Source organism: Dipodomys merriami, unplaced genomic scaffold (assembly GCF_024711535.1).
Source record: "Dipodomys merriami isolate MVZ:Mamm:240054 unplaced genomic scaffold, mDipMer1.0.p SCAF_40, whole genome shotgun sequence".
Lineage (NCBI taxonomy): Eukaryota > Metazoa > Chordata > Mammalia > Rodentia > Heteromyidae > Dipodomys > Dipodomys merriami.
This window is the reverse complement of record NW_027205604.1, coordinates 243,542-309,864: the sequence shown is the minus strand read 5'-3', so window position 1 is coordinate 309,864 and position 66,323 is coordinate 243,542.

Genomic DNA, 66,323 nt, shown 5'->3' with positions numbered 1-66,323 from the left:
AGGATGAGGGTTAGGGTTAGGATTAGGGTTAGGGTGAGGGCTATGGTGAGGGTGAGGTTTAGGGTTAGTGTTAGGGTAAGGTGTAGGGTTAGGGGTAGGGTTTGGGTTAGGGTTAGGATGAGGGTTAGTGTTAAGATTATGGTTAGGGTGAGTGTTAGGATTAGGGTTAGGGTTAGGGTTAGGTTTAGGGATAAGATTAGTGTTATTTTTAGGGTTAGGGTTAGAGTTATGGTAAGGGTGAGGGTGAGGGTTAGGGATAGGGTTAGGGTGAGGTTTAGAGTTAGGTTTAGGATTAGAGTTAAGGTGAGGGTAAGGTTTAGTGATAGACTTAATGTTAGTTGGAGGGTTAGTTCGAGCGTTAATGTTAGGGTTAGTGTTAGGGTTAAGGTTAGGGTTAGGGTTAGGCTGAGGTTTATGGATAGGTTTAGGTTTAGGCTTAGGGTTAGGATTAGGGTTAGGTTGAGGGTGAGTGTGAGGGTTAGGGTTAGGCTTAGTCTTAGGCTTTGGGTTAGGCTGAGGGCGAGGGTGCTGGTGAGGATTAGGGTTAGGGTGATGGTTATGGTTAGGGTGAGGGTTAGGATGAGGGTTAGGGTTAGGATTAGGGTTAGGGTGAGGGCTAGGATGAGGGTGAAGTTTAGGGTAAGGGATAAGCTTAGGCTTAGGGTTAGGCTGAGCATGAGGTTGAGGGTTAGGGATAGGGTACGGTTTAGTGTTAGGTTTAGGGTTAGAGTTAGGGTTAGGGTGAGGGTGAGGTTTAGGGGTAGGTTTAGGGTCAGAGTGAGGGGTAGGGTTATGGTGAGGGTTAGGGTGGGGGTGACGGTAAGGGTAAAGGTGAAAGTTAGGCTGAGGGTCAGGGTTATGGTAAGGGTGAGGGTTACCTTTAGGGTGAGGGTTAGTGTTAGGGTGAGGATGAGGGTGAGGGTGAGGGTTAGATTGAGGATTAGTGTTAGGGTTAGTGTGAGGTTTAGGGTGAGGATGAGGGTTAGGGTTAGGGTGAGGGCTAGGGTGAGGGTTAGGTTGAGGGTTAGATTGAGGATTAGTGTTAGGGTTAGTGTGAGGTTTAGGGTGAGATTGAGGTTTAGGGTTAGGGTTAGGGTTAGGATTAATGTTAGGGTTAGTCTTAACGTGAGGGTTAGGGTGAGGGTGAGGTTTAGGGTTAGTGTTAGGATTAGGATTAGGGTTGGGTTTAGGGTGAGTGTGAGGGTTAGGGTTAGGCTTAGGCTTAGGCTTAGTGTTAGGCTGAAGGTGAAGGTGAGTGTGAGGAATAGGGTTAGGATGAGTGTTAGGGTTAGGGTGAGATTTAGGGTTCGGATTAAGTTTAGGGTTAGAGTGAGGGTTAGTGTAAGGGTTACAGTGAGGGTGAGGGTTAGAGTTAGGTTGAGGGTTAGGGTCAGGGTTACTGTTAGGGTGAGGTTTAGGATCAGGTTTCGGGTTAGGATTAGGTTTAGGGTGAGGGCTAAGGTGAGGGTGAGTTTTAGGGTTAGGGTTATGGTGAGGTTTAGTGTTAGGTTTAGGGTTTGGGTTAGGGTGAGCGTGAGGTTTAGGGTTAGAGGTAGCTTTAGGGTGAGGCTGAGGGTGAGAGTTAGGGTTAGGGTTAGTGTTAGAGTTATTGTTACTGTGAGGGTTAGGGTGAGGGTGAGGGTAAGGCTTCGTGTTAGGATTGGGATTAGAGTAAGGGTTTGGGTTAGTGTGAGGGTTAGGGTTAGGGTTAGGGTTAGGCTTAGGGTTAGGCTTAGGGTGAGGTTGAGGGTTAGGGTTAGGGTGAGGGTTAGGTGTAGGGTTAGGGTGAGAGTTAGGGTTCTGGGTAAATTTAGGGTTAGGGTGAGGGTTAGAGTTAAGGTTACAGTGAGGGTGAGAGTTAGGGTTAGGTTGAGGTTTAGGATTAGGGTGAGGGTTAGGATTAGGGTTAAGGTTAGGGTGAGGGTGAGGGTTAGGGTTAGGGTGGGGGCTAGGGTGAGGTTGAGGTTGAGGTTTAGATTGAGGATTAGTGTTAGGGTTAGTGTGAGTTTTAGTGTGAGGATGAGGTTTAGGGTTAGGGTTAGGGTTAGGATTAATGTTAGGGTTAGTCTTAACGTGAAGGTTAGGGTGAGGGTGAGGTTTAGGATTAGTATTAGGGATGGGTTTAGGGTGAGTGTGAGGGTTAGGGTTAGGGTTAGGCTTAGGCTTAGTGTTAGGCTGAAAGTGAGGGTGAGTGTGAGGGTTAGGGTTAGGATGAGTGTTAGGGTTAGGGTTAGGGTGAGAGTTAGGGTTCAGGTTAAGTTTAGGGTTAGAGTGAAGGTTAGTTTAAGGGTTACATTGAGGGTGAGGGTTAGAGTTAGGTTGATGGTTAGGATTCAGATTAGGGTTAGGGTGAGGGTGAGGGTTAGGTTTAGTGTTAGGATGAGGGTTAGGTTCAGGGTTAGAGTTAGGATTAGGGTTAAGGTGAGGGCTAGGGTGAGGGTGAGGTTTAGGGTTAGGATTAGGGTTTTAGGATTAGAGTTAGGGTTAGGGTGAGGGTGAGGTTTAGATTTAGAGTTAGGGTTAGGGTGAGGATGCGGTTTAGGGTTAGGGTTAGGATTAATGTTAGCGTTAGTCTTAACGTGAGGGTTAGGGTGAGCGTGAGGTTTAGGGTTAGAGGTAGGTTTAGGGTGAGGCTGACGGTGAGGGTTAGGGTTTGTGTTAGAGTTATTGTTACTGTGAGGGTTAGGGTGAGGGTGAGGGTAAGGCTTCGTGTTAGGATTGGGATTAGAGTAAGGTTTAGGGTGAGTGTGAGGGTTAGGGTTAGGGTTAGGGTTAGGCTTAGGGTTAGGCTTAGGGTGAGGGTGAGGGTGAGGGTTAGGGTTAGGGTGAGGGCTAGGTGTAGGGTTAGGGTGACAGTTAGGGTTCTGGTTAAATTTAGGGTTAGGGTGAGGGTTAGGTATAGGGTTACAGTGAGGGTAAGGGTTAGGGTTAGTTTGAGGTTTAGGGTTAGGCTTAGGATTAGGGTGAGGGTTAGGGTTAGGGTGAGGGTGAGGTTTAGGGTTAGATATAGGGTTAGGGTGAAGATTAGCGTTAGGGTTAGGGTTAGGGTTAGGGTGAGGTTTAGGGTTAGGTTTAGAGTTAGCGTTAGAATTACATTGACGGTGAGGATGCAGGTTAGTGTGAGGTTTAGGTTTAGAGTTAGGGTTAGGGTTATGCAGAGTGTTAGGGTTAGGGTTAGTGTTAGAGATAGGGTTATGGTGAGGGAGTAGGGTGAGGGTGAGGATAAGGCTTAGTGTTAGGATTAGCAATAGGGTAAGGGTTAGGGTGAGTGTGAGGGTTAGGTTTAGGGTTAGTGTTAGGCTTAGGGTAAGGCTGAGCATGAGGTTGAGTGTGAGGGTTAGGGTTAGGTATATGGTGAGGTTTAGTGTTCGGGTTAGGGTTAGATTTAGGGTTAGGGTTAGGATGAGGGTGAGGGTGGGTCTGAGGATTAGGTTTAGGCTTAGGGTTATTGTTAGGGTGATTGTGAGTTTTAGGGTTAGAGTTAGGATTAGGGGGAGGGTTGGGGTGAGGTTTCGGGTTAGGGTTAGTGTTAGGGTTAGGGTGAGGGTGAGGGTTAGGTTGAGGTTTAGGGATAGGGTTAGGTTTAGGATTAGGATTAGGTTGAGAATGAGTATGAGGCTTGGGGTAAGGGTTAGGCTTAGGCTTAGGGTTATGCTGAGGGTGAGAGTGGGGGAGAGGATTAGGGTTAGGGTGATGGTTAGGGTTAGGGTTAGTGTTATTGTTAGGGTTAGGGTTTGCGTTACGGTGACAGTGAGGGTGCGGGTGAGGGTTAGGTTTAGGGTTAGGGAGGGGTTTAGGGTTAGGGTTAGGTTTAGGGTGAGGGTGAGGTTTAGGGTTAGGGGGAGCGTTAAGTCTAGGGTTAGTGTTCGGGTTAGGTTCAGGTTGAGGGTTAGGTTTAGGGTTAGGGTTAGGGTGAGGGTGAGTGTGCAGGTGAGTGTGAGGTTTAGGGTTAGGTTTATGCTTACGCTTAGGTTTATGCTTAGGGTTAGGCTGAGGTTGAGTGTTAGGGTTAGGATGAGGGTTAGGGTTAGGTTTATGGGGAGGGTTAGGATGAGGGTTAGGGTTAGGATTAGTGTTAGAGTGAGGGCTAGGGTGAGGGTTATGTTTAGGCTTAGGGTTAGGGTGAGGTTTAGGGTTAGGGTTAGGGTGAGGGTGAGGTTTAGGGTTAGACTTAGTGTTAGAGTTAGGTTTAGAGTGAGGGTGAGACTTAGGGTTAGAGTTAGGGATAGTGTTAGGGTTAGGGATAGGGTGAGGGTTAGGGTTAGACTTAAACTTAGGCTTAGGCTTAGGCCGAGCATGAGGGTGAGGTTTAGGTTTAGGGTTAGGGTGAGGGTTAGGTCAGGTTTGGGTGAGGTTTACGATGAGGTTTAGGGTTAGGATTAGGTTTAGGGTGAGGGCTAGGATGAGGTTTAGGATGAGGCTAGGATGAGGTGAGGCTTAGGGTGAGATTTTGGATTAGGTTTAGGATTAGGATTACAGTAAGGGTTATGTTGAGTGTGAGTGTTAGGGTTACAGTTAGGGTGAAGTTTAGGTTTAGGATTAGGGTTAGCGTGAGGGTTAGGATGAGGTTTAGAGTTACATTGAGGGTGAGGGTTAGGGTTAGGTTGTTGGTTAGGGTTAGGGTTAAGGTGAGGTTTAGGGTTAGGGTTAGTGTGAGGGATAGGATGAGTATTAGGGTGACGATTAGGGTTAGGGTGAGGGCTAGGTTGAATGTGAGGTTTAGTGTTAGTGTTAGGGTGAGGTTTAGGGTTAGGGTTAGGGTTAAGGTGAGGGTTAGGGTGAGAGATATGGTTAGGGTGAGGGTTAGGGTTAGGGTTAATGTTATTGTTAGGGTTAGGGTTACTGTTATGGTGAGGGTGAGGGTTACGCTTAGGGTTAGGATGAGGTTTAGATTTAGGGTTAGTGTTAGAGTTAGGTTTAGAGTGAGGGTGAGACTTAGGGTTAGAGTTAGGGATAGTGTTAGGGTTAGGGATAGGGTGAGGGTTAGGGTTAGACTTAAACTTAGGCTTAGGCTTAGGCCGAGCATGAGGGTGAGGTTTAGGTTTAGGGTTAGGGTGAGGGTTAGGTCAGGTTTGGGTGAGGTTTACGATGAGGTTTAGGGTTAGGATTAGGTTTAGGGTGAGGGCTAGGATGAGGTTTAGGAATAGGTTTAGGTTTAGCATTTGGGTTAGGGTGAGGGTGAGTGTGAGGGTTAGGAGTAATGTTCGGGTTAGGCTTAGGGTTAGGGTGAGGGTTAGTGATAGGATTTGGGTTAGGGTGAGGGTGAGGCTGAGGATTAGGGTTAGGTTTAGGGTTTGGTTTAGGGTTAGGGTTAGGGTTAGTGTTACCTTGAGTGTTAGGGTTAGGGTTAGGGTTAGGCTGAGGGTGAGGGTGGGTGTGAGGATTAGGGTTAGGGTTCGTGTTAGGGTTATTGTTAGTGTTATGGTTAGGGTTAAGGTTGCTGTGAGGGTGAGGATGAGTGTGAGGGTTATGGTTAGGGTTAGGATTAGGGTTAGGTTTAGTGTTATTGTTAGGATTAGGGTTAGAGTTACAGTGAGGTTGAGGTTGAGGGTGAGGGTTAGGTTTAGGGTGAGGTTTAGGGTTAGAGTTCGGGTTAGGGTTAGGGTGAGGGTGAGGTTTCGGGTTAGAGTTAGGGTTAGGGGAAGGGTTATGGTGAGGTTTAGGGTTAGGGTTATGGTTAGGGTGAGGGTGAGGGTGAGGGGTAGGTTGAGGTTTAGGGATAGGGTTAGCGTTAGGATTAGGGTTAGGGTGAGAATGAGTATGAGGGTTAGCCTGAGGGTTAGGCTTAGGCTTAGGGTTAGGCTGAGGGTGGGGGTGGGGGTTAGGATTAGGGTTAGGGTGATGGTTAGGGTTAGGGTTAGTGTTATTGATAGGGGTAAGGTTCGAGTTACGATGAAGTTGAGAGTGCGGGTGAGGGTTAGGGTTAGGGTTAGGCTGGGGTTTAGAGTTAGGGTTAGGGTTAGGGTAAGGGTGAGGGTGAGGTTTACGGTTAGATATAGGGTTAGGATGAGGGTTAGGGTGAGGGTTAGGGTTAGAGTTAGTGTTAGGGTTAGGGTGAGGGTGAGTTTTAGGGTTAGACATAGGGTTGGGGGAGGGTTAGGGTTAGGGTTAGGGTTACGGTTAGGGTGAGGTTTAGGGTTTGGGTTAAGGTTAGGGTTAGAGTTACTGTGAGGATGAGGGTTAGGGTTAGGATTAGAGTTAGGGTGAGGTTTAGGGTTAGTGTTAGGGTTAGGTTTAGAATTACAGTGATGGTGAGGGTGCAGGTGAGTGTGAGGTTTAGGGTTAGAGTTAGGGTAAGGGTTAGGCTGAGTGTTAGGGTTAGGGTTAGTGTTAGGCTTAGGGTTAGGCTGAGCATGAGGTTGAGTGTGAGGGTTAGGGTTAGGGATAGGGTGAGGTTTTGCGTTAGGGTTAGGGTTAGATTTAGGGTTAGGTTGAGGTTTAGGGGTAGGGTTAGGTTCAGGGTGAGGGTTAGGGTTAGGGTGAGGGTGAGGGTTAGATTGAGGATTAGTGTTAGGGTTAGTTTGAGGTTTAGGGTGAGGTTCAGGGATAGGGTTAGGGTGAGGGCTAGGGTGAGTATGAGGGTGAGGGTTAGATTGAGGATTAGTGTTATGGTTAGTGTGAGGTTTAGGGTGAGAATGAGGTTTAGGGTTAGGGTTAGGGTTAGGATTAATGTTAGGGTTAGGCTTAAGGTGAGGGTTATGATGAGGGTGTGATTAGGGTTAGTGTTAGAATTAGGATTAGGGTTAGGTTTAGGGTGAGTATGAGGGTTCGGGTTAAGGTTAGGGTTAGGCTTAGTGTTAGGCTGAAGGTGAGGGTTAGGGTGAAGGTTAGGGTTAGGGTGAGTGTTAGGGTTAGGATTAGGGTGAGAGTTAGTGTTCCGGTTAAATTTAGGGTTAGGGTGAGTGTTAGGGTATGGGTTACAGTGAGGGTGTGGGTTAGGGTTAGGTTGAGGGTTAGGGTTATGGTTAGTGTTAGGGTGAGGGTTAGGATGAGGGTTAGGGTTAGGATTAGGTTTATGGTGAGGACTAGGGGGAGGGTGAGGTTTAGGGTTAGGGTTAGGGTGAGGTTTAGTGTAAGGTTTAGGGTTAGGGTTAGGGTGAGGGTGAGGTTTAGGGTTAGAGTTAGGGTTAGGGTGAGTCTGAGGGTGAGGGTTAGGGTTAAGGTTAGTTTTAGAGTTAGGGTTACGGTGAGGGTTAGGGTGAGGGTAAGGCTTAGTCTTAGCATTAGGATTAGGGTAAGGGTTAGGGTGAGTGTGAGGGTTAGGGTTAGGGTTAGGCTTAGGCTTAGGGTTAGGCTTATGGTGAGGGTGAGGGTGAGGGTTAGGGTTAGGGTGAGAGTTAGGGGTAGGGTTAGGGTGAAAGTTAAGGTTCGGGTTAAGTTTAGGGTTAGGGTGAGTGTTAGGGTTAGGGTTCCAGTGAGGGTGAGGGTTAGGTTGAAAGTTAGGGTTAGGCTTAGGATTGGGGTGAATGTTAGGGTTAGGTTTATGGTGAGGGTTAGGATGAGGATTAGGGTTAGGATTAGGGTTCGGGTGAGGGCCAGGGTGAGGGTGAGGGTTAGGGTTAGTGTTTGGGTGAGGTTTAGGATTAGGGTTAGGGTTAGCGTTAGGGTTAGGGTTAGGTTGAGGGTCAGGTTGGGGGTGAGTATTAGGGTTAGGCTTAGGGTTATTGTTAGGGTGAGGGTGAATTTTAGGGTTAGAGTTAGGTTTAGGGGGAGTTTTAGGGTGAGGTTTAGGGTTAGGGTTAGTGTTAGGGTTAGGGTGAGGGTGAGGGTTAGGTTGAGATTTAGGGATAGGATTAGGTTTGGGATTATGGTTAGGGTGAGCATGAGTATAAGAGTTATTTTGAGGGTTAGGATTAGGCTTAGGGTTAGGCTGAGGATGAGGGTGGAGGTGAGGATTATAGTTAGGGTGGTGCTTAGGGTTAGGATTAGTGTTATTGTTAGGGTTAGGGTATTAGTTTTGGTGAGGGTGAGGGTGCGGGTGAGGGTTAGAGTTAGCGTTAGGTTTAGGGTGAGGGTGAGGTTTAGGGTTAGATATAGGTTTAGGGAGAGGGTTAGGTTGAGGTTGAGGGTGCGGGTGAGTGTGAGGTTTAGGGTTAGGTTTATGCTTAAACTTAGGTTTATGCTTAGGGTTACCTGAGGGTGAGGGTGAGGGTGAGGGTTAGGGTTAGGGTGAGGGTGAGGGTTAGGTTGAGATTTAGGGATAGGATTAGGTTTGGGATTATGGTTAGGGTGAGCATGAGTATAAGAGTTAGTTTGAGGGTTAGGATTAGGCTTAGGGTTAGGCTGAGGATGAGGGTGGAGGTGAGGATTATAGTTAGGGTGGTGCTTAGGGTTAGGATTAGTGTTATTGTTAGGGTTAGGGTATTAGTTTTGGTGAGGGTGAGGGTGCGGGTGAGGGTTAGAGTTAGCGTTAGGTTTAGGGTGAGGGTGAGGTTTAGGGTTAGATATAGGTTTAGGGAGAGGGTTAGGTTGAGGTTGAGGGTGCGGGTGAGTGTGAGGTTTAGGGTTAGGTTTATGCTTAAACTTAGGTTTATGCTTAGGGTTACCTGAGGGTGAGGGTGAGGGTGAGGGTTAGGGTTAGGGTGAGGGTGAGGGTTAGGGTTATGGGGAGGGTTAGGATGAGGGTTAGGGTTACGATTAGGGTTAGGGTGAGGGCTAGGGTGAGGGTTATGTTTAGGGTTAGGGTTAGAGTGAGGTTTAGGGTTAGGGTTAGTGTGAGGGTTAGGATGAGTGTTAGGGTTAGGATTAGGTTTAGGGTGAGGGCTAAGTTGAGGGTGAGGTTTAGTTAGTGTTAGGGTGAGGTTTAGGTTTAGGATTAGGGTGAGGGTTATGATGAGTGTTAGAGTTACATTAAGGGTGAGAGTTAGGTTTAGGATGATGGTTAGTGTTAGGATTAGGTTTAGGGTGAGTGTGAAGTTTAGGATTAGGGTTAGGGTTAGGGTTATTGTGAGGGTTATAGTTAGGGTTACAGTGATGGTGAGGTTGAGGGTTAGGTTTAGGGTTGGGTTGAGGTTTAGGGTTAGAGTTAGTATTAGGGTGAGGGTGAGGTTTAGGGTTAGAGTTAGGTTTAGGGTGAGGGTTGGGTTGAGGGTTGGGGTTAGGGTTATTGTTAGGGTTAGGTTTAGAGTGAGAGTTACGGGGAGGGTTTGGGTTAGGGTTAGGTTTAGGGATAGGATTATTGTTAGGGTGAGGGTGAGTGTGTGTTTAGGGTTAGGTTTAGGCTTAGGCTTAGGGTTAGGGTGAGGGTGCAGTTGAGGGTGAGAGTTAGGGTTAGGGTGAGGGTTAGGGTTAGGGTTAGGGTTATGGTTAGGGTTAGGGTTAAGTTAAGGACTAGGGTGAAGGTGAGTTTTAGGGTTAGGTTTAGGATGAGGTTTAGCTTTAGGGTTAAGGTTAGGGATAGGGTGAGGTTGAGGTTTAGGGTTAGAGTTAGGGTTAGGGTGAGGGTGAGGGTGAGGGTTAGGTTTAGGGTTAGTTTTAGGGTTAGAGTTAGGGTTAGGGTGAGGGCTATGGTGAGAGTGAGGGTTAGGGTTACGGTTAGGATTACGATTAGGGTTAGGGTTAGGGTGAGTGTGAGGGTTAGTGTTAGGTTTAGGGTTAGACTTAAAGTTAGGCTGAGGCTGAGGGTGAGGGTGAGGATTAGGGTTAGGGTGAGGGTTAGGGTTAGGGTTATGGGGAGGGTGAGGATGAGGGTTAGGTTTAGGATTAGGGTTAGGGTGAGGGCTAGGGTGAGGGTGAGGTTTAGGGTTAGGGTGAGGTTTATGGTTAGGGTTAGGGTTAGGGTGAGAGTGAGGTTTAGGGTTATTGTTATTGTAAGGTTGAGGCTGAAGTTGATTGTTAGTGTTAGGTTTAGTGTTAGAGTTAGCGTTAGGATGAGGGTGAGGGTTAGGCTTAGTGTTACGATTAGGATTAGGGTAAGGTAAGGTTGAGTGTGAGGATTAGGGTTAGGCTTAGGCTTAGGCTTATGTTTAGGCTGAGGGTGGGGGTGAGGGTGAGGGTTAGGGTTAGGGTGAGGGTTAGGGTTAGGGCTACAGTGAGAGTTACGGTTCGGTTAAATTTAGGGTTAGGGTGAGGATTAGGTTTAGGGTGAGGGCTAGGGTGAGGGTGAGGGTTAGGGTTAGTGTTACAGTAAGATTTAGGTTTAGGGTTAGGGTTAGTGTGAGGGTTAGGATGGGGGTTAGGGTTACGGTGAGGGTGAAGTGTAGGGTGAGGGTGAGGTTTAGGGTTAGGTTTAGGGTTAAGATGAGGGTGAGGGTTATTGTTAGGGTTAGGGTAATGGTTGGGGTTACGGTGAGGATGAGGGTTAGGGTTAGGGTAAGGGTGAGGTTTAGTGTTAGGGTAGGGTAAGAGTTAGGGTTAGGGTGAGGGTGAGATTTAGGGGTAGGGTTAGGGTCAGGGTGAGGGTTAGGTTTAGGTGAAGGTTAGGGTTAGGGTTAGGGTGAGGGTGAGGGTTAGGATGAGGGTGAGGGTAATGGTAAGGGTGAGGGTTAGGTTTAGGTGAGGGTTAGATTTAGGGTTAGGGTGAGGGTGAGGGTTAGATTGAGGATTAGTATTAGGGTTAGTGTGAGGTTTAGGGTGAGGAGGAGGGTTAGGGTTAGGGTGAGGGCTAGGGTGAGGGTGAGGGTGAGAGTTAGATTGAGGATTAGTGTTAGGGATAATGTGAGGTTTAGGGTGAGGATGAGGTTTAGGGTTAGGATTAGGGTTAAGATTAATGTTAGGGTTAGGCTTAAGGTGAGGGTTAGGGTGAGGGTTAGGTTTAGGGTTAGTGTTAGGATTAGGATTAGGGCTAGGGTTAGGGTGATTGTGAGGCGTTGGGTTAGGGTTAGGGTTAGGCTTAGTATTAGGCTGAAGGTGAGGGTGAGGGTTATGTTTAGGGTGAGTGTTAGGGTTAGGGTTAGGGTGAGAGTTACTGTTGTGATTAAGTTTAGGGTTAGGGTGAGGGTTAGGGTAAGAGTTACAGTGAGGGTGAGGGTTAGGATTAGTTTGAGGGTTAGGGTTAGGGTTAGGGTGAGAGTGAGGGTTAGGGTTAGGGATCGGGTGAGGGTTAGGATGAGGGTTAGGGTTAGGATTAGGGTTAGGGTGAGGGCTATTGTGAGGGTGAGGTTTAGGGTTAGGGTTTGGATTAGGATTAGAGTAAGGGTTAGTGTGAGTGTGAGGGTTAGGATTAGGGTTACAGTTAGGCTTAGGATTAGGCTGAGCATGAGGTTTAGTGTGAGGTTTAGGGTTAGGGATAGGGTGAGGTTTAGTGTTAGGGGTAGGGTTAGAGTTAAGGTTAGGTTGAGGGTGAGGTTTAGTGGTAGGGTTAAGGTCAGGGTGAGGTTTATGTTTAGGGTTAGGGTGAGGGTGAGGTTTAGGGTTAGTGTTAGGATTAGGATTAGATTTAGGGTTAGGGTGAGTGTGAGGGTTAGGGTTAGGGTTAGGGTTAGGCTTAGTGTTAGGCTGAAGGTGAGGGTGTGGGTGAGGGTGAGGGTTAGGGTAAGGGTGAGTATTAGGATTAGGGTTAGGGTGAGAGTTAGGTTTCGGGTTAAGTTTAGGGTTAGAGAGAAGGTTAGTGTAAGGGTTAGAGTGAGGGTGAGTGTTAGGCTTAGGTTGAGGGTTAGGGTTATGGTTAGTGTTAGGGTGAGTGTTAGGATGAGGGTTAGGGTTAGGATTAGGGTTAGGGTGAGGGCTAGGTTGAGGGTGAGGTTTAGGGTTAGGGTTAGAGTGAAGTTTAGGGTTAGGTTTAGGGTTAGGGTTAGGGTGAGTGTGAGGTATAGGGTTAGAGTTAGGGTTAGGTTGAGTCTGAGATTGAGGGTTAGGTTTAGGGTTAGTGTTAGAGTTAGGGTTACAGTGAGGGTTAGGTTGTGGGTGAGGGTAAGGCTTAGTGTAAGGATGAGGATTAGGGTAAGGGTTAGGGTGAGTGTGAGGGTTAGGGTTAGGGTTAGGGTTAGGCTTAGGGTTAGGTTTAGGGTGAGGGTGAGGGTGAGGGTTAGGGTTAGGGTGAGAGTTAGGGGTAGGGTTAGGGTGAGAGTTAAGGTTCGAGTTAAGTTTAGGGTTAGGGTGAGGGTTAGGGTTACAGTGAGAGTGAGTGTTAGGGTTAGGTTGAGGGTTAGATTTAGGCTTAGGATTAGGGTGAGGGTTAGGGTTATTGTTAGGGTGAGGGTTAGGATGAGGATTAGGGTTAAGATTAGGGTTCCGGTGAGGGCTAGGGGGAGGGTGATGGTTAGGATTAGTGTTTGGGTGAGGTTTAGGGTTAGAGTTAGGGTGTGGGTTAGGATATGGGTTAGGGTCACAGTGACGGTGAGGGTGAGGGTTAGGGTTCGGGTGAGGGTTAGGGTTAGGATTTGGGTTAGGGTGAGAGTGAGTTTAGGGATTGTATTTAGGGTTAGGGAGAGGGTTAGGTCAAGGGTTAGTGTAACTGTTATGGATAAGGTTAGGGTGAGGGTTAGGTTGAGGTTTAGGGTTAGGGTTAGTGTTAGGATGATGTTTAGGATTAGGGTATATGAGGGTTAGGGTTAGGGTTAGGCTTATGGTTAGGGTTACTCTGAGGGTGAGGGTGGGTTGAGGATCAGGGTTAGCCTGTTGGTTAGGGTTAGAGTTAGGGTGAGCGTTAGGATGAGGGATAGGGTTAGGATTATTGTTAGGGTGAGGGCTAGGGTGAGGGTGAGGGTAAGTGTAAGGGTTAGGCTTAGGCTTAGGTTTAGGCTGAGCATGAGATTGAGGGTGACGGTTAGGGTTAGGGTGATGGTTAGGTTTACAGTTAGGGTGAGGGTTAGGATGAGGTTTAGGGTTAGGGTGAGGATGATGGTAATGGTAAAGGTGAGGTTTATGCTGAGGGTGAGGATTAAGATAAGGGTGAGGGTTAGGATTAGGTTTAGGGTTAGGGTTAGGGTTAAGGTGAGGGTTCGATTGAGCATTAGGGTTAGTGTTAGGGTTAGTGTGAGGTTTAGGGTGAGGATGAGGGTTAGGGTTATGGTGAGGGTGAGGGTTAGAATTAGGATTAATGTGAGGGCTAGGGTGAGGGTATGGGTTTGAGCTAAGTTTAGGGTTAGGGTGAGGTTTATGATTCGGGTGAGGGTTAGTGTTAGTGTGAGGGTTAAGGTTAGGGTTACGGTTAGTGTTAGGGTGAGGGTAAGTGTTAGGGTGAGGGTTAATGTTAGGGTGAGGATTATGGTTAGGTTGAGGATTAGGGTTAGGTTTGGGGTTATTGTTAAGTTTAGGTTTAGGTGTAAGTTTACGGTGAGGGTGAGGGTGAGGGTTAGGGTTAGGGTGAGGTTTAGTGTTATTGTTAGGGTTAGAGTTAGGGTTAGGGTGAGGGTGAGGTTTAGGGGTAGAGTTAGGGTTAGAGTGAGTGTTAGGGTTAGGGTGAGAGTTAGGGTGGGGGTGACGGTAAGGGTAAAGGTGAGGGTTAGTCTGAGGGTGAGGGTTACAGTTAGGGTGAGGGTTAGGCTTAGGGTGAGGGTTAGGGTTAGGGTTAGGGTGAGGGTGAGGGTTAGATTGAGGATTAGTGTTAGGGTTAGTGTGAGGTTTAGGGTGAGGATGAGGATTAGGGTTAGTGTGAGGGCTACGGTGAGGGTGAGGGTTAGGGTTAGTGTTAGGGTGAGGTTTAGGGTTAGGGTGATGGTTAGCCTTAGTGTGAGCATTAGTGTTAGCGTTAGGGTTAGTCTTAGGGTGAGCGTAAATGTTAGGGTTAGGGTGAGTGTTAGGGTGAGTGTTATGATTAGGGTGAGGTTTAGGGTTAGGGTTAGGGTTATTGTTAGGGTTAGGGTTAGGGTTAGGTTTAGGGTGAGGGTGAGGTTTAGGGTCAGAGTTAGGGATAGAATTAGGTTTAGGGATAGGGTGATGGTTATGGTTAGGCTTAGGCTTAGTCTTAGGCTTAGGCCGAGCATGAGGGTGAGGGTTAGGGTTAGGGTTAGGGTGAGGGTTAGGCTTAGGGTTAGGGTGAGTTTAAGGATGAGGTTTAGGGTTAGGATTAGGTTTAGGGTGAGGGCTAGGGTGAGGGTTAGGGTGAGGGTTAGGAATAGGTTTAGGTTTAGGATTTGGGTTAGGGTGAGGGTTAGGGTGACGGTTAGGGTTAGGGTTAGGCTTAGGCTTAGGGTTAGGGTAAGTGTTAGTGTTAGGATTTGGGTTAGGGTGAAGGTGAGGCTGAGGATTAGGGTTAGGTTTAGGGTTTGGTTGAGGGTTAGGGTTAGTGTTAGTGTTAGGGTTAGGGTTACCTTGAGGGTTATGATTAAGGTTAGGGTTAGGGTTAGGGTTAGGCTGAGGGTGAGGGTGGGGGTGAGGATTAGGGTTAGGGTTAGGGTTAGGGTTATTGTTAGTGTTATGGTTAGGGTTAACTTTGCTGTGAGGGTGAGGCTGAGGGTTATGGTTATGGTTAGGGTTAGGATTAGGGTTAGGGTTAGTGTTATGGTTATGGTTAGGTTAAGAGTTACAGTGAGGTTGAGGTTGAGGGTGAGGGTTAGGTTTAGAGTGAGGTTTATTGTTAGAGTTAGGGTTCGGGTAAGGGTAAGCGTGAGGTTTAGAGTTAGAGTTAGGTTTAGGGGGAGGGTTAGGGGGAGGTTTAGGCTTAGGGTTAGTGTTAGGGTTAGGGTGAGGGGGAGGGTTAGGTTGAGGTTTAGGGATAGGTTTAGGGTTAGGATTAGGGTTAGGGTGAGCATGAGTATGAGGCTTAGTGTGAGGGTTAGGCTTAGGCTTAGGGTTAGGCTGAGGGTGAAGTTGGGGGTGAGGATTAGGTTTAGGGTGATGGTTAGGGTTAGGGTTAGGGTGGGGTTTAGGGTTAGGGTTAGTCTTAGGGTTAGGGTGAGGGTTACGTTTAGGGATAGATCAGGAGTGTTATGGTGAGGGTTAGGGTTAGGGTTAGTGTTAGGTTTAGGGTGAGGGTGAGGTTTAGTGTTAGATATAGAGTTAGGGTGAGGATTAGGGTTAGGGATAGGGTTAGGGTTAGGTTGAGTTTTAGGGTTAGGGTTAGTGTTAGGGTTAGAATTACAGTGAGGGTGAGGGTGCCTGTTAGTGTGAGGTTTAGGATTAGAGTTAGGCTTAGGTTTATGCTGAGTGTTAGGGTTAGGGTTAGTGTTAGAGTTAGGGTTATGGTGAGGGTTAGGGTGAGGGTGAGGGTAAGGCTTAGTGTTAGGATTAGGAATTGGGTAAGTGTTAGGGTGAGTGTGAGGGTTAGGTTTAGGGTTAGTGTTAGGCTTAGGGTAAGGCTGAGCATGAGGTTGAGTGTGAGGGTTAGGGTTAGGGATATGGTGAGGTTTAGTTTTAGGGTCAGGGTTAGATTTAGGGTTAGGGTTATTATGAGGGTGAGGGTGCGGCTGAGGATTATGGTTAGGCTTAGAGTTATTGTTAGGGTGATGGTTAGTTTTAGAGTTTGAGTTATATTTAGCGGGTGGCTTAGGGTGAGGTTTAGGGTTTGGTTTAGTGTTAGGGTTAGGGTGAGGGTGAGGGTTAGGTTGAGGTTTAGGGATAAGGTTAGGTTTAAGATTAGGGTTAGGGTGAGCATGAGTATGAGGCTTAGGGTGAGGGTTAGGCTTAGGCTTAGGGTTAGGCTGAGGGTGAGGGTGAGTGTGAGGATTAGGGTAAGGGTGATGTTTAGGTTTAGGTTTAGTGTTATTGTTAGGGTTAGGGTTTGAGTTAGGATGAGAGTGAGGGTGCGGGTGAGGGTTAGGCTTAGGGTTAGGGTGGGTTTTAGGGTTAGGGTTAGGTTTAGGGTGAGGGTGAGGTTTAGGGTTAGATATAGGGTTAGGGGGAGGATTAGGGTGAGGGTTAGCGTTAGGGTTAGTGTTAGGTTTAGGGTCAGGTTGAGGGTTAGGTTTAAGGTTAGGGTTAGGTTGAGGGTGAGAGTGCGGGTGAGTGTGAGGTTTAGGGTTAGGTTTAGGCTTAAGCTTAGTTTTATGCTTAGGGATAGGCTGAGGGTGAGGGTGAGGGTGAGGGTTAGGTTTAGCGTCAGGGTTAGGGTTAGGCTTATGGGGAGGGTTAGGATGAAGGTTACGGTTAGGATTAGGGTTAGAATGAGGGCTAGGGTGAGGGTTATGTTTAGGGTTAGGGTTAGGGTGAGGTTTAGGGTTAGGGGTAGCGTTCGGCTTAGGCTTAGGGTGAGGGTGAGGTTAATGATTAGGGTTAGGGTGAGAGTTATGGGTAGGGTTAGGGTGAGAGTTAGAGTTCGGGTTAAGGTTAGGGTTAGGGTTAGGGTTAGGGTTAGTGTTAGGGTGATTTTTAGGATGAGGATTAGGGTTATGATTAGGGTTCTGGTGAGGGCTAGGGTAAGGGTGAGGGTTAGGATTAGTGTTTGGGTGAGGCTTAGGGTTAGAGTTAGGGTGAGGGTTAGGATATGGTTTAGGGTCTCAGTGAGGGTTAGGGTTAGGGTTAGGGTGTGGGTTAGGGTTAGGGTTTGGGTTAGGGTGAGGCTGAGTTTTAGGATTATATTTAGGGTTAGGGGGAGGGTTAGGTCAAGGCTTAGGGTTAGGGTTAGTGTTAGGGTTAAGGTTAGGGTGAGGGTTAGGTTGAGGTTTAGGGTTAGGGTTAGGATTACAGTAATTATTAGGGTATGTAAGGGTTAGGGTTAGGGTTAGGCTTAGGGTTATGGTTATGCTGAGGGTGAGTGTGGGGATGAGGATTAGGGTTAGGGTGATGGTTAGGGTTAGGGATAGGGTGACGGTTAGGATGAGGTTAGAGTGAGGATTATTGTTAGGGTGAGGGCTAGGGTGAGGGTGAGGGTAAGGTTAGGGTTAGGCTTAGGCTTAGGTTTAGGCTGAGCGTGAGTTTGAGGGTGAGGGTTAGGGTTAGGGTGATGGTTAGATTTAAGGTTAGGGTGAGGGTTAGTGTTAGGGTTAGGGTTAGGGTGAGGGTGAGTTTGAGGGTTAGAGTTAGGGTAAGGTTGCGGCTGAAGTTGTGGGTTAGTGTTAAGGTTAGTGTTAGAGTTAGGGTTAGGGTGAGGTTTAGTTTGAGGGTGAGGGTTAGGCTTAGGGTTAGGATTAGGATTAGAGTAAGGTAAAGGTGAGTGTGAGAGTTAGGGTTAGGGTGAGGGTTAGTGTTAGGATTATGGGGAGGGTTAAGGTGAGGGTTAGGGTTAGGATTAGGGTTAGGTTGAGGGCTAGGTTGAGGGTGATATTTAGGGTTAGGGTTAGGGTGAGGTTTATGGTTAGGGTGAGGGTTAGGATTAGGGTGAGTGTGAGGTTTAGGGTTAGACTTAGGGTTAAGGTGAGGCTGATGGTTAAGGTTAGGATTAGGGTAGGGATTAGGATTTGGGTAAGGGTTAGGGTGAGTGTGAGGGTTAATTTTAGGGTTAGGGTTAGGCTAAGCGTTACACTGAGGGTGAGGGAGAGGGTGAGGTTTACGGTTAGGGTGAGGGTTAGTGTTAGGGTTAGGATGACAGTTAGATTTCAGGTTAAGTTTAGTGTTAGGGTGAGGGTTAGGGTTAGGGTTACGTTGAGGGTGAGGGTTAGGGTTAGGTTGTGGTTTAGGGTTAGGGTTAGGGTTAGGGTGAGCTTTAGGGTTAGGGTTAGGGTGAGGGTTAGGATGAGGATTAGGGTTAGGATTAGGGTTAGGGTGAGGGCTAGGGTGAGGGCAAGTTTTAGGGTTAGTGTTAGGGTGAGGTTTAGGGTTAGGGTTAGGTTTAGGGTGACGGTTAGGTTGAGGGTTAGGGTTACACTAAGGGTTAGGGTTAGGGTTAGGATTAGGGTTAGGTTTAGAGTTAGGGTTAGGGTTAGGGTTAGGGTTAGGGTGAGGGTTAGTTTTAGGATTAGGGTTAGGGTGAGGGTGATGGTTAGGATTAGGGGTAGTGTTAGGGTTATTGTTAGGGTTAGGGTTAGGGTTATGGTGAGGGTTAGGGTTAGCGTTATTGTTAGGGTTAGGGTTAGGCTGAGGGTGAAGGTGGGGGTGGGGGTGAGGATTATGGTTAGCGTTAGGGTTATTGTTAGTGTTATTGTTAGGGTTAAGTTTGCGGTGAGGGTGAGGCTGAGGGTGAGGGTTATGGTTATAGTTAGGGTTAGGGTTAGGGTTAGTGTTATTGTTAGGGTTAATGTTAGACTTATGGTGAGGTTGAGGGTGAGGGTGAGGGTTAAGTTTATGGTGAGGTTTAGGGTATGGGTTAGGGTTAGAGTTAGTGTTAGTGTGAGGGTGAGGTTTAGGGTTAGAGTTAGTGTTAGGGTGAGGGTTATGTTGAGGGTGAGGTTTAGGGTTAGTATTAGGGTTAGGTTTAGAGTGAGAGTTAGGGGGAGGGTTTGGGTTAGGGTTAGGGTTAGGGATAGGATTAGGGTTAGGGTGAGGGTGAGTGTGTGTGTTAGGGTTAGGTTTAGGGTTAGGTTTAGGGTCAGGCTGAGGGTGAGGTTGAGAGTGAGGGTTAGGGTTAGGGTGAGGGTTAGGGTTAGGGTTAGTGAGAGGGTTAGGATGAGGTTTAGGGTTAGGATTAGGGTGAAGGTAAGGGCAAGGGTGAGGGTGAGGTTTAGAGTTAGTGTTAGGGTGAGGTTTAGGGTTAGGGTTAGGATTAGGTTGAACTTGAGGTTTAGGGTTAGAGTTAGGGTTAGGGTTAGGCTGAGGGTGAGTGTTATGTTTAGGGTTAGTGTTAGGATTATGGTTAGGGATAGCTGAGGGTTAGGGTTAGTGTGAGTCTGAGGGTTAGGGTTAGGTTTAGGGTTAGGGTTAGGGTGCCGTGAGTATGAGGATTAGGTTGAGGGTTTGGCTTAGGCTTAGGGTTAGGCTGAGGCTGAGGGTGAGGGTGCGGGTGAGGGTTAGGGTTAGGGTTAGGGTGGGGTTTAGGGTTAGGGTTAGGTTTAGGGTGAGGGTGAGGTTTAGGGTTAGATATTGGGTTAGGGTGAGGGTGAGGGTGAGGGTTAGTGTTAGGGATAGTGTTAGGGTTAGGGTGAGGTTGAGGGTTATGGTTAAGTTTAGGGTTAGTGTGAGGTTTAGGGTTTGGGTTAGTGTTAGGGTTAGAATTACGGTGAGAGTGAGTGTGCGGGTGAGTGTGAGGGTTAGGGTTAGATTTAGGTTTAGGCTTAGGGTTAGGCTTAGGGTTAGGCTGACTGTGAGGGTGAGGGTGAGGGTTAGGGTTAGGGTGAGGGTTAGGGTTAGAGTTATGGGGAGGGTTAGTGTGAGGGTTAGGGTAAGGATTAGGGTTAGGGTGAGGGCTAGCGTGAGGGTGATGTTTAGGGTTAGGGTTAGGGTGAGGTTTAGGGTTAGGGTTAGGGTAAGGGTGAGGGTAAGATTTAGGGTTAGACATAGGGTTAAGTTGAGGCTTAGGGTGAGGTTTAGGATTAGGGTTAGGATTAGGATTAGGGTAAGGTTTCGGGTTAGTGTTTGTGTAAAGGTTAGGGTGAGGGTTAGGTTGAGGTTTAGGGTTAGGTTTAGGGTTAGGATTAGGGTTAGGGTGAGGGTGAGTGTGATTGTTAGGGTTAGGGTTAGGCTTACGCTTAGGCTGAGGGTGAGTGTGGGGGTGAGGATTAGGTTTAGGGTGATGTTTAGGGTTAGAGTTAGGGTGAGGGTTAGGATGAGGGTTAGGGTTAGGGATAAGGTGAGGTTTAGTGTTAGGGTTAGGTTTTGAGTTAGGGTTAGGGTGAGGGTGAGGTTTAGGTGTAGGGTTAGGGTCCGAGTGAGGGTTAGGGTTAGGTTGAGTGTTAGGGTTAGTGTTAGGGGGAGGGTTAGGATGAGGTTTAGATTTAGGATTAGGGTAAGGGTAAGGGCTACAGTGAGGGTGAAGTTTAGGATTAGGGTTAGGGTGAGGTTTAGGGCTAGGGTTACCGTTCAGGTTAGGGTGAGGGTGAGGTTTAAGGTTAGGTTTAGGGTTAGGTTGAGGTTTAGGGTGAGGGTTAGGATGAGGATTAGGGTTAGGATTAGCATTAGGGTGAGGGCTAGGTTGAGGGTGAGGTTTAGTGTTAGTGTTAGGGTGAGGTTCAGGGTTAGGGTTAGTGTTAGGGTGAGGGTTAGGGTGAGGGTTAAGGTTACAGTAAGTGTGAGGGTTAGGGTTATGGTGAGGGTTAGTGTTAGGATTAGGGTTAGTGTTAGGGTTATTGTTAGGGTTAGGGTTAGGGTTACAGTGAGGGCTAGGGTTAGTGTTAGGGTTAGGGTTAGGCTGAGGTTGAGGGTGGGGGTGGGGTTGAGGATGAGGATTAGGGTTAGGGATAGGGTTATTGTAAGTGTTATGGTTAGGGTTAAGTTTGCGGTGAGGTTGAGGCTAAGGGTGAAGGTTATATTTAGGGTTAGGGTTAGGGTTAGGGTTAATGTTATTTTTAGGGTTAGGGTTAGAGTTACGTTCAGGTTGAGGGTGAGGGTGAGGTTTAGGTTTAGGGTGAGTTGTAGGTTTTGGGTTAGGGTTAGAGTTAGTGTTAGTGTGAGGGTGAGGTTTAGGGTTAGAATTAGGGTTAGAGTGAGGGTTAAGTTGAGGGTTAGGTTTAGGGTTAGTGTTAGGGTTAGGTTTAGATTGAGAGTTAGGGGGAGTGTTTGGGTTAATGTTAGGCTTAGGGATAGGATTAGGGTTAGGATGAGGGTGAGTGTGTGTGTTAGGATTAGGTTTAGGGTTAGGTTTAGGGTTAGGCTGAGAGTAAGTTTGAGGGTGAGGGTTAGGGTTAGGGTGAGGGATAGGGTTAGTGTTAGGGGGAGGGTTAGGATGAGGGTTAGGGGTAGGTTTAGGGTTAAGGTAAGGGCTAGGATGAGGGTGAGGTTTAGGTTTAGGGTTAGGGTGAGGTATAGGTTTAGGGTTAGGGTTAGGGTTAGGGTGAGGGTGAGGTTTAGTGGTATGGTTAGGGTTAGAGTTAGGGTTAGGGTGAAGATGAGGTTCAGGGTTAGAGTTAGGGTATGTTGAGGCTGACGTTGAGGGTTAGATTTAGTGTTAGTGTTAGAGATAGGGTTAGGGTGAGGGTTAGGGTGAGGTTGAGTTTGAGGGTGAGGGTTAGGTTTAGGTTTAGGATTAGGATTAGGGTAAGGGTTAGGGTGAGTGTGATGGTTAGGGTTAGTGTTAGGCTTAGGCTTAGGGTTAGGCTGAGAGTGAGGGTGAGTGTGAGGGTAAGGGTTAGGGTGAAGTTTAGGGTTAGGTTTAGGGTGAGAGTTACGGTTCGGTTAAGTTTTGGGTTAGGGTGAGGGTTAGGATTAGGGTTAGGGTGAGGGCTAGGGCGAAGGTGAGGGTTAGGTTTAGTTTTAGGGTAAGGTTTAGATTTAGGGTTAGGGTTTGGGTTAGGGATAGGATGAAGGTTAGGGTTACGGTGAGGGTGAGGGTTAGGGTTAGGTTGAGGGTTAGAGTTAAGATTATGGTTAGGGTGAGGGTGAGTGTTAGGATTAGGGTGGGTTGAGGTCTAAGGTGGGGGTGATTGTTAGAGTTAGGGTTGAATTAGGGTGAGGTTTAGGATTAGGGTGAGGTTTAGGGTTAGTGTGAGGGTTAGTGTTAGGGTTAGGGTTAGTGTTAGGATGAGGTTAAGTGTTAGGATGAGGGTTAATGTTAGGGTGAGTGTTATGGTTAGGGTGAGGGTTAGGGTTAGGGTTAGGGTTATTGTTAGGGTTAGGGTTACGGTTACGGTTAAGGTGAGGGTGAGGTTGAGAGTTAGAGTTAAGGTAAGGTTTAGTTTAGTTAGGGTTAGAATTAGGGTTAGGGTGAGGGTGAGGTTTAGGGGTAGAATTAGGGTTAGGGTGAGGGTTAGGGTTAGGGTGAGCGTTAGGGTGGGGTTATGGTAAGGGTAAAGGTGAGGGTTAGGCTGAGGGTGAGGGTTAAAGTTAGGGTGAGGGTTAGGGTTAGGGTGAGGGTTAGGTTTACGGTTAGGGTGAGGGTGAGGGTTAGTTTGAGGATTAGTGTAAGGGTTAGTGTGAGGTTTAGGATGAGGATCAGGATTAGCGTTATGGTGAGGGCTAGGGTGAGCTTGAGGGTTAGGGTTATTTTTAGGGTGCGGTTTAGGGTTAGGGTGATAGAGTTAGTGTGAGCGTTAGTGTTAGGGTTCGTGTTAGGGTCAGGGTAAATGTTAGGATGAGGGTAAGTGTTAGAGTGAGGGTTATGGTTAGGGTGAGGGTTAGGAATAGGGTTAGGGTTAATGTTAGGTTTTGGGTTACTGTTACTGTGAGGGTGAGGGTTAGGGTTAGGATTAGGATGAGGTTTAGGTTTAGGGTTAGGGTTAGAGTTAGGGTTAGGGTGAGGGTGAGGTTTAGGGTTAGAGTTAGGGATAGTGTTAGGGTTAGGGATAGGGTGAGTGTTAGGGTTAGGCTTAGGCTTAGGCTTAGGCTTAGGCTTAGGCTGAGCATGAGGGTGAGGGTTAGGTTTAGGGTGAGGGTTAGGATGAGGTTTAGGGTTAGGATTAGGTTTAGGGTGAAGTCTAGGGTGAGGGTTAGGGTAAGGGTTAGGGTTAGGGATAGGGTTAAGTTTAGGATTTGGGTTAAGGTGAGGGTCAGTGTGAGGGTTGGTGTTAGGGTTAGGGTTAGGCTTAGGGTTCGGGTGAGGTTTAGTGCTAGGGATTGGTTAGGGTTAGGGTGAGACTGAGGATTAGGGTTAGATTTATGGTTAGGTTTAGGGTTTGGTTTAGGGTTAGGGTTAGTGTTAGGGTTAGGATTAGGGTTAGGGTTAGGGTTAGGCTGAGGGTGAGGGTGGGTGTAAGGATTAGGGTTAGGTTTAGGTTTATTGTTAGGGTGAGGTTGAGGTTTAGGGTTAGAGTTAGGTTCAGGGGGAGGGTTAGGGTGAGGTTTATGGTTAGGGTTATTTTTAGGGTTCAGGAGAGGGAGAGGGTTAGGTTGAGATTTAGGGATAGTGTTAGGTTTAGGATTAGGGTTAGGGTGCGGTGAGTTTGAGGATTAGGGTGAGGGTTAGGCTTAGGCTTAGGGTTAGGCTGAGGGTGATGGTGGCTGTGACGATTAGGGTTAGGGTTATCGTTAGGGTTAGGGTTAGGGTTATTGTTAGGGTTAGGGTTCGAGTTCCAGTGAGGGTGAGGGTGGGGGTGAGGTTTAGGGATAGGGTTAGGGTGAGGGTGAGGTTTAGGGTTAGATATTGCGTTAGGGTGAGGGTTAGTGTTAGGGATAATGTTAGGGTTAGGGTGAGGGTGACGGTTAGGTTTAGGGTTAGGGTTAGAATTATGGTGAGGGTGAGGGTGCGGGTGTGTGTGAGGGTTAGGGTTAGGTTTAGGGTTAGGCTTAGGGTTAGTCTTAGGGTTAGGCTGACTGTGAGGGTGAGGGTGAGGTTTAGGGTTAGGTGAGGGTTAGGGTTAGAATTATGGGGAGGGTTAGGGTGAGGGTTAGGGTTAGTATTAGGGTTAGGGTGAGGGCTAGGGTGAGGGTGATGTTTAGGGTTAGGGTTAGGGTGAGGTTTAGGGTTAGGGTTTAGCTTAGGGTTCGGCTGAGGGTGAGGGTGGTTGTGAGGATTAGGGTTAGTGTTAGGGTTAGGGTTATTTTTAGTGTTATGGTTAGGGTTAAGTTTGCTGTGAGGGTGAGGCTGAGTGTGAGGGTTATGGTTAGGGTTAGGGATATGGTTTGGGTTATTGTTAGGTTTAGAGTTAGACTTACTTTGAGGTTTTGGGTGAGAGTGAAGGTTAGGGTTAGTGTGAGGTTTAAGGTGAGGTTTAGGTTTAGGGTTAGGGTTAGGGTGAGGGTGAGGTTTAGTGTTAGTATTTGGGTTAGGGGGACAGTTAGGGTGAGGTTTAGGGTTCGGGTTAGTGTTAGGTTTAGGGTGAGGGTGAGGTTTAGGTTGAGGTTTAGGGATAGTGCTAGGTTTAGGATTAGGGTTATGTTGCGGGGGAGTGTGAGGGTTAGGGTGAGGGTTAGATTTAGGCTTAGGGTTAGGCCGAGGGTGAGGATGAGTTTGTGGGTTAGGGTTAGGGTGAGGGCTAGGGTTAGGTTTATGGGGAGGGTTTGGATCAGAGTTAGGGTTAGGATTAGAGTTAGGGTGAGGGCTAGGGTAAGGCTGAGTTTTAGGGTTAGGGTTAGGGTGAGGTTTAGCGTTAGGTTTAGGGTTAGGGTTAGGGTGAGGTTTAGGTTTAGGGTTAGAGTTAGGGTTAGGGTTAGGCTGAGGGTGAGGGTTAGGGTTAGTGTTAGAGTTAGGGTTAGGGTGAGGGTTAGGGTGTGGGTGAGGGTTAGGCTTAGTGATAGGATTAGGATTGTGGTAATGCTTAGGCTATGTGTGAGGATTACAGTTAGGATGTGGTTTAGGTTTAGGGTTAGGGTTAGGGTTAGGGTTAGAATGAGGGTGAGGTTTAGGGTTCGAGTTAGGGTTACTGTTAGGGTTAGGGTTAGTGTGAGGTTTAGGGTTAGGGTGAGGGTGAGTTTTAGGTTGAGGTTTAGGGATAGGGCTAGGTTTAGGATTATGGTTAGGGTGAGGGTGAGTGTGAGGGTTAGGCGTAGGCTTAGGGTTAAGCTGAGGATGAGGGTGAGTGTGAGGATTAGGGTTAGGGTGATGGTTAGGGTTAGGGTTAGTGTTATTGTTAGGGTTAGGGTTAGAGTTATGGTGAGGGTGAGGGTGGGGGTGAGGGTTAGGTTTAGGGTTAGGGAGAGGATTAGGGTAAGGGTTACGTTGAGGGTGAGGTTTTGGGTTAGTTTGAGCTTTAGTGTTAGGTTTAGGGTTAGGGTGAAGTTGAGGATTAGGGTTAGTGTGAGGGTGAGGGTTAGGCTGAGGGTTAGGTTTAGCAATTGGTTTAGGGTGAGGTCTAGTCTGAGGGTGAGGTTTAGTGTTAGGTTTAGGGTGAGATATAAGATTAGGGTTAGGGTGAAGGTGAAGTTTAGGGTTAGAGTTAGGGTTAAGCTGAGGCTGAGGGTGATGGTTAGGTTTTGGGTTGGTGTTAGAGTTGGGGTTAGGTTGAGGGTTAGGATGAGGGTGAGGGTTAGTTTTAGGGTTAGGATTAGGATTAGCGTAAAGGTTAGGGTGAGTGTGAGGGTTAGGGTCAGGGTTAGGGTTAGGCTTAGGTTTAGGGTGAGGGTGAGGGTGAGGGTAAGGGTTAGGGGAAGTTTAGAATGAGCATTACGCTAAGGATTAGGGTTAGAGTGAGGGCTAGGATGAGGGTGAGATTTAGGGTTAGGCTTAGGGTGAGGTTTAGGGTTAGGTTTAGGGTTAGGATGAGGCTGAGCGTGAGGGTTAGGGTTAGTTTTAGTGTTAGAGTTAGGGTTAGGGTGAGGGTGAGGTTTAGGCTTAGGTTTAGAATTAGGATTAGGGTAAGGGTTAGGTTGAGTGTGAGGTTTAGGGTTAGGGTTAGGGTTATGCTTAGGATTAAGCTGAGGGTGTGGTTGAGGGTGAAGGTTAGGGTTAGGGTGAGGGTAAGGGTTAGGGTTACGGTGAGCGTGAGGGTTAGGTTTAGGTTGAGGGTTAGGGTGAGGGTAAGCGTTAGAGTTAGTGTGAGGGTTAGGGTTAGGCTTAGGGTTACCCTGAGGGAGAGGGTGAGCATGAGGGTTAGGGTTAGGGTGAGGTTTAGCGGTAGAGTTAGGGTTAGGGTGAGGGCTAGGGTGAGGGTTAGGGTTAGCGTGAAGATTAGGTTTAGGGGTAGCGTGAGGTTGAGGGCTAGATGGAGGATTAGTGTTAGGGTTATTGTGAGGTTCAGGGTGAGGATGAGGGTTAGGTTTAGGGTGAGTGTGAGGATTAGGGTTAGAGTTAGTATTAGGGTGAAGGTAAGTGTTAGGGTGAGGGTGAGGGTTAGGGTGAGGGTTATAGTAAGGTTGAGGGTTAGGGCTAGGGTTAGGGTTACTGTTAGGGTTAGGGCTACGGTTATGGTGAGGGTGAGGGTGAGGGTTAGGTTTAGGGTTAGGATGAAGTTTAGGTTTAGGGATAGGGTTAGAGTTCAGGTTAGGTTGAGGGTGAGATTTAGTGTTAGAATAAGGGTTAGTGTTAGTGTTAGGGTTAGGTTGAGGGTTAGGGTTAGGGTTAGGCTTAGGCTTAGGCTTAGGCTGAGCATGAGGTTGAGGGTTAGGGTTAGGGTTAGGGTGAGGGTTAGGTTTAGGGTTAGAGTGAGGGTTAGGATGAGGTTTAGGGTTAGGATTAGGGTTAGGATTAGGGCTAGGGTGAGGGTGAGTGTGAGGGTTAGGGTTAGGGTGAGGATTAGGCTTAGGGTTAGGGCTAGGGTGAGTATTCGGGTGAGGGTTAGGGTTAGGGATAGGGTTAGGTTTAGGATTAGGGTTAGGGTGAGGGTGAGTGTGAGAGGGTTAGGGTTAGGGTGAGGATTAGGTTTAGGGTTAGGGTGAGGGTTAAGTTTAGGGATTGGGCTAGTGTGAGTGTGAGGATGAGGATTAGGGTTAGGTTTAGGATTAGGCTTAAGTTTAGGTTTAGGTTTAGGGTTGTGGTTAGGGTTAGGGTTATGGTGAGAGTTACTGTTAGGATTATGGTTAAGCTTAGGGTTAGACTGAGGGTTTGTGTGGGGTGAGGATTAGGGTTAGGGTTAAGTTTAGGGTTAGGTTTAGGGCTATTAGTGTTATGGTTAGGGTTAAGTTTGTGGTGAGGGTGAGACTCAGGGTGAGGTTTATGGTTATACTAAGGGTTAGGGTTAGGGTTAGTGTTATTGTTAGGGTTAGGATTAGAGTTATGGTGAGGGTAAGGATGATGGTGAGGGTGAGGGTTAGGATGAGGTTTAGGGTAAGGTTTAGGGTTAGGGTGAGGGCAAGGTTTAGGTTTAGGGTGAGGGTGAGTGTAAGGGTTAGGGTGAGGGTTAGGCTTAGGCTTATGTTAGGCTGAGGGTGAGATTGGGGGTGAGGATTAGGGTTAGGGTGATGGTTCGTGTTAGGGTTAGTGTTATTGTTAGGGTTAGGTTTAGAGTTAAGGTGAGGGTGAGGTTGCGGGTGAGAGTTAGGAGGAGGGTTAAGGTAGGGTTAGGCTTAGGATTAGAGTTAGGGTGAAGGTGAGTGTGTGTGTTAGGGTTAGTTTTAGGGTTAGGCTTATGGTTAGGCTGAGAGAGAGGTTGAGGGTGAGGGTTAGGGTGAGGGTGAGGGTTAGGGTTCGGGTTAAGTTTAGGGTTAGTGTGAGGCTTAGGGTAAGGGTTATGGTGAGGGTGAGGGGTAGGGTTAGGTTAGGGTTAGGTTTAGGGTTAGGGTGAGGGTGAGAGTGAGGATTAGGCTTATGGTGAGGGTTAGGATGAGGGTTAGTTTTAGGACTAGGGTTAGGGTGAGGGCTATTGTGAGGGTGAGGTTTAGGGTTAGGGTTAGGGTTAGGGTTAGGTTGAGGTTTAGGGTTAGGGTTAGGGTGAGTGTGAGGTTTAGGGTTAGAGTTAGGGTTAGGGTGAGGCTGAGGGTGAGGGTTAGGGTTAGTGTTAGTGTTAGATTTAGGGTTAGGGTGGGGGTGAGGTTTAGGCTAAGGGTTAGGATTAGGATTAGGGTAGGGGTTAGGGTGAGTCTGAGGGTTACTGTTAGCATTAGGGTTAGGCTGAGGGTGAGGGTGAGGGTGAGGGTTAGGATTAGGGTGAGGTTTAGGGTTACGGGTAGGGTGATAGTTAGGGTTCGCCTTAAGTTTAGGGTTAGGGTGAGGTTTATGGTTAGGCTTACAGTGAGCATGTTAGTTAGGGTTAGTTTGACAGTTAGGATTAGGGTTAGGGTTACTGTGCTGGTTAGGGTTAAGGTTAGGGTGAGGGTTAGGATGAAGATTAGGGTTAGGATTAGGGTTACAGTGAGTGCTAGTGTGAAGTTGAGGGTTCTGGTTAGTGTTAGGGTGAGGTTTAGGGTTAGGGTTAGGTTGAGGGTTAGGATGAGGGTTAGGGTTATGGTGACATGAAGGTTAGGGTCAGGGTTGGGGTTAGGGTTAGAATTAGTGTTAGGGTGAGGGTGAGTGCTAGGATTAGGGTTAGGGTTAGGGTTAGGGTTGGGTTTAGGGTTAGGATTAGTGTTATTGTTAGTGTTAGTGTTAACGTTAAGGTAAGGGTAAGGGTGAGGGTGAGGTTGAGGGTTAGGTTTAGGGTGAGGTTTAGGGTTAGGTTTAGGATTAGGGTTAGGTTGAGGGTGAGGTTTAGGGTTAGATTTAGGGTTAGGGTGAGGGCTAGGGTGAGGGTTAGGGCTAGAGATAGGAGGTTGAGGGTAATGGTGAGGGTTAGAGTTAGGGTGAAGTTTAGGGTGAGGTTTAGGGTTAGTGTTAGGGTTATAGTTAGGATTAGGGTTTGGGTGAGGGTGAGTGTGAGGGTTACAGTTAGGGTTAGGCTTAGGCATGGGGTTAGGGTGAGGGTGAGGGTGGGGGTGAGGATTAGGTTTAGGGTGATGGTGAGGATTAGGGTTAGCGTGTTGGATAGGGTGAAGGTGAGGTGTAGGGTAAGGCTTAGGCTTTGGCTTAGGTTTAGACTGAGTGTGAGGTTGAGGGTGAGGCTTAGGATTAGGGTGATGGTTAGGTTTTCGGTTAGGGTGAGGGTTAGAATGAGATTTAGTATTAGGGTGAGGGTTAGGCTTAGGCTTAGTCCGATCATGAGGGTTAGGGTTAGGGTTAGGGTTAGGGTGAGGGTTAGGTTTAGGGTTATGGTGAGGGATAAGATGAGGTTTAGGGTTAGGATTAGGGTTAGGGTTAGGGCTAGGGTGAGTGTTAGGGTGAGGGTTAGGGTTAGGGGTAGAGTTAGGTTTAGGATTAAGGTTAGCTTGAGGGTGAGTTGGAGGGTTAGGGTTAGGGTTAGGATTAGGCTTAGGGTTAGGGTGAGGGTTAGGTTTAGGGTTTGGGTTAGGGTGAGGGTGACCCTCAGGATTTGGGTTATGATGAGTTTTAGGTTTAGGGTTAGGGATAGAGTTAGGGTTAGGGTGAGGGTGAGATTTAGGGTTAGAGTTAGTGTTAGGGTTAGGGTTTGTGTTAGAGTGATGGTGATGTTTTGGGTTAGGATTAGGGTTAGGGTTAGGCTTAGGGATAAGTTTGCGGTGAGGGTGAGGCTGAGGGTGAGTGTTATGGTTAGGGTTAGGATTAGTGTTATTGTTAGGGTTAGGGTTAGAGTTATGGTGAGGTTGAGGGTGAGGGTGAAGGTTAGGGTCAGTGTGTGGTTTAGGGTTAGGGTTAGTGTTAGGGTTAGGGTGAGGGTGAGGTTTAGGTTTAGAGTTAGGGTGAGGGTTAAGTTTAGAAATTGGGCTAGGGTGAGTGTGAGGATGAGGATTAGGGTTAGGTTTAGGGTTAGGTTTAGGTTTAGGTTTAGGGTTAGGGTTAGGCTTATGGTTATGGTGAAAGTTAGTGTTTGGATTAGGGTTAGGCTTAGGGTTAGGCTGAGGTGAGGGTGGGGGTGAGGATAAGGGTTAGGGTTAGGGTTAGGTTTAGGGTTATTGTTAGTGTAATGGTTAGGGTTAAGTTGGTGGTGAGGGTGAGGCTGAGGGTGAAGGTTATGTTTATACTGAACGTTAGGGTTAGGGTTACTGTTATTGTTAGGGTTAGGGTTAGAGTTACGGTTAGGTTGAGGGTGAAGGTGAGCGTGAGGGTTAGGGTGAGGTTTAGGGTGAGGTGTAGGGTTAGGTTTAGGGTTAGGGTGAGGGTGAGGTTTAGGTTTAGAGTTAGGGTTACGAGGCGGGTTAGGTTAAGGTTTAGGGTTAAGGTTAGTGTTAGGGTTAGGATGAGGGTGAGGGTTAGGATGAGGTTTAGGGCTAGGTTTAGGGTTAGATTTAGGGTTAGGGTGAGGGCGAGTGCAAGGGTTAGGGTGAGGGTTAGGCATAGACTTATGGTTAGGCTGAGGGTGAGGGTGGGGGTGAGGATTAGGGTTAGGGTGATGGTTTGGGTTAGGTAGGTTTAGTGTTATTGTTAGGGTTACGTTTAGAGTTATGGTGAGGGTGAGGGTACAGGTGAGGGTTAGGTTTAGGGTGAGGTTTAGGGTTTGGGTTAGGTTTAGAGTTAGGTTTAGGGTGAGGGTGAGGTTTAGGGTTAGAATTAGGTTTCGGGTGAGGGTTAGGTTGAGGGTTAGGGTTAGTGTTAGTGTTAGGGTTAGGTTTACGGGAAGAGTTAGAGGGCGGGTTAAGGTTAGGGTTAGGGTTAGGATTAGAGTTACGTTGAGGGTGAGTGTGTGTGTTAGGGTTAGGTTTAGGGTTAGGCTTATGGTTAGGCTGACGGTGAGGTTGAGGGTGAGGTTTAGGGTTAGGGTTCAGGTTAAGTTTAGGGTTAGGGTGAGGGTTAGGGTAAGCGTTATGGTGAGGGTGAGGTGTAGGGTTAGGTTGAGGGTTAGGGTTAGGGTGAGGGTGAGGGTGAGGGTTAGGCTTATGGTGATGGTTAGGATGAGAGTTAGTTTCAGGATTAGGGTTAGGGTGAGGGCTATTGTGAGGGTGAGGGTTAGGTTTAGGTTTAGGGTGAGGTTTAGTGTTAGGGTTAGGGTTAGTGTGAGGATGAGGTTTAGGGTTAGACTTAGGGTTAAGGTGATACTTAGGGTGAGGTTTAGTATTAGGGTTAGGTTTAGGATTAGGGTAAGGTTTAAGTTTAGTGTTAGTGTTAAGGTTAGGGTGAGGGTTAGGATTAGGGTTAGGGTGAGGGTGAGGTTTAGGGTTAGATTTAGGGTTAGTTGGAGGGTTAGGTCGAGGGTTAGGTTTATGGTTAAGGTTAGGGTTAGTGTTAGGCTGAGGTTTAGGGTGAGGTTTAGGGTTAGGGTTAGGATTAGGGTTAGGTTGAGGTGAGTGTGAGGGTTAGGGTTAGGGTTAGGCTTAGGCTTAGGGTTAGGCTGAGGGTGAGGGTGGGTGTGAGGATTAGGGTTAGGGTGATGGTTACGGTTAGGGTTAGGGTGAGGGTTAAGATGAGGTTTATGGTTAGGATTAGGGTTAGGGTGAGGGCTAGGGTGAGGGTGAGGTTTAGGATAAGGTTTAGGCTTAGACTTAGGGTTAGGATGAGCATGAGGTTGAGTGTGAGGTTTAGGGTTAGGGTTAGGGTGAGGTTTACGGTTAGGGTTGGTTTTAGAGTTACAGTTAGTGTGAGGGTGAGGTTTAGAGGTAGAGTTAGGGTTAGGGTGAGGTTTAGGGTTAGGATGAGGTTTAGGGTTGGGGTGACGGTAAGGGTAAAGGTGAGACTTTGGCTGAGGGTTACTGTAAGGGTCAGGGTTAGGGTTAGGGTGAGGTTTAGGGTTACGGTAAGGGTTAGGGTGAGGGTGAGCGTGAGGTTTAGGGTTAGTGTTAGGGTTTGGGTGAGGCTGAGGGTGAGGGTTAGGGTTAGGGTTAGTGTTAGTGTTAGGGTTAGGGTTAGGGTGAGGGTTAGGGTGAGTGTGAGGGTTAGGTTTAGGGTTAGGATTAGGATTATGGTTAGGGTTAGGGTGATTGTGAGGGTTAAGGTTAGGGTTAGGGTTAGGCTGAGGTTGTGGGTGAGGGTGAGGTTAGGGTTAGGGTGAGGGTTAGGTTTAGGGTTAGGGTGAGCATGAGGTTTAGTGTTAGAGGTAGGGTTAAGGTGAGGTGAGTGTGAGGGTTAGGGTTAGGGTTAGGATTAGGATTAGGGTAAGGTTTAGGGTGAGCTTGAATATTAGGGTTAGGCTTAGGCTTAGGCTTAAGGTTACACTGTGGATGAGGGTGAGGGTTATGGTTAGGGTGAGGATTAGGATTAGGGTAAGGGTTAGGGTGAGGTATAGGGTTAGGCATAGTTTTAGGGTGAGGGTGAGGTTTAGGGTTAGAGTTAGGGTTAAGGTGAGGCTGAGGGTGAGGGTTAGGGTTAGGGATAGGATTAGGATTAGGGTAAAGGTTAGGGTGAGTGTGAAAGTTAGGGTTAGGGTTAGAGTTAGGCTTAGTTTTATGCTGATGGTGAGGGGGAGGGGGAGGGTTAGGGTTAGGGTGAGGGTTAGGGTTAGGGTTAGGGTGAGCTTTATGTTTCAGGTTAAGTTTATGTTTAGGGTGAGGGTTAGGGTTAGGGTTACCTTGAGCTTGAGGGTTAGGGATAGGTTGAGGGTTAGGGTTAGGGTTAGGGTTCGGGTGAGGTTAGGGTTAGGGTTATTGTAAGGGTTAGTGTTAGGGTTAGGGTTAGTGTTAGGGTGAGGGTAAGTGTTACGGTGAGGGTTGGGTTAGGGTGAGGGTTTTGATTAGGGTTAGGATTAGGGTTAGGGTTATTGTTAGTGTTAGGTTTAGGGTTACGGTTACAGTGAGGGTGAGGGTGAGGGTTAGGGTGAGGGTTAGGGTGAGCTTTAGGGTTTGGGTTAGGGTTAGAGTTAGGTTAAGGGTGACGGTGAGGTTTAGGTATAGACTTAGGGTTAGGGTGAGGGTTAGGTTGAGGGTTTGGGTTAGGGTTAGTGTTAGGGTTAGGCTTAGGGTAAGAGTTAGGGGGAGGGTTAGGGTTAGGGTTAGGGTTAGGTTTAGGGTTAGGCTGAGGGTGAGTTTGTGTGTTAGGGTTAGGTTTAGGTTTAGGGTTAGGGATAGGCTGAGGGTGAGGCTTAGGGTTAGGTTGAGGGTTAGGGTAAGGGTTACAAGGAGTGTTAGGATGAGGGTTAGGGTTAGGATTAGGGTTAGTGTGAGGCCTAGGGTGAGCAGGAGGTTTAGGGTTAGGGTTAGGGTAAGAGTTAGGGTTAGGTTTAGGGTGAGAGTTTTATTTCGGGTTATGTTTAGGGTTAGTTGAGGGTTAGGGTAAGAGTTACGGTGAGTGTGAGGGTTAGGGTTAGGTTGAGGATTAGGGTTCGGATTAGGGTTAGGGTGAGGGTGAGGATGAGGGTTAGGGTTAGTGTTTGGGTGAAAGTTAGGATGAGGGGTAGGGTTAGGATTAGGGTTAGGGTGAGGGCTTGGGTGAGGGTGAGGTTTAAGGTTAGGGTTAGGGTGAGGTTTAGGGTTAGGCTTAGTGTTAGAGTTAGGGTAAGGGTGAGGCTGAGGTTGAGGGTTAGGTTTAGGGTTAGTGTAAGAGTTAGGGTTAGAGTGAGGGTTAGGGTGAGGGTGACGGTTAGGCTTAGTGTTAGGATTAGGTTTAGGGTAAGGGTTAGGGTGAGGTTTAGGGTGAGTTTGAGTGTTAGGGTTAGTGTTAGGGTAAGGTTTAGGGTTAGGGTGAGGGTTAGGGTTAGGGTCAGGGTGAGTGTTAGGGTTAGGATTAGGCTTAGGGTGAGGGTGAGTGTTAGCATTAGGGTTAGGGTTAGGGTTAGGTTTAAGGTTGGGATTAGTGTTATTGTTAGGGTTAGGTTTAAATTTATGGTATGGGTGAGGGTGAGGGTGAGGGTGAGGGTGAGGGTTAGGGTTAGGGTGAGGTTTAGGGTGTCGGTTAGGATTAGGGTTAGGGTGAGGGTGAGGTTTGGGGTTAGATTTAGGGTTAGTTGGAGGGTTAGGTCTAGGGTTAGGTTTAGGGTTAATGTTAGGGTTAAAGTTAGATTGAGTGTTAGGTTGAGGTTTAGGGTGAGGGTTAGGGTTAGGGTGAGGATGAGTGTGAGGTTTAGGGTGAGGCTTAGGCTTGGGCTTAGGGTTAGGCTGAGGTGAGGGTCGTGGTGAGGATTAGGGTTAGGGTGATGGTTATGGTTAGGGTTAGTGTGAGGGTTAGGATGAGGGTTGGGGTTAGGATTAGTGTTAGCGTGAGGGCTAGGTTGAGGGGGAGGGTTAGGATAATGGTTAGGCTTAGACATAGGTTGAGCATGAGGTTGAGGGTGAGGTTTAGGGTTAGGGTTAGGGTGAGGTTTAGGGGTAGAGTAAGGATTAGGGTGAGGGTTAGGGTTAGGGTGAAGGTTAGGGTTGGGGTGATGGTAAGCGTAAAGGTGAGGGTTAGGCTGAGGGTGAGGGTTACTGTAAGGGTGAGGGATTAGGGTTATGGTGAGGTTTAAGGTTAAGGTTAGGGTGAGGGTGAGGTTTACATTGAGGATTAGTGTTAGGGTTAGTGTGAGGTTTAGGGTGAGGATGAGGGTTAGGGTTAGGGTGAGGGCTGGGGTGAGGATGAGGTTTAGGGTTAGTGTTAGGGTGAGATTTAGGGTTAGGGTGATGGTGAGGGTGAGTGTGAGGGTTAGATTTAGGGTTAGGTTTAGTGTTAGGGTGAGGGTAAGTGTTAGGGTGAGGGTTAGGGTTAGGGTGAGGGTTATGGTTAGGGTCAGGGTGAGGGTTAGTGTTAGGATTTTTGTTAGGGTTCGGGTTAGTGTTACGGTTACTGTGAGCGTGAGGGTGAGGGTTAGTTTCAGGGTAGGATGACGTTTAGGGATAGGGTTAGGGTTAGGGTCAGGGTGAGTTTTAGGGGTAGATTTAGGTTTAGGGTGAGGCTGCGCATGATGGTTAGGGTTAGGATTAATGTTAGGGTTAAGGTGAGGGTTAGGGTGAGGGTGAAGGTTAGGGTTAGTGTTAGGTTTAGGGTTAGGGTTAGGGTGAGGGTGAGGGTGAGGGTGAGGGTGAGGTTTAGGATTAGGTTTAGGTTTATGATGAGGGTCAGGATGAGGGTAGGGTTTAGGATTAGGGTTAGGGTGAGGGCTAGCGTGAGGGTGAGGTTTAGGGTTAGGGTTAGGGTGAGGTTTAGGGTTAGGCTTAATGTTAGGGTGAGGGTGAGGGTGAGGTTTAGGATTAGAGTTAGGGTTAAGGTGAGGCTGAGGGTTAGGGTTAGGATTAGGATTAGGATTAGGGTAAGGGTTAGGGTGAGTGTGAGAGTTAGGGTTAGTGTTAGGGTTCGGCTTAGGGTTAAACTGAGGGTGAGGGTGAGGGTGACGGTTAGGGTTAGTATTTGGATTAGTGTGAGGGTGATTGTGTGTGTTAGGGTTAGGTTTAGCGTTAGGCTTAGTGTTAGGCTGAGGGTGAGTTTGTGGGTGAGGGTTAGGTTTAGGGTGAGGGTTGGAGTAAGGGTTAGGGGAAGGGTTAGGATGAGGGTTAGGATTAGGATAAGGGTGAGGGTGAGGGTGAGCATTAGCGTTAGGGTGATGGATAGGGTTAGGTTTAGGGTGAGTTTTAGGATCAGGGTTAGGGTTAGGGTGAGGATTAGGGTGAGTGTGACGGTAAAGGTGAGGGTTAGGCTGAGGGTGAGTGTTCCACTAAGGGTGAGGGTTACATTTAGGGTGAGGGTTAGGGTAAGGGTTAGGGTGAGGTTTAGGTTGAGAGTGAGGGTTAGATTGAGGATTAGGGTTAGTATGAGGTTTAGGGTGAGGGTTACGGTTAGTGTTATGGTGAAGGTTAGGGTTAGAATTAGGGTTAGGGTGAGGGTTAGGGTGAGGGTGAGGTTTAGGATTAGAGTTAGTGTTAGGGCGAGGTTTAGGTTTAGGTTAAGAGTTAGGGTTACTGTGAGGGTTAGTATTAGTGTTAGGGTTAGGGTAAGGTTGAGGGTAAGTTTTAGGGTTAGGGTGAATGTTATGGTTAGGGTGAGGGTTAGGGTTAGGTTTAGGGTTATTGTTAGGTTTAGGGTTAGGTTTACAGTGAGAGTGAGGGTGAGGGTTAGTGTTAGGGTGAGGTTTAGGTTTAGGGTTAAGGTTTGAGTTAGGGTTAGTGTGAGGGTGAGGTTTAGGGTTAGGTTTAGGTTTAGGGTGAGGGCTAGGGTGAGGGTAAGATTTAGGGCTAGGGTTAGGGTGAAGTTTAGGGTTAGTATTAGGGTGAGTGTCAGGGTGAGTTTTAGGTTTAGGGTCAGAGATAGGGTTAGGGTGAGGCTTAGGGTAAGGGTTAGTGTTAGGATTAGGGTTAGGGTGAGGGTTAGGGTGAGGTTGTGTGTTAGGGTTAGGGTTAGGATTAGGATTAGGTTTAGGGAGACAGTGAATGTGAGGGTTAGGGTTAGGGTTAGGGTTAGGCTTTGGGATAGGCTGAGGGTGAGGGTGAGGATGAGGGTGAGGGTGAGGGTTAGGGTGAGGGTTAGGGTTAGGGTTAGGGTGATAGTTAGGTATCGGGTTAAGTTTAGGGTTAGGGTGAGATTTAGGTTGAGCGTGTCGGTAAGTTTAAAGGCGAGAGTTAGGCTGAGGATGAGGGTTACGGTAATGGTGAGGGTTAAGGTTAGTGTGAGGGTTAGGGTAAGGGTTAGGGTTAGAGTTAGGGTGAGGGTAAGGGTTAGATTGAGGATTAGGGTTAGGGTTAGTGTGAGGTTTAGGGTGAGGATGAGGGTTAGGGTTAGGGTGAGGTTTAGGGTTAGATTTAGGGTTAGGGTGAGGGTTAGGTTTAGGGTTAGGGTTTGGGTGAGGGTGAGGGTTAGAATTAGGGTGAGGGTTAGGGTTAGTGTGAGGGTTAGTGTTAGGGTTAGTGTTAGGGTGAGTGTAAGTGTTATGGTGAGGGTTAGGTTTAGGGTGAGGTTTAGGTTTAGGGTTATGCTGAGGGTGAGGGTGAGGGTGAGGGTCAGGAATAGGGTTAGGGTTAGGGTGAGATTTAGTGTTAGGTTAGGGTTAGAGTTAGGGTTAGGGTGAAGTTGAGGTTTAGGGTTACAGTTAGGGTTAGGGTGATGGTGAGGGTGTGCTTTAGGGTTAGGTTTAGGGTTAAGGTTAGGGTTAGGGTGAGCTTTAGTGTGAGGGTTAGGGTTGAGTTTAGGATTAGGGTTAGGGTGAGTGTGAGTGTGAGGGTTAGGGTCAGGGCTAGGTCTAGGTTTAGGGTTAGGCTGAGGGAGAGGGTGAGAGTGAGAGTTATGGTTAGGGTTAGAATTAGCCTTAAGGAGAGGTTTAGGGTTAGGGTTAAGGTTAGGGTTCTGGTAAGGGTGAGGTTTCGAGTTAGCATGATGGTTAAGGTGAGAAGTAGGATTAGGGTTAGGTTGAGGGTTAGGGTGAGGGTTAGGTTGAGGGTTTGGGTTTGGGTTAAGTTTAGGGTGAGCATGAGGTTTAGGGTGAGGTTTAGGTTAGGCTTAGTTTTAGGATTAGGGTGAGGTTAAGCCTTAGGGTGAGGATTAGTTTTAGGGTTAGGATGAGGGTTAAGATGAGGTTTAGGGTTAAAGTGAGGGTGAGGGTTAGGGTTAAGGTGATGGTTCATGTTAGGATTAGGATTAGAGTGAGGGTGATGTTTAGGATTAATGTTAGGCTTATTGTAAGTGTTATGGTTAGGGTTACATTTGCAGTGAGGGTGAGGTAGAGGGTGAAGGTTAGGGTTAGGGTTAGGGTTAGTTTTAGGTTTAGGATTAGTGTTAATGTTAGGGTTAGGTTTAGAGTTATGGTTTGGGTGAGGGTGAAGGTGAGGGTTAGGGTTAGGGTTATGGTGAGGTTTAGGGTTAGGGTTAGGATTAGGGATTGGGTGAGTGTGAGGTTTAGGGTTAGAGTTAGGATGAGGGGGAGGGGGAGGGGGAGGTTTAGGGTTAGCGTTAATGTGAGGTTTAGAGTTAGGGTTAGGGTTAGGAGGGTGAGGGTTAGGTTGAGGGTTAGGGTTTGGGTTAGGGTAGGTTAAATTTTAGGGTGAGGGTTAGGGTTAGGGTTAGGATGAGGGTTAAGATGAGGGTTAGGGTTTCAGTGAGGGTGAAGGTTAAGTTTCGGGTGAGAGTTAGGGTTAGGATTAAGATTCGGGTGAGGGTGATGGTTAGGGTTAGGGTTAGGGTTATTGTAAGTGTTATGGTTAGGGTTACATTTGCAGATAGAGTGAGGCTGAGGATGAAGGTTAGGGTTAGGGTTAGTTTTAGGGTTAACATTAGTGTTAATATTAGGTTTAGGGTTACACTTGCAGTTTGGGTGAGGGTGAGGGTGAGGGTGAGGGTTAGGGTTAGGTTTAGGTTGAGGGTGAAGGTTAGGGTGAGAGTTAGAGTTAGGGTTAGTTTTAGGGTTAGCGTTAGGGTTAGGGTGAGGGTTAGGTTGAGGTTAAGCGTTAGGATTAGGGTTAGGGTTAGGATTAGGGTTAGTGTGAGGGTGAGTGTAGGGTTAGGGTTAAGATTAGGCTTGGGCTTAGGGTTAGACTGAAGGTGAGGGTAGGGGTGAGAATTAGGCTTAGGGTGATGGTTAGCCATATGGTGAGTGTGAGGGTTAGGATGAGGGTTAGGGTTAGGATACGGGTTAGGGTGAGGGCTAGGGTGAGGGTGAGGGATAGGGTTAGGCTTAGGCTTAGGCTTTAGGCTGATGGTGATGGTGAGTGTGAGTGTTAGAGTTATAGTGATGGATAGGGTTAGAGTTAGGGTGAGTGTTAGGATGAGGGTTCGGGTTAAGGTGAGGGTCAGTATGAGCATTGGGGTGATAGTAACGTTTAGGGTTAGGTTGAGGGTGAGGGTTAGGGTAAGGGTGAGGATTAGGGTTAGGGTGAGGTTTAGGGTAAGGCTTAGGGTTAGGGTTAGATTGAGGATTAGGGTTAGGGTTAGTGTGAGGTTTAGGGTGAGCATGAGGGTTAGGGTGAGAATTAGGGTTAGGGTGAGGGCTAGCTTGAGGGTGAAGGTTAGGGTTAAGTTTAGTGTGAGGGTTAGGGTGACGGGTAGGGTTAGGTTTAGGTTGAGGGTTAGGTTCAGTGTGAGGGTTACGGTTAGGGTGACGGTGTGGGTGAGGGTGAGGTTTAGGGTTAGGAAAAGTGATAGGGTTAGTGTTACACTGAGGGTGAGGGTGAGTGTGAGGGTGAAGGTTAGGGTTAGGGTGAGGGCTAGGGTGAGGGTTAGGGTAAGGGTGAGGGTTAGGGTGAGGGTGATGGTAAGGGTAAAGGTGAGGGTTAGGCTGAGGGTGATTGTTAAGATAAGGGTGAGGGTTAGTGTTAGGGTGAGGGTTACGTTAAGGGTTCGGGTTCGGGTTAGGTTGAGGGTTAGATTGAGGATTAGGGTTAGGGTTAGTTTGAGGTTTATGGTGAGGATGAGGGTAAGGGTTAGGTTGAGGGTTAGGGTTAGAATGAGGGTTAGGGTGAGGGCTAGGGTGAGGGTGAGGTTTAGGGTTAGGGTTATTGTTAGGGTGAGGTTTAGGGTTAGGGTGAGGGCTATGGTTAGTGTGAGGGTTAGTGTTAGAGTTAGGGTTAGTGTTAGGCTGTGGGTAAGTGTTAGGGTGAGGGTTAGGGTTAGGTTGAGGGTTAGGGTTAGGGTTAGGGTGAGGTTGCATGTGAGAGTGAGGGTTAGGGTGAGGATTAAGGTGAGTTTTAGGGTTAAGGTGAGGGTTAGGGTTAGCGTGTGCGTGATGATGAGGGTGAGAGTTAAGGTTAGAGTTACGGTGAGGTTTCGGATAAGTGTGACGTTTAGGGTAAGGATGAAGTTAAGGGTTAGGGTGAGGGTGAGGGATAGGGTTAGGTTTGGGTTAGGGTGATGGTTAAGGTTAGGGTTTTGCTTAGGGTTAGGGTTAGGGTGAGGGTGTGGGTGAGAGTGAGGGTTAGCATGAGGGTTAGGGTGAGGGTTAGAGTTAGGGTTAAGGTGAGGGTTAGGGTAAGGGTTAGGGTTACGGTTAGGGTGAGGGTTAGGTTTAGTGTGAGAGTTAGGGTTAGGTTTAGGGTTAGGGGTAGGGGTAGGGGTAGGGTTAGGGTTCGGGTTAGGGTTAGGGTTAGGGAGAGCATTAGGGTGAGGGACAGTTTCAGGGTTAGGGTTAGGGGTATGGTGAGGGTTAGGTTGAGGGTTAGTGTTTTGGTTAAATTTAGTGTGAGGGTTAGGGTGAGGATGAGGATAAGGTTAAGGGTGAGTGTGAGGGTGAAGGTTAGGGTGAGGTTTAGGGTTAGTGTTAGGGTGAGGGGCAGGTTTAGTGTGAGGGTTAGGGTTAGGTTTAGGCTGAGGGTAAGGGTTAGGATGAGGGTTAGGGTGTGGTTGAATGTTAGGGTTAGGGTAAGTGTTAGCGTGAAGGTAAGGCTTAGGGAGAGCATTAGGGTGAGGGACATTTTCAGGGTTAGAGTTAGGGGTATGTTGAGGGTTAAGTTGCGTGTTAGGGTTTGGGTTAAGGTTAGGGTGAGGGTGAGGGTGAGGCTTAGGTTTAGGATTAGGTTGAGGGTGAGTGTTAGGTGGAGGGTGAGGGTGAGGGTTCGGTTGAGGGTTTGGGTTAGGTTTAGGTTGAGGTTGAGGGTGAAGCTGAGGGTTAGGGTGAGGGTTAGGGTTAGGATTAGGGTTAGGGTGAGGGTGAGGGAGAGGGTTATATTTAGGATTAGGGTTAGGTTGACGATGAGGGTGATCGTTAGGGTTAGGGTTAGGGTTAAGGTTTTTGTTATGGTTAGGGTTAGGGTGAGGTTGAGGATGAGGGTGAGGTTTAAGATTGGGGTTAGGCTGAGGGTGAGGGTGAGGGTGAGGGTTAGGGTTAGGGTGGAGTTTAGGGTCAGGATGAGGGATAGTGTTTGGATTAGAGTATTGGTGAGGGTGAGGGTGAAGGTGAGGTTTAGGGTTAGGGTTAGGGATATTGTGAGGGCTAGGGTGAGAGTGAGGGTTCAGATGAAGGTGAGGGTGAGGGTTTTGTTTAGGTAAGGGTTATGGTTAAGGTGAGGATTAGGTGAGGGTGAGGGTTAGGGTGAGGGTTACCTTTAGGATGAGGTTTAGGGTTAGGGTTAGGGTGAGTGTTAGGGTTAGGGTGATGTGTAGGGTGATGTTGAGGGTGAGGGTGTGGAAGAGAGTTAGTGTTAGTGTGAGGGTTAGCCTGACAGTGACAGTTAGGGTGAGGGTGAGGATTATGGTTACGTTTAGGGTGAAAGTTAGGTTTAGGGTTAGGGTTAGAGATAGGGTGAGGGGTAGGTTGAGGGGTAGGTTTTGGGTTAGTGTTAGGTTAGGGGTAGGGTGAGGATAAGGTAAGTGTGAAGGTTAGGGTTAGGGTGAGGGTTAGGGTTAGTGTGAGTGTTACGGTTAGGGTTAGGGTTTGGGTAGGGGTTAGGATGAGGTTTGAGGTGAGGGTGAGGGTTAGGGTTAGGGTGAGAGTAAGGGTTGGGGTGAGGGTTAGGGTGAGGGTGAGGTTTAGGCTTAGGGTTAGGGTTAAGGTGAGGTTTAGTTTGAGGGTTAGGGTTTGGGTTAGGGTTAGGATGAGGGTGAGGGTCAGGGTGAGGTTTTGGGTTACGGTTAGGGTTAGGGTGAGGGTTAGAGTCAGGGTATGGTTTAGGGTGAGGTTTAGGGTTAGGGTGAGGATTAGGGTTAGGGTGAGGGCTATGTTGAGGGTGAGTTTTAGGGTGAGGGTTATGGTGAGGGTGAGGGTTTGTGTTAGGTAAGGATTATGGTTAGGTTTAGGGTTAGGGTGAGGGTTAGGTTTAGGGTGAGTGTTAGCTTGAGGGGTACGGTTAGGGATAGGGTGAGGATTAGGGTTAGTGTGAGGGTAAGGGTGATGGTGAGGATTAGAGTGAGGGTGAGGGTTACTGTAAGGGTGAGGATTGGGTGAGGATGAGGGTTAGGGAGAGGGTCAGGGTTAGGATTAGGCCGAGGGTGAGCTCAAGGTTTAGGGTTAGGGTTAGGGTTAGGGTGAGTTTTAGCGTTAGGGTTAGTGTTACAGTTAGGGTGAGGGCTAGAATGAGGGGTAGCGATAGATTTCGATTGATTGTTAGGTTTAGTAAGAGCATTAGGGTTACAGTTAGGGTTAGGATTAGTGTGAGGGTAAGGGTTAGGGTGAGGGTTAGGGTGAGAGTGAGGGTTAGGGTTACCGTGAGTGTTACGGTGAGGGTTAGTGTTAGGGTGAGGGTAAGGGTTAGGGTTAGTGTTAGGGTGAGGGTTAAGGTTAGGATAAGGGTTAGGGTGAGGGTTATGGTTAGGGTGAGGTTTAGGGTGAGGTTGAGTGTTAGGGTTAGTGTTAGGGTTACGGTGAGGGCTAGGGTGAGAGTGAGAGTTAGGGTTAGGGTTAGGGTTAGGGTGAGTGTTAGGGTTAGGGTGAGGTTTAGGTTTAGTGTGAGGGTTAGTGTTAGGGTTAGTGTGAGTGTTAGGGTGAGGGTAAGGATTAGGGTGAGGGTTAGGGTCAGGGTGAGGTTTAGGTTTAGGATTAGGGTTAGTGTCAGGGTTAGGGTTACAGTGGAGGTTAGGGTTCGGGTGAGAGTTAGGGTTAGGGGTAGGGTTAAGTTTAGAGTGAGGGTGAGGTTTAAGGTTAGGATTGGAGTTAGGGTTAGGCTGAGGGTGAGGGTGAGGGTGAGGGTTAGGGTTAGGGTGGAGGTTAAGGTTAGGGTGAGGGCTAGACTTTGGGTTAGAGTATTGGTGAGGGTGAGGGTGAAGGTGAGGTTTAGGGTTAGGGTGAGGGATATTGTGAGGGCTAGGGTGAGTGTGAGGGTTAAGGTGAAGGTGAGGGTGAGGGTTTCATTTAGGTAAGGGTTATGGTTAAGGTGAGGATTAGGTGAGGGTGAGGGTGAGGGTGAGGGTTAGGTTGAGTGTAAGGGTTAGAATTAGCATTAGGGTTAGGGAGAGGGTTGGGGTGAGGGTTAGGGTTTAGGTGAGGGTGAGGGTTAGGGTTAGGGTGAGGGTTAAGTTTAGGGTGAGGTTTAGTGTTAGGGTTAGGGTTAGGGTGAGGGTGAGGGTGATGGTGAGGGTTAGGTTTAGGGTGAGTGTGAGGGCTAGGGTTAGGGTGAGGGTTATGGTTAGGCTTAGGGTGAGGTTTAAGGTTAGGTTTAGGGTGATGGTTAGGGTGAGGGGTAGGTTTAGGGTTGAGTTAGTGTGAGGGCTACGGTGAGTGTAAGGGTTAGGGTGTGGGGGAGGGTTAGGGTTACGGTGATGGTTTGGGTTAGGTTTAGGCTGAGTGTTAGGGTGAGGGTTAGTGTTAGGGTTAGGCTTAGGGTGCAGGTTAGGGTTAGGTTTAGGGTTACGGTTCGGGTGAGTTGTAGGGTTAGGGTTAGGGTTAGTGTGAGGGCTAGGGTGAGGGTGAGGGTTAGGATTAGGCATAGGGTGAGGATCAGGTTTATGGTTAGGGTTAGGGTGAGGTTGAGGTTGAGGGTGAGTGTTAGGGTTAGGATTAGGGTTAGGGTGAGGGTTAGTGTGAGGGTGAGTGTAAGGTTAGAATTAGGGTTAGTGTGAGGGTGAGGGTTAGGATTAGGTTTAGGGTGAGAGCTAGGATGAGGGTGAGGGTTAGGGTAGGGATAGAGTGAGGATTAGGGTTAGGGTTAGGGTTAGGGTTAGGGTGAGCGTTAGGGTGAGGGTGAGGGTTATGGTTAGCATTAGGGTTAGGGTTAGTATTAGGCTGAGGGTTAGGGTTAGGTTTAGGTTTAGGTTGAGGGTGAGGGTGAGGTTTAGCCTTAGAGTTAGGTTGAGGGTTAAGTTTAGGATGAGGGTTAGGGTTAGTGTTAGGTTTAGGGTGAAGGTGAGGGTTAGGTTTAGGGTAAGGTTTAGGTTTAGGGTGATGGTTAGGTTAGTGTGAGGGTTAGTGTTGGGGTTAGGGTTAGTGTTAGGTTGAGGGTAAGTGTTAGTGTGCGGTTAAGGATTAGGGTGAGGTTTAGGGTTAGGGTTAAGTTTAGGATTAGGGTGAGGGTGATGTTTAGGATTAGATTTACGGTTAGGGTGAGGGTTAGGGTAAGGTTTAGTGTTAGGTTTTGGGTTATGGTGAAGTTTAGGGTCGGGGTGAGGGTTAGGATTAGGATTAGGATTAGGGTTAAGGTGAGGGTGAGTGTGAGGGTTAGATTTAGGATTAGGATTAGACTTAGGGTGAGGGTTAGGGTGAGGTTTAGGCTTAGGCTTAGGGATAGAGTATGGGCTAGGGTGAGGGTGAGGGTTTGGGTTAGGGTTAGGGTATGGGTTAGGGTGAGGGTTAGGGTTAGTGTTATTGTTGGGGTTAGTGTTGGGGTTAGGTATAGGCTTAGTGTTAGGTGGAGGGTGAGAGTGAGAGTGAGGGTTAGGGTTAGTGTGAGGGTTAGGGTAAAGGTTAGGGTTAGGGTTAGCGTGAGGTTAAGGGTTAGGTTGAGATTTAGTGTGAGGGTGAGGGTTAGGGTTAGGGTTAGGGTTAGGGTGAGGTTAAGGGTTAGGGTGAGATTTAGTGTAACGGTGAGGGTTAGGGTTAGGCTAAGGGTAAGCGCTAGGGTGAGGTTTAGGGTTAGGTTTAGGGTGAGGTTTAGGGTGTGCTTTAGGGTTAGGTTTAGGGTGAGCGTTTGGGTAAGGGCAAGTGTTCGGGTGAGGGTTAGGGTGAGGATGAGTGTTAGGTTTACGGTTAGGGGTAGGGTGAGCGTTAGAGATAGGGTTTAGGGTTAGTATGAGGGTTTTGTTTAGTGTTAGGGTTACGGTTATGGTGAGGTTTAGGGTGGGGGTGAGGTTTAGGGTTAGGATTAGGATTAGGGTTAAGGTGAGGGTGAGTGTGAGGGTTTGGGTTAGGGTTAATGTTAGGATTAGACTTAGGATTAGGCTTAGGGTGAGGGTGAGGGTGAAGGCAAGGGTTAGGTTTAGGGTGAGGTTTAGGGTTAGGGTTAGGTTAGGGATAGGGTGAGGGTTAGGGTGAGGGTGAGGGTGAGGGGGAGGGTTAGGGTGTTGATGACGGTTAGTGTTAGGGTGAGGTTTAAGGTGACGGTGAGGGATAGGGTGAGGGTGGTGGTTAGAGTTAGTGTGAGTATTAGGTTTAGGGTTAGGGTTAAGGTTATGGTGAGGGTAAGGGTTAGGGTTAGGTTTAGAGTGAGGGTGAGGGTTAGGGTTAGGGTTAGGGTTTTAGTGAGGTATAGGGTTTGGGTAAGGGTTAGGGTTAGGGTGAGGTTGAGTGTTAGATTTAGGGTTTGGATGAGGTTTAGGGTTAGGGTGAGGGTTAGGGATAGGGTTAGGGTGAGGGTGAGGGTTATTGTTAGGGTTCGGGTTTGAGTTAGGGTGAGTATGAGGGTGAGGATTAGTGTTAGGATTATGGTTAAGGTTAATGTTAGGCAGAGGGTGAGGGTGAGGGTGAGGGTTAGGTTTAGGGTTAGGGTTAGGGTGAGTGGTAGGGTTAGGGTTAGGGTGAGGGTTAGGGTTAGGACTCGGGTTAGGGTTAGGTTGAGGGTGAAGGTTGGGGTTAGGGTTAGGGTGAGGGTGAAGGTGAGTGTTAGGGTTAGGGTTAGGTTTAGGATTAGGGTTAGGTTTAGGGTAAGGGTAAGGGTTAGGGTGAGGGTTAGGTTTAGGGTGAGGGTGAGGGTTAGGTTTAGGGTTAGGGTTAGGGTGAGGGTGAGGGTTACGTTTATGGTTAGTGTTAGGGTGTGGACTATGGTGAGGGAGAGGGTTAGGGTGAGGGTTAGGGTTAGGTTTAGGGTTAGGGTCAGGGGTAGGTTGAGGGTTAGGATTAGGGTAAGGACTATGGTTAGGCTGAGGGTGAGGTTGAGGTTGATGGTGAGGGTTAGGTTTAGAGTGAGGGTTAGTGTGAGGGTGAGGGGGAAGGGGAGAATTTGGTTTTGGGTTAGAGTTAGGTTGAGGGTGAGGGTTAGGATTAGGGGTAGCAGTAGGTTTAGGCTGAGGGTGAGGGTGATGCTGAGGGTGAGGGTTAGGTTAGGGTTAGGGTGAGGGTTAGGGTTAGGGTGATTTTTAGGGTGCCGCTGAGAGTTAGGGTGAGGGTGAGTTTGAGTGTGAGGTTTAGGGTGAGTGTGAGGGTGAGTGTGAGTTTGACGATTAGGATTAGGTTTAGGATGAGGGTAAGGGTTATCGTTAGGATTAGGGTTAGTGTAAGGCTTAGGCTGAGGGTGAGGTTGAGGTGAGTGTTAGGGTTAGGGTTAGGTTGAGGGTTAGGGTTAGTGTGAGGGTTAGGGTGAGGGTGAGCTTGAGGTTCAGGTTGAGGTTGAGAGTGACGTTGAGGTTGAGGGTTAGGGTTAGGGTTACTGTTAGGGTGACGGTGAGGGTGAGGGTTAGGGTTAGGGTTAGTGTTATTTTTATAGTTAGGGTTAGGGATAGTAATAGGGGGAGAGTGAGGGTGAGGGTTAGCATGAGGGTAAGGGTTAGGGTTATGGTTAGGGTGAGGGTGAGGGTGAGACTTAGGGTTAGGATTAGGGTTAGGGTAAGGGTTAGGATGAGGGTTAGGCTGAGGGTTAGAGTTGGGGTTAGTGTGAGGTTTAGGTTTAGGGTTATGGTTAGGGTGAGGGCAAGGTTTATGGTGAGGGTTAGGTTGAGTTTGAGGGTTAGGGTTAGGGAGAGGGTTAGGGTGAGATTTAGGGTTAATGTTAGGGTTAAGGTTAGGGTGAATCTAATGGTTATAGTGAGAGTTATTGTGAGGGTGAGAGTTTGGGTTAGGGTGAGGGTAAGTGTTAGGGTTAGGATTAGTGTGAGTGTTTGAGTTCGGGTTAGCATTAGGGTTAGGTTCAGGGTGAAGGTTAGGTTGAGGTTTAGGGTTAGTGTACGGGATAGGGTGAGTATTAGGGTTAGTGTGAGGGTGAGGGTCTGGATTAGGGTTAGGGTTAGATTTAGGTTGAGGGTGAGGTTGAGGGTTAGAATTAGGATTAGGGTTAGGGTTAGAGTTAGGTGACATTGAGGGTGAGGGTTAGGGTTTGGTTTAGAATTAGTGTGAGGGTGATCGTGAGGGTTAGGGTTAGGATTAGGGTTATGGTTATGGTTAGGTTTAGTATGAGGGTGAGGGTGAGGCTTATGGTTAGGGTTAGGGTGAAGTTTAGGTTTAGGGTGAGGGCTATGGTGAGGGTGAGTGTTAGGGTGAGTGTGAGGGTGAGGTTGAGGGTTTCGATTAGGTAATGGTTAGGGTTAGGGTTAGGGTGAGGATTAGGGTGAGGGTGAGGTTTAGGTTGAGGGTTAGAGTTAGGGTGAGGATTAGGGTGAGGCTGAGGGTTAGGGTGAGGGTTAGTGTTATGGCGAGGATTAGGGTTAGGGTTATGTTGATGCTGAGGGTTAGGTATACGGTAAGGGTTAGGGTTACGGTGAGGGTTAGGGTTAGGGTTAAGGTGAGGGTGAGGGTGAGGGTTAGGGTTAGGGTGAGGTTTAGGGTTAGGGTTAGGGTTAGTGTAAGGGTTAGAGTTAGGGTGAAGGTTAGGATTAGGGTTAGAGTGAGGTTTAGGGTGAGGGTGAGGGTTAAGGTGAGGGTGAGGGTTAGGGTGTGGGTGAGGATTAGGGTTCGGTTGAGTGTTAGTGTTAGGTTTAGGGTTAGTGTGAGGGTGAGGGTTAGGGTTAGCGTTAGGGTTAGGTTGAGGGTTTGGATTAGGGTTAGGGTTAGTGTGAGGGTTAGAGTGAAGGGTAGGGTTTGGGTTAGGGTGAGGGTTAAGGTGACAGTGAGGTTTAGGGTGAGGGTGTGTGTGAGGGTAAGGGTTAGGTGTAGGGTTAGGGTGAGTTTAAGTGTGAGGCTTAGGTTTAGGTTTAGGGTTAGGGTGAGTGTTAGGGTGTGGATGAGGCTTAGGTTTAGGGTGAGGATTAGGGTTAGAGTTAGGTTTATGGTGAGGGTAAAGTTAGGGTGAGTTTCAGTATGAGGGTTAGGGTTAGGGTTAGGGTGAGGGTGAGGTATAGGTTTTGGGTTAGGGTTAGGGCGAGGGTTAGGGATAGGTTTAGGGTTAGGGTGAGGGTGAGGGTGAGGTTTAGGATTAGGTTTAGGGTTAGAGTTAGGGTGAGGGTGAGGGTTAGGGTTAGTATTAGAGTTAGCCTGAGGGTGAGGGGGAGTGTTAGGGATAGGGTGAGTTTTATGGGTAGGGTTATGGTTAGGGTGAGGGTTAGGGTTACGGTTAGGGTTAGGATGAGCGTTAGGCTGAGGGTTAGGTTTAGGGTTAGTGTGAGGGTTAGGTTTAGGGTTTGGGTGAGGGTTAGGGTTAGGTTTAGGGATAGGATAAGGGTTAGGTTGAGGGTTAGGTTTAGGGCTAGTTTGAGGGTTAGGTTTAGGTTTAGGGTTAGCGTCAGGGTAAAGGTTAGGGTGAGGATTAGGGTGAGGGTGAGGGTAAAGGTTAGGGTGAAGGTTAGGGCAAGGGTGAGGGTTAGGGTTAGGGTGAGCGTTAAGTTGCGGGTTAGGGTGACGGTAAGGGTTTGGGTGATGGTAAGTTTGTGAGTGAGGGATAGGATTATGTTGTGTGTAAGGGTTAGGGTGAGGGTTAGGGTGAGGGTTAGGGTCAGGGTCGGTGTTAGGGTTAGAGTTAGGTTGAGGGTTAGGTTTAGGGTGATGTTATTGTGAGAGTATGGTTTAGGTTGAGGGTGAGTATTCAGCTGAGCGTGAGGGTTAGGATGAGGGTGAGGAGTAGGGTTACAGTTAGGGTTAGGGAGAGGGGTAGTGTGAGCATTAGGGTTCGGATTAGGGTTAGGATTAGGGTTAGAGTGAGGATGAGGGTGAGGGTTAGGGTGTGGGTAAGTGTTATGGTTAGGGATAGGGTTAGTGCTAAGGTGAGGATGAGGGTTAGTGTGAGGGTGAGGGTTACATTTATGTTTGGGTTAGGGTTAGGGTGAGGATTAGGTTGAGGGTGAGGGTTAAGCTGAGCTTAGGGTTAGAATGAGGGTTTGTGTTCGGTGAGGGTGAGGGTTAGTGTTAGGGTTAGGTTTAGGTTGAGGGTGATTGTGAGGGTTAGGATTAGGAATAGGTTTAGGGTTACGGTGAGGGTGAGGGTCAGTGTGAGGGTGAAGGTTATGGTTAGGTTTAGGGTTATGTTTAGGGTGAGGGTTACGGCTAGTGTGAGGGTTATGATTAGGGTTAGGGTTAGGGTCAGGGTGAGGGTAAGGGTTAGGGTGAGGGTTAGGGTGAAGGTGAGTATTAGGGTTCGGGTTAGGGTTAGTGTTTGGGTGAGGGCTAGGGTCAGGGTGAGGGTCAGTGTGAGGGTTAGGTTGAGGGTTTCTTTTCGGTCAGGGTTAGGGTTATTGTGAGGATTAGCGTGAGGGTGAGTGTTAGTGTTAGGGTGATGTTTAGGGTGCGGATGAGGGTGAGGGTGAGTGTGAGGGTGAAGGTTCAGGTGAGGGTGAAGTTAGGTGTGGTTGAGGATTAGGGTTAGGGTTAGGGTTATGGTGAGGGTAAGGTATAGGGTGAGGTTTATTGTGAGGATGAGGGTTATTGTTAGTGTTAGGGTTAGGGTGAAGTTTAAGGTGAGGATTAGGTTTTGGTTTAGGGTTAGGGTGAGGGTGACATATAGGGTGAGTTTTAGTGTTAGGGTGAGGGTTAGGGATATGGTTAGGGTGAGGGTGAGGGTTAGGGTTAGGGTTAGAGTTAGGGTGAGGGTGAGGGTTAGGATTAGGGTAAGGATTAGGGTTGGGCTGAGGGTGAGGGTGACTGTAAGAGTGAGGGTTTGGGTGAGGGTTAGGGTTAGGGTGAGGGTGAGGGTGAGGATTAGGGTTAGGGTGAAGGTGTGGGTAAGTGTTAGGGTGAGGGTTAGGGCGAGGGTGAGGGTTAGGCTTAGGGTGAGGGTAAGGGTTAGAGTGAGGGTAAAGGTAAGGTTGAGGGTTAGGGTGAGGGTGAGGGTTAAGGTTATCATTAGGGTTAGGGTCAGGGTGAGAGTTAGGGTGAGGTTTAGGGTTAAGGTTAGGGATAGTGTGAGGATTAGGGTTAGGGTTAGGTTTAGGGTGAGGGTTAGGCTGAGGGGTAGGGTTAGGGATAGAGTGACTTAGGTTTAGTGTGAAGTTTAGATTTAGGGTTAGGTTTAGGATTAGTGTTAGGGTTAGGTTGAGGGTGAGAGTGAGGGTGAGGGCTAGGGTTAGGGTTATTGTGAGGGTTAGTGTTAGGGTGCGGGTTAGGTTTAGGGTGAGGGTTAGGATTAAAGTAAGGTTGAGGGTGAGGGTTAGGGTTACGGTTAGATTTAGGGTGAGGTGGAGGGATATGGTTAGGTTGAGGGTTAGGATTAGTGTGAAGGTTAGGGTTAGGGTTAGGTTTAGTGTGAGGATACTGTTTAGGGTAAGGGTTAGTTTGAGGGTGAGGGTTAGGGTGAGCGTTAGAGTTAGGTTCAGTGTGAGGGTTAGGGTTAAGGTGATGCTTAGGGTTAGGTTGAGGGTTAGTGTTAGGGGGAAGGGGAGTTTGAGGGTAAGGGTTAGGGTGAGGGTTCACGTGAGGTTAGTTTAGGATTAGGGTTAGAGTTAGGATTAGGCTGAGTGTGATGGGGGAAGTGAGGGTGAGGGTTAGGGTTAAGGCTAGGGTGAGGGTTAGGGTTAGTGTGAGGGTTAGTGTGATGGTGAGGTTCAGAGTGAGGTTGAGGTTTAGAATGAGGGTGAGGGCGAGGTTGAGGGTTAGGGTTAGGATTAGGTTTGGATGAGTTTTAGGGTTAGGGTTAGGGTTAGAGTTATTGTTAGGGTTAGAGTAAGGCTGAGAGAGAAGGGGCGGTTGAGGGTGAGGGTGAGGGTTAAGGTTAGGGTTAGGGTGAGGGCTTGGGTGAGGGTGAGGGATAGGCTGAGGGTGAGGGTGAGAGTTTCTGTTTGGTAAATGTTACGGTTAGGGTGAGGATTAGGGCGAGGGTGAGGATTAAGCTGAGGTTAGGTTCAGGGTGAGGGTTAGGGTTAGGGTGATGTTTAGGGTGAGGGTGAGGGTTAGGTTGAGGGAGAGGGTGAGGGTGATGGTTAGGGTTAGGGTTAGGGTTAGGTTTAGGGTGAGGGTGAGTGTTAGGATTAGGAATAGGATTAGGGTGAGGGTCAGGGTGAGGGGGAAGTTTAGGGTCAGCCTTAGGGTTAGGGTTAGAGTGAGGGTTACGGTTAGTGTGAGGGTTATGGTTAGGTTTAGGGTAAGGGAAAGGGTTAGGCTGAGGGTTAGGGTGAGTGTGAGGGTTTGGATTAGGGTTTGTGTAAGGGTTAGGGTGAGGGTTAGGGTTTGGGTGATGTTTAGAGTGAGGGTGAGAGTTACGGTGATTATAAGGCTTCGGGTGAGGGTGAAGGTTAGGGTGTGGGTGAGCATTAGGGTTAGGATGAGGGTGAGCGTTAGGGGTAGGTTTCGGGTTAGGTTGAGGGTTAGGGTTAGCATTAGGATCAGGGTGAGGGGTAGGGAGAGGGGTAGGTTTAGGTTTAGGGTGAGGTTTAGGGTGAGGCTGAGGGTTAAGTTGAGGGTCTGGGTGAGGGTTAGGCTTAGGTTTTGGGTTAGAGTTAGGGTGAGTTTGAGGGTGAAGGTTAGGTTTAGGATTAGGGTGAGGGTTAGGTTTATGTTGAAGCTTAGGGACAGTGTTAGGGTTAGGGTAACTGTGAGGGTGAGTGTTAGGGTTAGGTTTAGGGTTACAGTTAGGGTGAGGGTGAGGGTTAGGATTAGGGTTAGGGTTAGGATGAGGGTTAGGCTGAGTTTTAGGATTAGGTTAGGGTGAGGTTTAGGGCTAGGTTTAGGGTTAGGATAAGGGTTAGGCTGAGGGTTAGGGTTAGGGTTAATGTGAGGGTTAGGTTTAGGGTTAGGGTAAGGGTTAGGGTGAGGGTAAATTTTAGGGTGAGAGTTAGGGTGAGGGTGAGTTTTAGGGTTAGGGTGAGGGTTAGGGTCAAGTTTAAGTTTAGGTTTAGGGTTAGGGTGAGGGTAAGGGTGTGGATAAGTGTTAGGGTGAAGTTTAGGTTGAGGGTGAGTGTTAGCATCAAGGTTAGGTTTAGGTTTAGGGTTTGGGTGAGGGTTAGGGTTTGGGTAAGTGTTAGGGTGAGGTTTAGTGTGAGGGTGAGGGTTAGGGTTAGGGTGAGGGTAAGTGTTAGGGTGCGGGTTAGGTTTACATTAGTGTGAGTGTTAGGTTTAGGGTTCGGGTTTGGGTTATGTTGAGGGTAAAGGTTAGGGTGAGGGTTAGGGTGAGGCTGAGGGTTAGGGTTAGGGTGAGGTTTAGGTTGAGGGTTACGATTAGGTTTACGGTTAGGGTAAAGCTGAGGGGGAAGGGGAGGTTGAGGGTGAGGGTTAGGGTTAAGGTGAGGGATAGGTTGAGGATTTGGGTTACGTTTAGATTTAGGGTGAGGGTTAGGCTGAGGGGTAGGTTTAGGTTTAGGTTGAGGCTTAGGTTTATTGTGAGGTTTAGGGTTAGGGGTAGGGTGAGGGTTAGGTTTAGGGTGTTGGTTAGGTTTAGGGTTAGGGTGAGGTTTAGGTTTTGTGTGAGGGTTACGGTTAGGGTTAGGGTGAAGGTAAATTTTAGGGCGAGGTTTAGGGTGAGGGTGATGTTTAGGGTTAGCTTTAGGTTTAGGTTTAAGGTTAGGATGAGGGTTAGGGTTAGGGTGAGGGTGAGGGTGAGGCTTAGGTTTAGGATTATTGTTAGGGTTACGGTAAGGGTTCGAGTTAGGTGTAGTGTGAGGGTTATGGTCAGGGTAAGTGTTAGGGTGAGGGTTAGGGTTATGGTTAGGTTTAGTGTGAGGGTCAGGGTGAGGGTTAGGGTTAGTTTGAGGGTTAGGGTTAGGGTGAGGTTTAGGGTTAGCGTTAGGATGAGAGTTAGGGTTAGGGTTAGTGTTAGGGTTAGAGTGAGGTTTATGGTCAGGGTTAAGTGGAGGATTACGGTGAGGGTTATGGTTAGGGTAAGTGTTAGGGTTAGGGTTAGGCTGAGGGTGAGGGTGAAAGTGAGTGTGAGGGTTAGGGTTAGGGTTAGGGTGAGGGGTAGTGTGAGGGGTAGGGTTAGGGTTAGGGTGAGGTTTAGGGTTAGTGTGAGGGTTAGGGTTAGGGTGAGGGTTATCGTGTGGATTAGCGTTAGGGTTAGGTTTAGGGTGAGGGTGGGATTGAAGGTTAGGGATTGGATTAGAGTTAAGGTTAGTATAATGCTGAGGGGGAAGGGGAGGTTGAGGGTGAGGGTTAGGGTGAGGTTTAGGGTCAGGGTGAGGGTGAGGGTTTCGGTTAGGTAAGTGTTAGGGTGAGGATTAGGATGAGGGTGGGGGTTAAGCTGAGGTTAGGTTTAGTGTGAGGGTTTGGGTTAGGGTTAGGGTGAGGGTTAGGGTTAGGTTGATGGTTAGGGTGATGATGAGGGTTAGGATAAGGGTGAGGGTTAGGGTTAGGGTGAGGGTTAGGGTGAGCGGTAGGTTTAGGGTTAGGGTTAGTTTGCGGGTTATTCTGAGGATAAGGGTTAGGGTGAGGTTTAGGTTGAGGGTGAGGGTTAGTATTAGGGTAAGGGTAAGGGTTAGGTTGAGGGATAGGGTGAAAGTGAGGGTTAGGGTTAGCATTAGAGTTAGGGTGAGGGTGAGGGTTAGGGTGAGGTGTAGTGTGAGGATGTGGGTTAGGGATAGTGTGAGGGTTAGGGTGAGGGTTAGAGTTAGGATTAGGGTTAGGGTGTGAGTGAGGTGTAGGGTGAGGGTTAGGGTTAGGGTGAGGGTTAGGGATAGGGTTAGTGTGAGGATGAGGGTGAGTGTTAGGGTTAGGTTTAGGGTAAGTGTGAGTTTGAGAGTTAGGATTAGGAATAGGGTTAGGGTTAGGGTTAGGCTGAGGGTGAGGGTCAGGGTGAGGGTGAAGCTTAGGGTTAGGGTTAGGATGAGGGAAAGTGTTAGGGTGAGGGTTAGGATTAGAGTCAGGGTTAGGGTTAGGGTTAGGATTTGGGTGATGTTTAGGGTGAGGGTGAGGGTTAGCGTGGGATTGAGGGTTTGGATGAGGGTGAGGGTTCGGGTGATGGTTCCGGTCAGGGTGTGGGTGATGATTAGGGTTAGGGTGAGGGTTAGCATTATGTTTAGGGTTTAGTTTGACGGTGAGGGTGAGGGGTAGGGTTAAGGTTAGGTTGAGGGTTAGGGTTATGGTTAGGGTTAGGGTGATGGTTAGGGAGAGGGGTAATGTTAGGGTTAGGGTGAGGTTTAGGGTGTGTGTGAGGGTTAGGGTTAGGTTGAGGGTTAGGGTTAGGGTTAGGGTTTGGTTGAGGATGAGGTATAGGTTGAGGTTTAGGGTTAGGGTGAGGGTTATGGATAGTGTTATGTTAGGGTTTGGGTGAGTGTTAGGTTTAGGTTTAGGTATAGAGTTAGGGTGAGGCTGACGGTGAGGGTTAGGATTAGGGTTAGGGTTAGGGTTAGGATGAGGGTTAATCTGAGGGTTAGGGTTAGGGTTAGTGTGAAGGTTAGGTTAAGGTTTAGGGTTAGGGTGAGGGTTAGGGTTTCATTGATGTTTAAGGTGAGTATGAGAGTTTGGGTGTGGTTATGGGTTCAGGTGAGTTTTCGGGTTAGGGTGTGGGTTGAGGATTAGGGTTAGGGTGAGGGTTCTCATTAGATTTGGGTTTAGTGTGAGTGTGAGGGTGAGGGGTAGGGTTAGGTTGAGGGTTAGGTTTAGGTTTAAGCTGAGGTGAAGATCAGGGTGAGGGTGAAGGTTAGGGTTAGGGTTATAGTTAGGGTGAGGTTTAAGGTTAGTGTGAGGGTTATGGTTATGGTGAGATAAGGGTTATGGTGAGGGTAAGGGTTATGGTGAGGGGTAGGGTTAGGGTGAGGAGTAGGGTTAGGGTTAGGGTGAGGGTTCGGGTTTGGGTGATGTTTAGGGTGAGGGTGAGGTTTAGGTTTAGGATGAGAGTTTGCGGGTGGGTGTGGGTTCAGGTGAGATTTCGGGTTAGGTTGTGGATGAGGATTAGGGTTAGGGTGAGGGTTCTCATTAGGTTTAGGTTTAGTGTGAGGGTGAGGGTGAGGGGTAGGGTTAGCTTGAGCGTAAGGGTTAGGGTGAGGTTTAGGATGATGGCTAGAGTGAGAGTTAGGGTTAGGGTGAAGTTTATTGTGACTGTGAGTGTTAGGGTGAGGGTGAGTGTTCAGGTGAGGGTTCGGGTTCGTGTGAGGGTGAGGATTAGGGTGTGGTTGAGGGTTAGGTTTAGTATGAGAGTCAGGGTGAGGTGTAGGGATAGGGTTAGGGTGAGGGTTAGGGTTAGTGTGAAGGTTAGGGTTAGGGTTAGGGTTAGTGTGAGGTTAAGATTTAGGGTGTGGGTTAGTGTGAGGGTGAGGGTTAGGGTTAGCATTAGGGGTAGGGTGAGGGTTAGGATGAGGTTTATGGTTAGGGTGAGGGTCAGGATTAGGGTTAGTGTGAGGGTTTGAGTTAGGGTGATGTTTAGGTTGAGGTTGAGGGTTAGTGTGAGGGTGAGGGTGAGGGTGAGGGTTAGGGTGAATGTGTGGGTGCGGGTGAGGGTGAGGGTGAGGGTTAGGGTTAGGTTTAGGGTGAGGGTGAGGTTTAGGTTTACAGTTAGGGTTAGGGTTGGGCTGAGGGTGAAGATGAAAGTGAGGGTGGAGGTTAGGGTTAGGGTTAGGGTTATTGTTAGTGTTAGGGTTAGGTGAGGGTGAGGGTGAGGGTTAGCATTAGGGTTAGGATTAGGTTTAGGTTTAGGGTAAGGTTGAGGGGGAAGGGGAAGTTGAGTGTGAGGTTTAGGGTTAGGGTTTGGTTTAGGGTGAGGGTTAGTGTTAGGTTTAGTGTTACTATAAGGGTTAGGCTGAGGGTAAGGGTTAGGGTTAGTGTGAGGGTTAGGTTTAGGGTTAGGGTTTGGGTTAGTTTGAGGGTAAAATTAGGTTGAGGGTTAGGGACAGGGTGAGGGTTAGGGTCACAGTGAGGGTTTGGGTGAGGGTTAGGGTTAGGGTTATATTTAGGGTTAGCGTGAGGGTTATGGTGAAGGTTAGGTTTAGGGTTAGGGTTAGGGTGAGGGTTATGGTGTTGGTAACTGTTAGAGTGAGGTTTAGGGTGAGGGTGAGGGTTAGGACCAGGAGGAGGGTTAGTGTTAGAATTAGGGTTAGGGTGAGGTTGAGGGTTAGGGTGAGGGTTAGGGTTAAGTTTAGGGATAGGGTGAAGATTAGTGTTAGGATTAGTCATAGGTTGAGGGTTATGCTGAGTGGTAGGGTTAGATTTAGTGTGAGGGTTAGGTTTAGTGTGAGGATTAGGGTTAGGCTTAGGGTGAGGTTTAGGTTTAGTGTGAGGGTTAGGGTTAGTGTTAGGGTGAGGGTGAGGATTAGGGTGAGGTTTAGGGTGAGGGTGAGGTTTAGGATTAGCATTAGGTTTAGATTTAAGGTTAGGGTTAGGGTTAGTGTTAGGGTGAGGGTGAGGGTTATTGTCAGGGTTAGGTGGAGGATTAAGGTTAGGGTTAGGTTTAGGTAAGTGTTAGGGTTAGGGTTAGGCTGAGGGTGAGGGTGAAAGTGAGGTTTAGGGTTAGGGTTAGGATTAGGGTGAGGGGTAGAGTGAGGGGTAGGGTTAGGGTTAGGGTGAGGTTTAGGGTTAGTGTGAGGGGTAGGGTTAGGGTTAGTGTGAGGATAAGGGTTAGGTTGAGGGTTAGGTTGAGGGTGAAGGTTAGGGTTATCGTTAGGTTATGGTGAGTGTTAGGGTGAGGGTTAGGGTTCAGGTTAGGGTAGGATTCAGGTTAGGGTGAGGGTTAGGGTTAGGGTGATGTTTAGGGTGAGGTTGAGGGATAGGGTGAGGGTGAGGGTTAGGGTTAGGTTTAGTGTGAGGATTAAGGTTAGGGTTAGTGTTAAGTTTAGGGTGAGGGTTAGGGTGAGCGTTAAGGTTAGGTCTAGGGTTAGTTTGAGGGTGAGGTATAGGGTGAGGGTTAGGGTTAGGGTGAGGGTTAGGGATAATGTTAGGTTAGGGTGAGGGTGAGGGTCAGTGTTAGGTTTAGGTTTACGTTTAGAGTTAGGGTGAGGGTGAGGGTGAGGGTTAGGATTAGTGTTAGGGTTAGGGTTAGGATGAGAGTTAGGCTGAGGGTTAGGGTTAGGGTTAGTGTGAGGGTTAGGGTTAGGGTTAGAGATAGATTTAGGGTTATCATAAGGTTTAGGCTGAAGGTTAGGGTTAGGGTTAGTTTGGGGGTTAGGTATAGGGATAGGGTAAGGGTTACGGTGAGGGTAAAGGTTACGGTGAGGGTTAGGGTGAAGGTGAGGGTTAGGGTTAGGGTGAGCGTTATGGTGAAGTTTTAGGGTGAAGTTTTGGGTTAGGTTTAGGGTGAGGGTGAGGGTGTGGGTAAGTTTTAGGGTGAGGGTTATGGTGAGGGTGAGTTTTAGGTTTAGGGTGAGGGTTAGGGTTAGCGTAAGTGTTAGGGTCAGGGTGAGGGTTAGGGTTAGCATTAGGTTTAGCGTGAGGTTTAGGGTGAGTTTTTGCCTTAAGCTTAATGATAGGGTGAGGATTAGGGTTAGGGTTAGGTTTGTGGTGAGGGTTAGGCTGAGGGGAGGGGTTTGGGTTAGGGTGAGTGTTAGGTTTAGTGTGAGGGTTAGGATTAGGGTTAGGGTGACGGTAAGGGTTAGGGTGAAGGTTACGGTGAGTGTGAGGTTTAGGGTTAGCATTAGGTTTAGAGTTAGGGTTAGGATGAGTGTTAGCGTTAGGTTTAGAGTTAGGGTTAAGGTGAGGGTGAGGATTCGGGTGAGGGTGATTTTTTCATTAGGGTACGGGTTAGGGATAGGGTTAGGGTGAGGTTTAGGGTGAGGGTGTGGTTTGTGGTTAGGGTTAGGGTTAGGGTGAGGGTGAGGGTGAAGGTTAGTGTTAGGATGAGGGTTAGGTTTAGGGTGAGTGTGAGGGTTAGGGTAAGAGTTAGGGTTAGGGTTATGGTGAGGGTTAGGGTTGGGTGATGTTTAGTGTGAGGGTAAAGGTTAGGTGAGGGTGAGTGTTCTGTTGAGAATTAGGGTTAGGGTTAGGGTTAGGGTTAGGGATTGCGTTAATGTGAGGGTAATGGTTAGGGTGAGGGTTACGGTTAGGGTGAGGTTTATGGTTAGGGTGAGTGTTAGGTTTAGGGTTAGGGTTATGGTGAGGTTGAGGGTTAGGGTGAGCAGTAGGTTTAGGGTTAAATTTAGTTTGCGGGTTAGGGTGAGGGTACGGGTTAGGGTGAGGTTAAGGGTGAGGGTGAGTTTTAGGTTTAGGGTGAGGGTTTGGGTTAGGGTTAGGGATAGGGTGAGGATTAGTGTTAGTGTGAAGGATAGGGAGAGGGTTAGGATTAGGGTTAGTGTTAGGATAAGGGTAAGGGTGAGGGTTAGTGTGAGGGTGAGGGTTAAGGTTAGGGTTAGGGTTAGGGTTATGGTCAGGGTGAGGGTTAGGGTGAGCCGTAGGTTTAGGGTTAGTGTTAGTTTGCAGCTTAGGGTGAGGGTAAGGATTAGGGTGAGGATTAGGGTGAGGGTGAGGTTTAGGGTGAGGGTGAGGTTAAGGGTTAGGGTGAGGGTTAGGGTGAGGGTGATGGTGAGGTTTAGGTTTAGGGTTAGGGTTAGGGTGAGGGTTAGGATTAGTGTGAGTGTTAGTGTGATGGTGCGGGTCAGGGAGAAGGTGAGGGTTAGAATGAGGGTGAGGGTGAGGGTGAGGTTTAGTGTTAGGATTAGTGTTAGGGTGAATTTTAGGATTAGGTTTAGTTTTAGGGTTATTGTTAGGGTTAGAGTTTGGGTTAGGGTGAGGCTGAGGGTGAGGTTCAGCATTAGGGTTCGGTTTAGGGTTAGGGTGAGTGCGAGGATGAGTGTGAGGGTTTGGATGAGGGTGAGGGTGTTTCGGTTATGTAAGTGTTAGGGTTAGGGTGAGGATTAGGGTGAGGCTGAGGGTTAAGCTGATGTTAGGTTTAGTGTGATGGTTAGGGTTAGGGTTAGGGTGAGGTTGATGGTTAGGGTGAGGGTGAGGGTGAGAGAGGATTAGGAATAGAGTTAGTGTTAGGGTTAGGCTGAGGTGAAGGTCAGGGTGAGGGTGAAGGTTAGAGTTAGGGATATAGTTAGGTTCAGGGTTAAGGTTAGTGTGAGGGTTATGGTGAGGGTGAGGGTTAGGGCGAGGTTGAGAGTTAGTTTTAGAGTGAGGATTAGGATTAGGATGAGTGTTATGGTTAGGGTGAGTATGAGGGTTAGGGTTAGGTTGAGGATTAGGGTTAGGGTGAGGTTTAGGGTTAGGGTTAAGGTGAGAGTTAGGGTTAGGGTGCTGTTTATTGTGAGGGTGAGGTTTAGGGTGAGGGTGAGTGTTCGGTTCAGGATGAGGGTGAGGGTGAGGGTGAGAGTTAGGGTGTGGTTGAGGGTTAAGGTTACGGTGAGAGTTAGTTTGAAGTGTTGGGATAGGGATAGGGTTAGGGTTTGTGTGAGGGTAAGGGTTAGGGTGAGAGTTAGGGTGAGGGTGCCAGTGAGGGTGAGGGTGAGGGTGAGGGTTATAGTTAGGGTTACGGTGAGGCTGAGGGTTAGGGTTAGGCTGAGGGTTCAGGTTAGTGTGAGGGTTAGTGTGATGGTGAGGGTCAGGGTGAGGGTGAGTGTTAGAATGAGGTTTAGGTGAGGGTTAGGGTTAGGATTAGGATTAGGGTGAGTTTTAGGGTTTGGGTTAGTGTTAGGGTTAGGGTAATTGTTAGGGTTAGGGTTAGGGAGAAGTTGAGTGTGATGCTGAGGTTTAGCGTTAGGGTTAGGGTTAGGGTTAGGGTGAGAGAGGGGTTGAGGGTTAGGGTTAGGATTTGTGTTAGGGTTACGGTAAGGCTGAGGGGGAAGGGGAGGTTGAGGTTGAGGGTTATGTTTAGGGTGAGGGTTAGGGTTAGGTTTAGGTTTAGTATAAGGTTTAGGCTGAGGGTAAGGTTTAGGGTTAGTGTGAGTGTTAGGTTTAGGGTTAGGGTTTGGGTTAGGTTGAGGGGAAAGCTTAGGGTGAGGTTTAGGGAGAGGGTGAGGGTTAGGGTTAGGGTGAGGGTTAGGTTTAGGGTTATGGTTAGGTTTAGGGTTAGGGTTAGGGTGAAGTTTAGGTTTAGTTTTAGGGTTAGCGTGAGGCTTAGGGTGTGGGTGTTAGGGTGAGTGTTAGAATGAGGATGAGGGTTAGGGTTAGGGTGAGGTTTAGGGTTAGGGTGAGTGTTAGGGTGAGGGTAAGGGATAGGTTTAGCATTAGGGTTAGGGTGAGGGTTAGGGTGAGGTTTATGGTTAAGGTTAGGTATAGGGTGAGGATTATGGTTAGGGTTAGGTTTAGGGGGCGGGTTAGGCTGAGGTTTAGGGTTACGGTTAGGGTGAGGGTTAGGTTTAGTGTGAGGTTTAGGGTTAGCATTAGGTTTAGGGTTAGGGTTAGGATGAGGATTAGGGTTAAGGTGATGGTTAGGTTGAGGGTGAGGGTTAGGGTTAGGATGAGGGTTAGGGTTAGGGAGAGTGTGAGGGTTAGGTTTAGGGTGAGGGTTAGGTATAGGATGAGGATTAGGGTTAGGGTGAGGGTGAGGGTTAAGGTTAGGTTTAGAGTTAGGGTTAGGGTGAGGTTTAGGGTTAGGGTTAGTGTGAGAGTTAGGGTTAGGTTGAAGTTTATTGTGAGGGTGAGTCTTATGCTGAGGGTTAGTGTTCATGTGAGGGTGAGGGTTCGTGTGAGGGTTAGGGTGTGTTTGAGGGTTAGGGTTAGGGTGAGAGTTAGGGTGAGTTGTCGGGATAGGGTTAGGGTTAGGGTTAGTGTGAGGATAAGGGTTTGGGTGAGGGTTAGGTTGAGCGTGAGGGTTATGGTTAGCGTTTGGGTTAGGGTGAGGGTTAGGGTTAGTGTGATGTTTAGGGTGAGATTGAGGTTAGTGTGAGGGTAAGGGTGAGGGTGAGGGTTAGGTTGAGTTTGGGGGTGAGTGTGAGTGTGAGGGTGAGGGTGAGGGTTATCTTTAGGGTTATGATGAGGGTGAGGGTTAGGGTTAGGATTAGGTTTTGGGTTATGGTTAGGCTGAGGGTGAGGGTGAAATTGAGGGTGAGGGTTAGGTTTAGGGTTAGGGTGAGGGTTAGGGTTAGTGTGGGGGTTAGTGTGATGGAGAGGGTCAGGACGAGGGTGAGTGTTAGAATGAAGGTGAGGGTGAGGGTGAGGGTTAGGGTTAGGATTAGGGTTAGGGTGAGTTTTAGGGTTAGGGTTAGTGTTAGGGTGAGGGTTATTGTTAGGGTTAGGGTTAGGGTGAGGGTGAGAGTTAGCGTTAGGGTTAGGATTAGGGTTAGGGTGAGGGTGGGGTTGAGGGATAGGGTTAGGATTAGGGTTAGGGTTAGGGTAAGGCTGAGGAGGAAGGGGAGGTTGAGGGTGAGGGTTAGGTTTAGGGTTAGGGTTAGGTTGAGTGTTAGGATTAGGTTTAGGGTTAGTATAAGGGTTAGGCTGAAGGTAAGGGTTAGGGTTATTGTGAGTGTTAGTTTTAGGGTTAGGGTTTGGGTTAGGTTGAGGGTAATGTTGAGGGTGAGGGTTAGGGAGAGGTTGAGGGTTAGGGTTATGGTTATGATTAGGGTTAGGGTAAAGGTTAGGTTTAGGTTTAGGTTTCAGGTGAGGGTTAGGGTGTGGGTAAGTGTTAGGGTGAGGGTTAGGGTGTGGGTGAGGGTTACAGTTTGGGTGAGGGTAAGGTTAGGGTTAGGGTTAGGGTGTGGGTTAATGTTAGAGTTAGGGTTAGGGCAAGTTTGAGGGTGAGGGCTAGGTTTAGGAATAGGGTTAATGTTAGGGTGAGGGTTAGTGTTAGGGTAGGGTTAGGGTGATGGTTAGGGAGAGGGGTAATGTAAGGTTTAGGTTGAGGTTTAGGTGTGTGTGAGGGTTAGGGTTAGTGTTATGGTTAGGGTGATGGTTAGGTAGAGGGGTAATGTTAGGGTTAGGGTTAGGTTTAGGTGAGTTTGAGTGTTAGCATTAGGGTTAGGGTTAGGTTGAGGGTTAGAGTTAGTGTTATGGTTAGGGTGATGTTAGGTAGAGGGGTAATGTTAGGGTTAGGGTGAGGTTTAGGTGAGTGTGAGTGTTCGGGTGAGGGTGAGGGTTAGTGTGTGGGTGAGGGTTAAGGTTAGGGTGAGGATTAGGTTTAGGCTTAGGGTTAAGTTTATGGTGAGGGAAAGGGTTAAGGTGAGGTTTAGTGTGAGGATGAGGGTTAGGATTAGTGTTAAGTTTAGGGTGAGGGTTAGAGTGAGGGTTAGGGTTAGGGTTAGGATGAGGGTGACGTATAGGGTGAGGGTTAGGGTTAGGATGAGGGTTAGGAATAGTGTTAGGTTAAGGTGAGGGTGAGGGTAAGTGTTATGTTGAGGGTGAGGGTGAGGGTGAGGATGTGGGTTAGTGTGTGGGTGAGGGTTAGGGATATGGTGAGGATTAGGTTTAGACTGAGGGTTAAGGTTATGGTCAGGGTAAGGGTTATGGTTTGGTTTAGTGTGAGGGTGAGGGTTAGGGTTAGCGTTAGTCTTAGGGTGAGTGTTAGGGTGAGGGTGAGATATAGGGTGATGGTTAGGGTTAGGGTGAGGTTGGGGATAGTGTTAGGTTAGGGTGAGGATCAGGGTGAGTGTTAGGTTTAGGTTTAGGTTTAGAGTTAGGGTGAGGGTGAGGTTAGGATTAGGGTTAGGTTTAGGGTTAGGATGAGGGTTAGGCTAAGGGTTAGGGTTAGGTTTAGTGTGAGGGTTAGGGTTAGGGCTAGGTTTAGGGGTATGGTGAAGGTTAGGGTTAGATTTAAGGTTAGCATAAGTTTTAGGCTGAGGGTTAGGCTTAGGTTAGTGTGAGGGTTAGGGTTAGGGTTAGGGTGAGGGTTAGGGTGAGAGTGAGGGTTAGGGTAAGGGTGAGTGTTAGGGTGAAGTATAGGTTTAGGGTTAGGGTTAGGGTGAGGGTGAGGGTGTGGGCAAGTGTTAGGGTGAGGGTTAGTGTGAGGGTGAGATTTAGGTTTAGGGTTAGGTTTAGGGTGAGTGTTAGGCTGAGGGGAAGGTTTAGAGTTAGCTTGAGGGTTAGGGTTAGGGTTAGGGTGACTGTAAGGGATAGGGTGAGGGTTAGAGTGAGTGTGAGGTTTAGGGTTAGCATTAGGTTTAGAGTTAGGGTTAGGATGAGTGTTAGGGTTAGGTTTAGGATTAGGGTTAGGGTGTGGGTGAGGCTTAGGGTTAGGGTTAGGGTGAGGGTTAGTTTTAGGGTGAGGGCTAGGGTGAGGGTGAGGATTAGGGTGAGGATGAGTGTGAGGGTGAGGTTTTCGGTTAGGTAAGGGTTAGGGTTAGGGTTAGGGTGAGGTTTAGGGTGAGGGTGTGGGTTGGGGTTAGGGTAAGGTTTAGGGTCATGGTGAGGGTTAGGGTGAGGGTGAGGGTTAGGGTTAGGGTTTGGGTGAGTGTTAGGGTTAGGGTGATGTTTAGTGTGAGGGCGAGGGTTAGCGTGAGGGTGAGTGTTCTTTTGAGAATAAGGGTTAGGTTTAGGGTGAGGGATAGGGTTACTGTGAGGGTAAGGGTTAGGGTGAGGGTTGGGGTGATGGTGAGGGTTAGGGTTAGGGTGAGGGTTAGGTTTAGGGTTAGGGTTATGGTGAGGGTGAGGGTTAGGGTGTGCCGTCGGTTTATGGTTATGGTTAGTTTGCGGATTAGGTTGAGTGTAACGGTTAGGGTGAGATTTAGGGTGAGGGTGATGGTTAGGGTTAGGGTGAGGGTAAGGATTACGGTGAGGGTTAGGGGGAGGGTTTGGGTTAGGGTTAGGGATAGGGTGAGGATTAATGTTAGTGTGAGAGTTAGGGTGAGGTTTAGGATTAGGGTAAGTGTGAGTATAAGGGTTAGTGTGATGGTTTGGGTGATGGTGAGGTGTTGGGTTAGTTTTAGGGATAGGGATAGCATTAGGGTGAGGGTTAAGTTTAGGTTGAGGGTTAGGGTTAGGTTTAAGGTGAGGGTTAGGGTTATGGTGATGTTTTTGGTCAGGGTGAGTGTTAAGGTGAGGGTGAGTGTTAGGTTTAGGGTTAGGGTTAGGGTTACGGTGAAGTTGAGGGTGAGGGTTAGGTTTAGGATTAGGGTTAGGGTTAGCGTTAGGGTGAGTGTTAGGGTGAGGAGAAGGGTTCTGGTGATGGTGAGGATTACGGTGTGTGCGAGGGTTAGGGTTAGGGTGAGGATTAGGTTTAGGGTTAGGGTTAGGGTTATGGTGAGTTTTAGGGTTATGGTGAGATTTAGGGTAATGTTAAGGGTTAGGGTTATCATTAGAGTTAGGATGAGGGTTAGGGTTAGGGTTAGGTTTAGGGTGAGGTTGAGGGTGAGGGTGAGGGTTAGGGTTTGGGTTAGTGTGAGGGTTAGGGTTAGTGTGAGGGTGAGGGTGAGGGTGAGGTTTAGGGATATGGTAATTGTTAGGATGAGGTTTAGGTTTAGGTTTAGCATTAGGGTTAGGGTTAGGGTGAGGATAAGAGTGAGGGTTAGGGTTAGGTTCAGGGTTATAGTTAGGGTAAGGTTTAGCGTTGGGGTGATGTTGATTGTGAGGGTGAGGTTTAGGGTGAGGGTGAGTGTTAGGGTGAGGGTGAGGGTTCGGTTGAGGGGGAGGGTTAGGGTGTGGTTGAGGGTTAGGGTTAGAGTGAGGGTTAGGGTGACTGTGATGGTTAGGGTGAGGGTTAGTGTTAGTGTTAGGGTTAGTGTGATAGTGAGGGTGAGGGTAAGGGTGAGGGTTAGGTTGAGGGTGAGTGTGAGGTTTAGGGTAAGGATTAGGGTTAGGGTGAGTTTTAGGGTTAGGGTTAGGTTGAGGGAGAGGGTTAGGGTTAGGGTTATTTTTAGGGTAAGAGTTAAGGTTAGGGTGAGTGTGAGAGTGAAGTTTAGCGTTAGGGTTAGTGTTATGGTTCGCGTGAGGTTGGGGATGAGGGTTAGGGTTAGGATTAGTGTTACGTTTAGGGTTAGGTTGAGTGGAGGCAGAAGTTTAGTGTGAGGGTTAGGGTTAGGGTTAGGGATAGGGTGAGGGTTAGGCTGAGGGTGAGTGTTAGGGTTATCTTAGCGATAGGGTGAGGGTTAGGGTGAGGGTAAGGGTTAGGGCGAGGTTTATGGTGAGGGTAAGGGTTAGGCCGAGGTTTAGGGTGAGGTTGAAGGTTAATGTTAGCATTAGAGTTAGGGTGAGCATGAGCTTTAGAGTGAAGGTTAGGCATAGGTGATGATTAGGGTTAGGGTTAGGGTGAGGGTGAGGTTTAGGATGTGGGGTAGGGTTAGGGTTAGGGTGAGGGTGAGGGTGAGGGTTAGGCTGAGCATTAGGGTGAGGGTAAGGGTTTCAGTTAGGAAAGGCTTAGGGTTACGGTTAGGGTGAGGATTAGGTTGAGGGTGAGGTTTAAGGGGAGGATTAGGGTTAGGTTGAGGATTAGTGTTAGGATTAGGGTGAGGGTGAGGATTAGAGTTAGGGTTAGGGTTAGGGTTATGTGAGGGAAAGGGTTAGGGTGAGGTTTACGGTGAGGGTGAGGGTTAGGGTTAGTGTTAGGGTTAAGGTGAGGGTTAGTGGGAGGGTTTGTGTTAGGGGGAGGTTTAGGGTTAGGGTTAGGGTTAGGGTGAGGGTTAGGGTTAGGATGAGGGATAGGGTGAGAGTGAGGATTAGGGTTAGTGTTAGGGTGAGGGTGAGGATGAAGGTGAGGGTTTCGGTTAGGAAAGGCTTAGGGTTAGGGTTAGTGTGAGGGTGAGGATTAGGGTGAGGGTGAGGTTAAAGCTGAGATTTAGGGTTAGGATGAGGATTACAGTTAGGTTTAGGGTGAGGGTTAGGATTAGGGTGATGTTTAGGGTGAGGGTGAGGGTTAGGGTGAGGGTGACGGTGAGGGTGAGGGTGTAGGTGAGTATTAGGGTTAGGGTGAGGGTTAGGGTGACAGTGACATTGAGGGTTAGTGGGAAGGTGAGGGTTACGGATAGGGCTAGGGTGAGGGTTAGGGTTAGGGTTAATGTGAGGGGTAGGGTGAGGGGTAGCATTAGGGTTAGTGTGAGGGTTAGGGTTAATGTGAGGATTAGGGTTAGTTTTAGTGTGAAGATAAGGGTTAGGATGAGGGTTAGGGTAAGAGTGAGAGTTAGGGTTAGCTTTAGGGTTAGCATGAGGGTTAGGGTGAGGTTTAAGGTGAGGGTTTGGGTTAGTATGAGGGTTAGGTTTAGAGTTAGGTTTAGGGTGAGGATTAGGATTCGGGTGAGGATTAGGGTAGGGTTAGGGTGAGGGTTCGGGTTAGGGAGAGGGTGAGTTTTAGGGTGAGAGTGACGGTTAGGGTTAGGGTGAGGGTTAAGGTGACGGTGAGGGTTAGGGTGAGTTTCAGGGTTAGGGATATGGTGAGGATTAGTGTTAGGGTTAATGTTAGGGTTAGGGTGAGGGTAAGTTTTAGGGTGAGGGTTAGGGTGAGGGTGTGGTTTAGGTTTAGGTTGAGGGTTAGGGTGAGCGTTAGGGTGAGGGTTAGGTTTAGATTTAGGAATAGGGTGAGGGTTAGGGTGAGGTTTAGTGTTAGTGTTAGGGTTAGGGTTAGGGTGAGGGTTATGGTTAGAGTAAGGGTTAGAGTGAGGTTTAGGGTGACGGTGAGGGTTATGGATAGTATTAGGGTTAAGGTTAGGTTAAGGGTGAGGGTTAGGTTTAGGTTTCCTGTGACGGTGAGTGTTAGGGTTAGCATTAGGGTTAGGGTTAAGGTGAGGGGGAGGATTAGGGTTAGGGTTAGGGTGAGGGCTAGGGTTAGGGTTAGGGTAAGGTTTAGGTTTCAGGTGAAGGCGAGGGTGAGGTTTAGGTGTAGGATTAGGCTTAGGTGTAGGTTAAGGCTTAGGGTGATGGTGAGGGTGAGTGTCAGAGTTAGGTTTAGGGTGAGGTTTAGGGTTATGGTTAGGATTAGGGTGAGGGTGAGTGTTAGGGTGAGGATGATGGTGAGGGTGAGGCTGAGGCTGAGGTTGAGGGTGAGAGTGAGGTTTTGGGTGAGGGTTAGGGTTAGGGTGAGGGTTAGGGTTAGGGTGAGCGTAAGGGTTAGGGTTAGGGTAAGGATTAGTTTTAGGATTTGGTTTAGGGTGAGCATAAGGGTTAGGGACAGAGTTAGGATTAGGGTGATGGTTTTGGTTAGGTTTAGAGTTAGGGTGAGGGTGAGGGTTAGAGTTTGGATTAGGGTTAGGGTTAGGGTTAGACTGAGGGTGAGGTTGAGTGTGAGTGTGAGGGTTAGGGTTAATATGAGGGTTACCTTTATGGTTAGCGTTAAGGTTAGAGTGAGGGGTAGGGTTAGGGCTAGGGTTAGGATGAGGGTTAGGCTGAGAGTTAGTGTTCGTGTGAGGGTAAGGGTTAGGGTGATTGTTAGCATGAGAGTGAGGTTTAGGGTTAGGCTTAGGGTTAGGTTGAGGTTAGGGTGATGGTAAGTGTTAGCGTGAGGTTTAGGGTGAGTCTGAGTGTGAGTGTTAGGGTTAGGGTTAGGCTTAGATTTAGGGTTAGGCTGAGGTTGAGGGTGGGGGTGAGGATTAGGGTTAGGGTTAGGATGATGATTAGGGTTAGGGTTATTGTTAGGGTAAGGTTAGATTTTTGTTGAGGGTGAGGTTGCGGGTGAGGGTTAAGGTTAGGGTTAGGGTGAGGTTTAGGGTTAGGGTTAGAGTTAGGGTTAGGTTTAGGGTGAGATTTAGGTTT